Source organism: Silene latifolia, chromosome 7, assembly GCF_048544455.1.
Source record: "Silene latifolia isolate original U9 population chromosome 7, ASM4854445v1, whole genome shotgun sequence".
In the NCBI taxonomy this organism is placed as follows: Eukaryota; Viridiplantae; Streptophyta; class Magnoliopsida; order Caryophyllales; family Caryophyllaceae; genus Silene; species Silene latifolia.
The window spans coordinates 23177184-23249272 of NC_133532.1; the positions used below are offsets into that span (position 1 = coordinate 23177184).

At 39.9% G+C, this 72089-nt stretch overlaps 4 protein-coding genes and 1 long non-coding RNA gene across 5 annotated transcripts; 1 reads left to right on the forward strand and 4 right to left on the reverse strand.

Annotated features, from left to right (window-relative positions):
* Positions 1 to 20397: 20397 nt before the first annotated feature.
* LOC141591932 (uncharacterized) lies at positions 20398 to 24458 on the reverse strand. Its single transcript, XM_074412437.1, has 4 exons — positions 24167 to 24458; positions 23787 to 23875; positions 21573 to 21660; positions 20398 to 20677 (listed from the first exon to the last, which is right to left on the reverse strand). The coding sequence occupies exons 1-4, from the start codon at positions 24456 to 24458 to the stop codon at positions 20673 to 20675; spliced, it is 474 nt and encodes a 157-aa protein (XP_074268538.1). The 3' UTR covers positions 20398 to 20672.
* Positions 24459 to 24486: 28 nt separating this feature from the next.
* LOC141591931 (translocase of chloroplast 159, chloroplastic-like) lies at positions 24487 to 29048 on the reverse strand. Its single transcript, XM_074412436.1, has 2 exons — positions 27577 to 29048; positions 24487 to 27494 (listed from the first exon to the last, which is right to left on the reverse strand). The coding sequence occupies exons 1-2, from the start codon at positions 28846 to 28848 to the stop codon at positions 24576 to 24578; spliced, it is 4191 nt and encodes a 1396-aa protein (XP_074268537.1). The 5' UTR covers positions 28849 to 29048; the 3' UTR covers positions 24487 to 24575.
* Positions 29049 to 31900: 2852 nt separating this feature from the next.
* LOC141591934 (heat shock factor-binding protein-like) lies at positions 31901 to 35589 on the forward strand. Its single transcript, XM_074412440.1, has 5 exons — positions 31901 to 32016; positions 34165 to 34215; positions 34679 to 34702; positions 34793 to 34835; positions 35245 to 35589. The coding sequence occupies exons 1-5, from the start codon at positions 32014 to 32016 to the stop codon at positions 35394 to 35396; spliced, it is 273 nt and encodes a 90-aa protein (XP_074268541.1). The 5' UTR covers positions 31901 to 32013; the 3' UTR covers positions 35397 to 35589.
* Positions 35590 to 35735: 146 nt separating this feature from the next.
* Positions 35736 to 41694, reverse strand: LOC141591933 (protein LOW PSII ACCUMULATION 1, chloroplastic-like). Its single transcript, XM_074412439.1, has 9 exons — positions 41361 to 41694; positions 39637 to 39740; positions 39093 to 39228; positions 38595 to 38826; positions 38234 to 38391; positions 37438 to 37626; positions 37135 to 37235; positions 36270 to 36366; positions 35736 to 36050 (listed from the first exon to the last, which is right to left on the reverse strand). Exons 1-9 carry the CDS (start codon positions 41601 to 41603, stop codon positions 35976 to 35978), a joined length of 1335 nt encoding a protein of 444 aa, XP_074268540.1. The 5' UTR covers positions 41604 to 41694; the 3' UTR covers positions 35736 to 35975.
* A 7340-nt stretch (positions 41695 to 49034) lies between these two features.
* Positions 49035 to 51601, reverse strand: LOC141590963 (uncharacterized). Its single transcript, XR_012520561.1, has 3 exons — positions 51477 to 51601; positions 51269 to 51377; positions 49035 to 49387 (listed from the first exon to the last, which is right to left on the reverse strand). It is a non-coding gene; the product is annotated as an uncharacterized LOC141590963 (long non-coding RNA).
* Between the last annotated feature and the right edge of the window lie 20488 nt (positions 51602 to 72089).

Consider the following 72089-nt stretch of genomic DNA (forward strand, 5'->3'; position numbering starts at 1 on the left):
GTTCGTCCAAACGAGATCAGGTTTAATCGAGCAGGCTTCGCCGTGCCACAAGTAATGCGGCCTCTCTGAATCAGATTGGGTCTTTTCCTCCTCCTCATCATCAAAATCCTCGAGATATTTCTCGTCGATTTCAGGAGAAGACGACTTGCGACCCCCGAACCCTACCGGGGTGACAACCAGTGGCTCCTGTTCAGCGGGACGCGGCGGTTCGTCCCCCGGGGTTGAGGTACTAGGCGTAGCGTCAGCAGCAGACATGGTGGCAACGAATACTTAACAAATAAAAGTTGGGGAAGAATTTGTTTTTACCTTGAAAGAAAGTGTTACGCCGAGTAACGCTTCGAAAATTAGAGAGAGAAAACTCTTCGAAAACTAGAGAGAGGAAATTTTTCAAGAAAAAGAAGTTTTGCGCAGCAAAATGAGGGGCATATTGCTCTACTTATAGAGCAAAGCCCATTCAGTGGACCAATCAGAGCAAAGCCCATGAAGCGTCCACCAATCAACACCAGGCCACGTGTCAAGCATGCAGCCGCAGAATGTCAATCGACATACAGTGACCCATCCTCTTCGACACGCTCCTTGGTATCTACTTGCCAACGGCGCCACCGATCAACCAAGCTTGGCAAAGACGGCCGGGGGCAATCAAAAGCACACGGCACTCCCAACCTTGGTCTCGGCCAGCGCCATTTCCTTTTTCACATTCGATGTCCATTACACAACAATGTGGAGGGGGGATATGGTACGGCCTGAACAGGACCAAGCCGAGGAAGAAGTTCGACATGCGCAGAATACGCTCAACACGCATCGAAGCTCCATACCACGGCATAGACTACGCTGGGGGCAAATTGATGGGGCATATTCTGCACCCGCTGACCAAGTCAACATATTGACCAAGGTCAAAGCTAAAATACAACAAGTCAAAAGAAAAACGGCCTAACCGACAAAGCCTGTCGGCCTGTCACTTGGGTCTCGGCTCGGCAACTAGCCGGCCGAGAGGCATATCCGTCTACTCGCATCCAGTGCCCTCGGCATGGAGTCAACCAGGTCTGCCGGCCTGTCATGGGTCCCTCGGCCGAGGGTAAGACAGTCTTTCCACCTGCTACGCCACTTGGCCACTACGTGACAAAAGGTGAAAGTCTATAAATACCCCACATCTCTCATTGAGAAATAAACTGGAAAATCTGGTATAGAACTCCCTTATCTCTCTACAATATACTTTGCCAAGTTAAACATATAACTTATCTCTCTAAGTTTACTGACTTGAGCGTCGGAGTAAGTACACTCGGCCCCAAGCCGAGCCCTCAGTTTGTTCATCTTTACAGGAAAGAGTGAAAGGAAGAGACGAGCAACAACATCATTCTACAAGCTCAAGTGGTCACAATCCTGCTCCGGAATTACACCCGGAACACTAGGAACATATCTAGGCATGCCGTCGATCAATGGATGGGTTAATCGACAGACTTTTTCTCATCTCGAAGAGAAGGTAAACAAGAGACTAGTAGGTTGATCCTCGAAAAGGCTCTCGTTAGCAGGAAGAACCACGTTGGTTGAATCGACCTTGAGCACTATTGCAAATTATAGTATCCATTCGGCTAAAATTACGAGATCAATATGCGACTCTATAGATAGAAAATCCCGTCGTTTTTTGTGGGGAGGAGATGAGATTAAAAAGTCTATACATCTTATCTCGTAGGAAAATGTGCAAAAACCGAAGTCCATTGATGGTCTGGGGCTTATGTCCGCTAGACAAGCTAACGCGGCTTTTCTTACAAAACTTGGATGGCGTATATTAACAGAACCCGGGAGTCTTTGGTCTCGTGTTATTCGGGCTAAGTATTGTAGCAATCGATGTGATATAGACATTTTTCAACCAAAAAATAATATGTCTAATGTATGGGCCGGTATAACTTCGCAGTCAAAAACGATCGTCAGAGGGGCAGCCACTGCCGTAGGGAATGGTCGGAGAACACTGTTTTGGGACCATGCTTGGGTGGATGGAGATTGTCGTGACCATGTTATAGCTCCTATTCCGACGGACATTCTTGGGGCAATAGTTAGCGACATGTGGAGCGAGGTCTCGGGTTGGAAATGAGACTTGTTCTCGAACGTTTTGCCCAACAAATACTTCAAAAAATCGCATCCATCTCTTTATTTAACGACCCGGATTCATACGACACTCTATATTGGAAAGGTACGTCATCCGGCAAATTCACCCTTAAATCTGCTTTAGGGATCCTTCGTAACCCGGTTCCCGCTACTGACATGGAGTCCATAAACTGGCGAATTATCTGGCGCCTACCCGTCCAGCAGAGAGTACGTATGTTTCTTTGGCTCGCCTGTCACGTCTCATGGTTAATGTTTATAGGGTTATAAGGAATATGGGTGATGACCCTCTGTGTCCAAGGTGTAATAAAGCGGAGGAAACAACAGAGCATTTGCTTCGCTCTTGCCCTGTTTCGAGGCTAATTTGGGATGTTATAGGTATCGATTCTACTTGTTCCTCATTTTATAATCCGCCTTTTTCGAACTGGTTATCCATGAATGCAAGTAACGAGGTCACTACTTCCGCGCAAAATTGGCCGATATACTTTGCTATTACCTGTTGGTGGATTTGGAAGTGGAGAAATAATGTCCTGTTCGGAAGAGACAACGAAAATCCGATTAATCCACGAGTATTCCTTTATCAACAATTTGAGACGACAAAGAAAGCTTTCTATAGGTTTAATATACTCACTCCGCAATCTAGAACCACTCACGTGGAAGTTTTTGTTCGATGGAATCCTCATGTGACACCCCCATACTCCAAGTGCCTTACCAGGACCACTCAGGTATAAAGATGTCACCATCTCGGTTTCCCGAGGCAATGATAATCAAATGACAACAACGAAACAATATTTAAATAGTAATAAAGTTTAAAGCGATTACAATCCAAATCCAAACTGATAAAATGTGTAATACATGTTCTCAAAACCAAATGTCTAAAACTACTCAAGAACTACAGCGGAAGACTCTAATCAGCTCGTGGTGACACATCCCAGCTAGCCCATATGCCTCTAATCATACCTGCTCAACAACTGCTCACCATCCCCGAATGGATCACCACAGTTTTATAAAACAAAGACGGGGTCAGTACTAATCACACATTTATATAATCACAATAAGAGAGAACACAACACAGCTCAATCGTCACACAACCCGAACTCCATCACCAACTCCTCAAAACTGACCACACACTAAAGTGTGTAGCCCTGCCAGAGCACCCATCGCAACAGGTTACTCCTCGCCGCCAGTGGGGGACCGCAGCCGTTCCCCCCTAAGCCTCGCTTATCTCCATCGAGCGATAAACCCAAATCCATTAATGTGCACATCCCTTCTGTGGCGGGTTCCACAGAAGGCGAATCATGGGCGTGAAGCCACTCCCGCAAGTGACCCCACTCAGCCAGGGACGCACCCCGAAGAACACAGACAGATACAATCACAACAATCAACAACAACCAAATCCAACAACCGTCACAATATGAATATGATACTTTACAACAACCACAATCCACAATAAACCACATTATGTGACTAATACTGAGTAGGGAAAACCCTACCTGGAATGCAACACAAGCAGACGGTCTCAACAGCTGTATCAAAACCTCTCCTCAACGAATCCTCCTCCTAACACATAATCATATAATTACTAACAATCACAATTAACCATCAAAACCCCCAATCCCCAAACTAGGGTTTAAACAAAGTTCATTAAATGCTATAAAATTGGTATGTAGATCTTACCCTTAACGCAAGGATCACTAAGATGCAAAGAACGATGAAATCCGACCTCTCAAGCTCCGGGATTTGTCAAAAACACGGATGATGCGAACGACGTAGTTTTAATCTCCTTTTTAAGTTTATTAGGTTTGTAAAAGTGTTTAATAAAGATGACGATATGAATTATATACTAATCCGTGTTATTAACAAAACCCGTCAAAATAATACCGGCTAACCGAGCTACTCGATCGAGTAACTAACGTACTCGATCGAGTGCCACTTACTCGATCGAGTACCCTACAGACAGAATACTGTTTCTAAAATCAAAACACCCTTACTCGACAGAGTAAGGCCCACTCGATAGAGTACCCAGAGACTTATAAAACCGTAGTATTACAGTCTTCCCTCCTTAAAAAGAACTTCGTCCCCGAAGTTCAAACCACAAAAAAATAAAAACATACTACCACACTCCCGACACTACAACCAAAACAAAACTCAACACAAAAACTCCGACACATGCTACCGACCCAAACTCAACCCGACACAAACCACTACTAACTATACCAAAGCCAACATAAAAAGATGCAAAAACTCTTCGCGATCATCTCCTACCCCCCTAAAAGAAACAAGGTTACGTCCCCGTAACCATACATACCTGATAAAAAAGGAAAGGGTAACGCTCTCTCATGGCCTCCTCTGCCTCCCATGTAGCCTCCTCAACCTCATGATTAGACCAAAGGATCTTAAGCAAGACTGTCTCACCATGTCTAGTCTTCCTAACCTTCCGGTCCAGAATCTGCTTAGGCACCTCAAGGTAAGACAATGACTCATCTAGCTCTATGTTCTCTGCCTCTAACACATGTGACGGATCACTCACGTACTTCCGCAGCTGAGATACATGAAACACATTATGCACCCTATCCAAAGAAGACGGTAAAGCCAAACGATAAGCAACCTCTCCAACCCGGTCTAAGATCTCATATGGTTCTATGAACTTCTGACTCAGCTTGCCTTTCTTCCCAAATCTCATGACCCCACGCATAGGAGACACTTTCAGAAGAACCTTGTCCCCAACCTGAAACTCTATATCCCGGCGATGTAGATCTGCATAACTCTTTTGCCTGTCCTGAGTCGCTCTCATCCTTTCCCTGATCATCTTAATCTGCTCAACCATCTCATGAACCATCTCTGGTCCTAAAACCACTGCCTCAGCACTGTCGTCCCAACAAATTGGACTCCTACATCTCCTCCCATATAAAGCCTCAAATGGCGCCATGCCAATACTGGTGTGATAGCTGTTATTGTAGGAAAACTCAATCAAATCTAACCTCTGTTCCCAGCTACCACCAAAATCCATCACACAAGCTCGTAACATATCCTCAAGAGTCTTGATTGTTCTCTCAGTCTGACCGTCTATCGCAGGATGAAATGCTGTACTCATCTTCAATGTCGTTCCCAAAGACTCCTGCAACTCTTTCCAAAACCGTGAGATAAACCTCGCATCTCTGTCAGATACTATGTCTTTAGGCACCCCATGTAACCTTAGCACATTCTTCCGATAAGCCATAGCTAATTGTGCCTTAGTCCATGTATCTTTCATTGGCACAAAGTGAGCTGACTTGGTCAGTCGATCCACTATAACCCATATCATGTTGTTACCTTGCTGACTCTTTGGCAAACCCACGATAAAATCCATGGAAATGGATTCCCACTTCCACTCAGGTACCTCTAACGACTGAATCTTACCTTGTGGTCGTCGCTGCTCCCCTTTAACTCTCTGACATGTCAAACAACGGGCCACAAACTCAGCTGTTTCTTTCTTCATCCCAGGCTACCAGAACGTCTTCTTTAAATCCTTGTACAGCTTGTCACCACCTGGATGTACCGAATATGGTGTACAATGAGCCTCTGTCATGATTGTCTTTTTCAGCTCTTCATCATTGGGGACACACCACCTCCCATCAAACCTCAAACTACCATCTGTATGAATAGAGAATCTAGACACCGTTCCTTTCTCTACTCCAGCTCTCCACTCCACCATCTTAGGATCCAACACCTGTTTTCCTCGAATATCATCATAAAGATCAGGTTGCACTGTCAAATCTCCCATGGCATCCCCTTTCTGCATCATATGTATCTCAAACTTCCCAACTTCATCTCTCAATCTCATCAAAGATATGGTTGTGCACAAAGAATGTACACTCTTCCTGCTTAAGGCATCTGCAACAACATTGGCTTTCCCTTCATGGTAGATAATATCCATGTCATAATCGCCAATCAACTCCATCCACCTCCTCTGTCTCATGTTCAACTCCTTTTGAGTGAAGATGTACTTGAGACTCTTGTGATCTGAAAATACCTTAAAGATCGCTCCATAAAGGTAATGTCTCCAAATCTTGAGAGCAAACACAACTGCACCCAACTCCAGATCGTGTGTAGGATAATTCTTCTCATAAGGCTTCAATTGCCTAGAAGCATAGGCAATCACTTTACCGTTCTGCATTAACACACATTCCAACCCGTTCTTTGAGGCATCTGTATAAACCTCAAAGTTCTCACTCCCTTCAGGCAATGCTAAGATTGGAGCTGTGGTCAAACGCTCCTTTAAGGTTTGGAACGCCGTCTCACAACTCTCATCCCAACGAAACATGTTCTCTTTCCTCATCAAAGCTGTCATAGGTCTAGCAATCTTGGAGAAATCTTTCACGAACCGTCGATAATATCCAGCTAGACCCAAGAAACTCCTGATCTCAGCTACATTCTTTGGTGCTTCCCACTTGGTAACTGCCTCAATCTTTGCCGGATCCACAGCTACCTCATCCTTAGAAATCACATGCCCCAGAAAAGCAACTTTCTCCAACCAGAACTCACACTTGGACAACTTTGCATATAACTCATGCTCCCTCAAGGTCTGCAACACAATTCTCAGATGTTCCTCATGTTCCTCCTTAGTCTTGGAATAGACTAAGATATCATCAATGAAAACCACCACAAACTTGTCCAAGAACTGACTGAAGACTCTGTTCATCAAATCCATAAATACAGCCGGCGCATTAGATAACCCAAAAGGCATCACCACATACTCATAATGGCCATACCTCGACGTGAAAGCTGTCTTTGGTATGTCCTCCTCTCTAATCTTCACCTGATGGTACCCCGACCTCAAATCAATCTTGGAAAAGACTGATGCACCACTCAACTGATCAAACAGGTCATCTATCCTTGGCAAAGGATACTTGTTCTTCACCGTCACTCGGTTCATCTCCCTGTAATCTATGCACAACCTCAGGCTCCCGTCTTTCTTTTTCACAAAAAGAACTGGTGCTCCCCACGGTGATACACTAGGTCTAATGTATCCCCTCTCAATCAGATCATCTAACTGCTTCCTGAGCTCCTCCAACTCCTTAGGACCCATCCGGTACGGTGCCTTAGAGATTGGCCCCGTCCCCGGTTTCAACTCAAAACTGAAATCTATCTCTCTCTTCGGTGGCAACCCCGGAATCTCCTCTGAAAAGACATCTGAAAACTCCCCCACCACTGGTATCTGCTCAACTGTTGGACTATCCACTCTATGATCCCTCACATGGCACAAGATCAACGGGAACCCCTTCCTCAGATAGGACTTCAAGGTCACAGCTGCAATCAACTTAACTTTGGGTTTGACAAGAAACCCACGATAAGACACACTAACGCCCTTAGGACCTCTCAGAGACACTTTCTTTTGATGACAGTCTATCTTAGCTTTGTACTTTCCTAACCAATCCATCCCGACTATCATCTCAAAACCGTCTAAAAGAAACTCTAGCAAGTCTACAGGTAGATCAACTTGCCCAACTATCATGGATACATCCATATACAACCTCCCACATGATACAGACTCACTCGAGGGTATAAAAACTTTCTCACTTACAGACTCATATGTTAGAAAACATTATTCTCATTACTTAACATATTCATATATGAAAGAAATTATTTAGTCATAAAATAATTACAAATCTTATGCATGCAAACATAAATAGAAGTAGAGAAGAAATCATCAATCCTTACTTAGGGATTTCGGATTAAAGGGCACCAATAATTTCTCCTTCTTGTTAGTTCTTGAGCATTCCAAATAATGGATGAACAGAGATTCAAGTATAGAATCTCTCCCAAAAGTGAATACCCAAGGAAACCTCTCAATAACAAATATTATTATGATCTAGTAATAATAAAAGTCTAACTTAAAATTTGACACAAAATAATTTGTATTGCTCTTGAATATTTCGGTCAAGAGGAATGATTTATGAGGTTTTTACTTCTCTAAGTTTCTCTAAATTGTGGAGAGAATATTTTTTACTACACTAGGAAAAATAATAGGTAAAGATGGAATGAATCATAGAGGAAAAACTCTCTATGTTTTCTTATTGAAAACCGGTGGGGAGGGGTCACAAATACCCAATGCATGAGCTTGTGTTCTTATCGAGATCAACTAGGCATGCAAGGCTATATTAGGTGGTAATGATTATGTTTTCCACTTAAAATAAAAACACAATATAAACCTAATACACCCTCCTATATTTCGGCACACTTAATAAAATGGGTAGTCCATTTTATTTTGTCATTTGTCAATTGTTACATGTTACTTGACATGTGAAATTGTAATGTATTTTTAACATATTAAAAATCAACATACTCATAAAATGTCATATACAAAATCGACTCGTAATTCGTAATTACTTGTGCCAAAACGGTTTATCAAATTATAAATTACAACGTCTTGTATTTATAATAAATTATTCATTCAATTACAATTGTTTCGTAAACAATAATTTTATCTAAGTAATAAACAATTCGATTACTTAGACCGTGTCTCATTTAATCAGATTACAATAAGATACGTTAACTTTACTCACAAAATCATCCGTCAATTTTAAGCAATTTAATTAACTCGTATCGGCATACGATTAATTAAATAATCAATTAAGAGTATTTCCCTATAGGTATGACCTAAGGGGATCAACTGATCACCACCGTCGCACGACAGTAATGTCAAACTCTAGTCAGCCAATCATTACCGATATGTGTGGACCAGTTGACTGTAAAATATTACATCCCACATGTATTCTTAAAATGAGATTTAAACATGTGATCATCATGATCGACAGTTGTGATCGCATTATTGTCGGAGGACACATATTCCAACATCATATTCCCTCAAACCCAACTGTTTAACATGACTCGAAGATACAAATGACTGTGACGCCCCCGAATCAAACAAAACAAAGGTATGAACACCATTAACAAGAAAAGTACCAGTGATCACATGTGCGTCGTCCTCATTTACCGCTTTCTTCTCCATAAACATGACTTTCCATTTGGTCTTGTCCACCTCCCGGACAAGATCTTGGCCGAGGTAGTCGGCTTAGCACCCGACTCTTGGTTGTTGTTGGTGTTCGTAGCTGGCTTCTGATAAGAATTACCGCCATTGCGGTTACCTCCACCATTGTTGCTCTGGTATCCCCGGTTGTTCCATGACCCAGCCGGTTTGTTGCTCGCATAACTCTGTGTCGAACCTTGAGAATAGCTCCCCTGAGCAGGTCTCTGAAAACCTCTCGGCAACACACTGGTACACTCATGTCTCTTGTGGCCTACACCGCCATAACCGAAACAGGTCATTCCCCAACTACCACTACCACTCCCACGGCCACGTCCAAAAGAAGCCCCAGCACTAAATCCCGAACCAGATGAAAACGCTCTAGCCTGAGTGTGGTTGCCCTTCTTGTAATTGGATTGGCCACCACCCTCACTCCCAGCCTTCCTTTTCTCAACACCCCTCTCTCGGGTCATCTCCACTAGCCTCTCAGCTCTCCCAGCCCTCTCATAAGCTTCCTTAACATCTGTAAGGATTCCCACGGGTAACTTCTCCATTATCTTGGGGGTTAACCCCTTCTCAAACCTCAGAGCTAGGTTCTCATCACTCAGTCCCATATCCTCAGCATACCTAGACTTCTCGTTGAACAGTCGGTAGTACTCTGTTACCGACATGTCAGATGTCATCTTAAACCCATCGAACTCCTCTCTCAGCTTAGTCCTCACATGTTCAGGTACAAACTCTCTCCTCATGGCCCTCCGGAACTCTTCCCAAGGTATAGCAGGCAGCCCCTGCTTCGCATACATGTCCCTAGCATTCACCTTTAGCTTGTCCCACCACTCACCTGCCGCTTCTCTCAAGTAGAACGCAGCTTGTTCTACCCTCATCTCATCCGGACAATGCACCAAATCTAGGATGTTCTCCATCTCTCTGTGCCAATTATCTAGAAGTATTGGCTCTCCGGTTCCCTTATACTCTTTCGGGTTAAACCTCGCTATGTAGAGACTGATCTTTGAGTGATCAATCTCTTTATCTTTCCCCACTCTCTTTAAAGCTTCTGTAAGAGCATCTTGGTGCTCCAACATCTTAACTATGTCATCTGTGGTCATGCTCTCAGCTCTAGCGTACAGGGCGTTTCTCTTAGGCGGCATCTTGAAACTATATAGGAAAAGGTAGATATAAACACGCATACCATATCCCAAAACACGTATATAGCCTGCACAGACCCCACTCGATCGAGTACCAAAACCCACTCGATCGAGTTGAGGCTACTCGATCGAGTGCCCAACATACTCGATCGAGTGCCTCGATTCCAGAACCTAATCAGACCTCCTGATCACAAACATACTCTATCGAGCTGACTCGCCACTCGATCGAGTGACCCCTACTCGATCGAGTGCCCCTATGTACTCGATCGAGTACCCAAAAACACGGTTCTGACCAGAAAAACATCAAACTATCCACTCGATCGAGTTAGACCCACTCGATCGAGCACCTCACCTACTCGATCGAGTGCCCCCCACTCGATCGAGTCATGCAAACTCGTATACACTACTCGCATGTTAGCTCACTTTCCCAAACTTACTATGCAACCTTTATAACTCCAACATTATAATTATAACTACGCATACAAATCTACGCAATTCCTCATATAATCAACAAAACAATCTACTTCATGTTATCAAAATGCCACATTATAAACACCCAACATACTTCTTACTCAATTCACGTATAAAACACATCTCTTCAACTTTTAACCATACTTTCAATTCTCCACATCCAACATCCAACAATTCACAACACATACCGTTATGTACACATACAAACCAAAAGACAACACATACGACCCTGACACACATCCCCATGTGACCGGTTCAAAAATGTAGGGCGAGTTCGCGACTTTAGGACATCTCCCAAGCCTTTGCATTAGCTCCTACAACTTTTACCCCGGGTTCATTTTAATTGACTCCCTATGTTCATTGGATTCATTGGTTACAGGTTTCAGGATCGTCGCTCTGATACCACTTTGTGACACCCCCATACTTCAAGTGCCTTACCAGGACCACTCAGATATAAAGATGTCACCATCTCGGTTTCCCGAGGCAATGATAATCAAATGACAACAACTAAACAATATTTAAATAGTAATAAAGTTTAAAGCGATTACAATCCAAATCCAAACTGATAAAATGTGTAATACATGTTCTCAAAACCAAATGTCTAAAACTACTCAAGAACTACAGCGGAAGACTCTAATCAGCTCGTGGTGACACATCCCAGCTAGCCCATATGCCTCTAATCATACCTGCTCAACAACTGCTCACCATCCCCGAATGGATCACCACAGTTTTATAAAACAAAGACGGGGTCAGTACTAATCACACATTTATATAATCACAATAAGACAGAACACAACACAGCTCAATCGTCACACAACCCGAACTCCATCACCAACTCCTCCAAACTGACTACACACTAAAATGTGTAGCCCTGCCAGAGCACCCATCGCAACAGGTTACTCCTCGCCGCCAGTGGGGGACCGCAACCGTTCCCACCTAAGCCCCGCTCATCTCCGTCGAGCGATAAACCCAAATCCATTAATGTGCACATCCCTTCTATGGCGGGTTCCACAGAAGGCGAATCATGGGCATGAAGCCACTCCCGCAAGTGACCCCACTCAGCCAGGGACGCACCCCGAAGAACACAGACAGATACAATCACAACAATCAACAACAACCAAATCCAACAACCGTCACAATATGAATATGATACTTTACAACAACCACAATCCACAATAAACCACATTATGTGACTAATACTGAGTAGGGAAAACCCTACCTGGAATGCAACACAAGCAGACGGTCTCAACAGCTGTATCAAAACCTCTCCTCTACGAATCCTCCTCCTAACACATAATCATATAATTACTAACAATCACAATTAACCATCAAAACCCCCAATCCCCAAACTAGGGTTTAAACAAAGTTCATTAAATGCTATAAAATTGGTATGTAGATTTTACCCTTGACGCAAGGATCACTAAGATGCAAAGAACGATGAAATCCGACCTCTCAAGCTCCGGGATTTGTCAATAACACGGATGATGCGAACGACGTAGTTTCAATCTCCTTTTTAAGTTTATTAGGTTTGTAAAAGTGTTTAATAAAGATGACGATATGAATTATATACTAATCCGTGTTATTAACAAAACCCGTCAAAATAATATCGGCTAACCGAGCTACTCGATCGAGTAACTAACGTACTCGATCGAGTGCCACTTACTCGATCGAGTACCAAGGCTACTCGATCGAGTACCCTACAGACAGAATACTGTTTCTAAAATCAAAACACCCTTACTCGACAGAGTAAGGCCCACTCGATAGAGTACCCAGAGACTCATAAAACCGTAGTATTAGACCCCCACCCCATGGGTGGACCTTACTCAACACGGACGGGGCTTCTAAAGGAAATCCCGGGTTGGTCGGTGGTGGTGGAATCGTCAGGGATAAAATGGGTAATTTCATCAAAGCCTATTACTTTTCGTGTGGTATTTGTACTTCTATGAAAGCAGAATTATTAGCTCTTCTAACCGGCTTAGAACGAGCTAAAGCTACCGGGGTAACAAGGCTCCTTGTTAATATGGATAATAATCCTTGTGTTAAGCTTATCTTGGAAGAGAAACTAGTTAGCAATAGCCTCAAGTTCATCGTCAAATGCTGCAAAGATATGATACAAGAAACGAGGTGGACAGTCAAGCTGGAACATACTTATCGAGAGGCTAATAGAGCCGCTGATTTCTTAGCAAACTATGGGGTCGCCTCGAGCTCCTTCCCTACGCATTTAGATGCTCCCTTTAATGAGTTATGTCCGATTCTTCGGGAGGATGTTTTTGGTGTCGCTTTTCCTCGCGTAATACTTAGTAATTAATTTTCGGGGCTATGCCCCTCATTTGTACCAATAAAAAAAAATTATTTTATTGAATTTTTGGAACAAATTATTTACTAAAATACAAATGTACATAATAAGGTGAACTTTATACAAAAAAACCATTAGAAAACTCTCATGGCAAATCAAAATAAATGAGTTACGTAAAAGTCAATCAGTTTCATTCTTAGTTGTTTGGATAATATCCAGGTTTGAATATTATTTGATTATTATTAAACTTGGCGTAGTTTCACTTCAATTCAGATTGAGCATTCGGGTTTTGGCTATTATTTAGGTTACTCATGTCAGGTGTTTGAATGAAATTATAGATGGAGACCCTTAACTAGAAGTTTTAGAACTTCAGATCCTTAACCGAAAAAAAAAAAATTAGACTCTTGTCTTAGGTCTTAGTTCAATCTAGTACTCCCTCCATCTAGAGCTGTCAAAAGATGACCCAACCCGAAAACCAATCGAAACCCACCCGAAAATAATCCGCTTTTTTCAATCCGAACCCGAAGACTACCCGACCCGATAATAACCTGCACATTTAAAGGCAAAACCCACCAAACTCGTGACCCAACTCGAAATAGGTAAATTTATACTCCCTCCGTCCTATTTTTATTGTCCTCTTTTCTCCAAAACTTATCTCATTTTTATTGTCTCCTTTCTTAATGTAGTATGATAAAATTAGTAAACTACCACTAATACCCCTAAGTTTTTAACGGTCATTCACCTTATCAAAATTGGATTGTCCCTTTTGTTCTTAATTAATGGGGTAAAATAGTAATTTTATCCTATTTGTTAAATCCTTCCTAAAAGGAAAGTAGGACAATAATAGTGGGATAAAGGGAGTGAAATTTTGTATTAAATCATATAAAAATAATATAAAATGATCAAATATAATTTTAATTTTATAAATTTTGGAATAAAATATGTTTATATTTATTTTAAAGCATAGATGGTTAATCACTCAAATGATTACAATATAAACATAGTCGATGCTGGTCATGTACGTGTAACAATTGATCGATCCAATATTTTGTATAGTGTTAAGATATTGAATATATTAAGCAAAAAATGGCTTACTCTTACTAATATCATATAGTATTAAACAAAATACATACAAAAATTAAGCATAACTACGGGCTTGTAATTAAAATTAAAGAAAATAAACATTTGTAAAATTGCGTTAATCATAGTATCAGACCCGTTTACAACCCTAACCTGACCGAACCCGTATAAACCCGACCCAAACCCGTAATTTACAAACGGAAAATAGACTCGACTCGTATTTTACCCGAACCAGTAACCCGCCCATTCGACAGGTCTACGGCTCCATCCCATTTTTATTGCCCCCTTTTCTCCAAAATTTATCCCACTTTTATTGTCCCCTTACTTAATTTGGTATGATAAATTAATAAACTTCCATTAATACCCCTAAGTTTTTAACTACCATTCACCCTATTAAAATTATAATCTCACTTTTGTTCTTAATTAAGGGTTATTTTATTTGTTAAATCATTGGAAATTAGGACAATAAATGTGGAATTAAGGGAGTAAATTATTAGACTGCAACTCTTCTAGAAATCAACAAATTACAGGAAATAGCGGGCAACAAATCTAGGAAGAAGAACAACAATGGCGCAAAGAGAGGAAAAGGAAAGACGACGAATTCAGAGGGCAATAACACAGTATGTTGCAAGTATTGTCCACACAAGTCTCAAGGACTGCTTGAAGCCGCAAAACACTTGATGGTCCATACAAGGTATTCATTAAATCTGAATATTGTATTAATTTCAGATTATTCTATTTTTTTTTTTCAATTATATCTATATTCATTAGATCTGCATTCTACACTAGTGATTTTGTTTCCTAGTTGAAGGTATTCATTAAATCTGAATATTGTATTAATTTCAGATTATTCTGTTTTTTTTTCTTTCAATTAGATCTATATTCATTAGATCTGCATTCTACACTAGTGATTTTGTTTCCTAGTTGAATGTATTCATTACATCTGCATATTGTATTAATCAAGCATAATCTGAGGGTGCGATATTCAAAGGTAATATATCTAAACCTTCTAATAATATCGCTAATTCGACTCCAAAAAATAATATAATATAAAAAGACAAGACTAAGCATTATAAAAAGGCAAGACTAACCATAAATAGTCACATGAATATTCTCACTGGTAACAAAACTAGTATAATATAAAAAGACAGGACTAAGCATTATCTTTCACCATTCACCTTTTAAAATCATTAGAGCATGCTACATTGCTACCTCATCATTATTATTTAAAAAACATTGAAAAATTATAGCATTAAATACAAACTAAAGCACAATAAATATTAAATTTTGCTTTTTATATGTTAAGAAAATTAAACTAAAAAGTAAAATCAATATATCTAATTATCAATACGATAATATTACAAGGCATGTTGTGTGTTTAATTGACGAAATTTTACATTTTTTTAGCTTGCTATGACACCACCTCACAATTATGTAAAATTATTAAACTAACTCTTTCACATAAATATTAAATTTACTAATAAAATTTGCTAAAATTCCTTTTAAAAGTGTCCTTATATATTTTGTCATCATTTTCTTAACATATATTCCTTAACATATATAAGATAATATATTTTATCATCATTTATTTCTTCAGCGTTTATAATTCTCCACATAATCTTTCAAAACAATATTAACCATTCGAATTATAGTTTAAAAATAAATATATAGAAATTTATATTTTAAAAAAGTTATTTTAGGTTGAATTAATTACGTAGCTAAAAAAATGAAGACAATAATAATAATAATAAAAATCGTGACAAAACACTAATAAACATAACAATATTCGTGGCAAAGGACTATTAATCCTGGAAATATATTTTGACGAAATATTATGTCAATATAGGTATTCATTAATAAAAACGTTTTTCTTACGAGTCCCTTTTGTCATCAAGGCTCAGTACAACTACAAATTTGGGCTTGCATAGCACCACTGATATGAGTTAGTTAAATAACAGCTGTTTAACCGACTTAAACTGGAATTGCCAGCTCAGCAATCTGTCACAAGTTGTTACAACCAAAATGAGTTAGAAAAGTTGTTAGAAATTTGTTATAAATACATGTAACTACTTTTCATTCAACAGTTTTTGATCATTTGTGTAATTTATTCTCTCTCTCTAGAACTCTCTAAATCTTGTAATCATTCAATCATTCAATAGAAATACACATTCGATTTTCCTTCTTCTTTTTGGAAATCCTATTGTATCTCTCTAGTTTCTCGATTATTCCTGAAACTATCCTATCAGTTACTTTATCAGTGGTATCGTACAAGAAATGTTAGACAATGGAGTGGTTAGGCACAGCCAGAGTTCATATTCATCACCCATTGTGTTGGTCAAAAAAAGGATGGGACTTGGAGATTGTGTGTAGATTATAGGAAATTAAACAAAAACACTGTCAAAGATAAATTTCTTATTCCCATTATAGAAGAGCTCTTGGATGAATTAAATGGGTCAACCTTGTTTTCAAAGATTGACCTGAGATCTGGTTATTGGCAAATCAGGATGCATCCTCCTGATATTGAGAAAACTGCTTTCAGGACTCATGATGGGCATTATGAGTTTTTGGTGATGCCTTTTGGCCTCACAAATGCTCCTTCTACTTTTCAACACCTTATGAACACCATCTTTAAGCCTTATTTGCGGAAATTTATCCTTGTTTTCTTTGATGACATCCTCATCTACAGCAAAACTTTAGAAGAGCATCTGTTACATTTGAAGCTGACTTTGGATATATTGAGGAAGGGTACATTTTTTGCTAAAATGTCCAAATGTGTGTTTGGAACTCCAGAAGTGGAGTACTTGGGCCATGTAATTTCTGAGAAAGGAGTAGCCACTGACCCTTCAAAGATCAAAGCAATGGTGGCATGGCCAGAACCTACCAATGTTAAGGAATTGAGAGGGTTCCTTGGACTTACAGGTTACTACAGGAAGTTTATTAGGTGATATGACATTATGAGTAAACCACTCACCAACCTTCTTAAGAAAAATGCATTCTGTTGGAACCCAGAAGCATCAAAAGCCTTTCAAACTCTGAAACAGACTATGTCTACTGCACCAGTTCTGATTCTACCAGACTTTGGCAAGGAGTTTACAGTAGAGACGGATGCATCTGATGTGGGCATGGGGTCTGTGCTCTCCCAAGAAGGGCACCCAATTGCTTTCATAAGTAAAGCTTTTTCAGCCAGATCAAAGTCTTTATCTACCTATGAGAAAGAGTTGATGGCTGTCAACTATGCAGTGGAGAAATGGAGACCATACCTCATTGGAAGACACTTTGTGATTAAAACAGATCACTTTAGCCTTAAATATTTGATGGAACAAAAGATCACTACTTCATTCCAAAGTAAATGTCTTCCAAAGTTGATGGGTCTCGATTATGAGATCAAGTATAGGAAAGGAGTGGAAAATGGGGCAGCTGATGCATTGTCTAGAGTCACAAGTTCTGAGTTGATGGCTATAATGGTCTCACATTTGCAAACTGATCTCCTAACTCTAATTCAGAAAAGCTGGGAGACTGACAGTGACCTGCAAGCACTTATTCAGGAGGTGAGCAATGGAACTGGACCAGCTAAATATACTTGGTCAAATGAGGAGTTGAAAAGGAAAGGCGGGTTAGTAGTGGGAAATGATGAGGATTTGAGAAAGAAAATCATCACACTACTACATGACACTCCTTTGGGTGGACTTCAGGGGTACAAGTTACCACACAAAGGATCAAGGGCTTATTTTATTGGAAACATCTGCAGAGGGATGTCAGGAATTACATTAGACAGTGTGGTGTTTGTCAAAGGTGTAAGCCCATTTTACAACAGCCGGCTGGATTGTTGCAACCCTTACCAATACCTGAGGCAATATGGATGGATATATCAATGGATTTCATTGAAGGATGACCAAGGTCACAAGGTAAGGACACTATTTTAGTGGTGGTGGATAGATTGAGCAAATATGCCCATTTCTTGCTATTAACTCATCCCTTCACTGCTACTAATGTGGCACAACTATTTCTGGATCAAGTCTTTAGACTCCATGGTATGCCAAAAACCATTGTGAGCGACATGGATAAAATCTTTTTGAGCAATTTTTGGCAAGAATTGTTCAGACTACTGCAGGTGGATCTGTTAATGTCAACAGCTTATCACCCCCAAACGGATGGTCAAACAGAGGTAGTTAACAGATGTCTAGAAGCTTACCTAAGATGCATGACAAGTGAACATCCAAAAGAATGGGCTAAGTGGATTTCCCTGGCAGAATGGTGGTACAATACCTCATTTCATTCAGCAGCTCGGAAAACCCCATATGAGATCGTGTATGGGCAAGACCCTACCATACACATACCTTATGTTCTAGGGGATAGTAGGGTGGAAGCTGTAAACAGAAGCTTGGCTGCAAGGGAAGATTGCATTAAGATGCTGAAATTTCACTTGAAAAGAGCTCAGGACAGAATGAAGAAACAAGCTGATGGAAAAAGAAAGGATAAAGAACTGTCAGTGGGTGACTTGGTGTATGTTAAGTTACAGCCATATAGGCAGCACTCTGTAGCCTCAAGAACTTGTGCCAAGCTATCTCCAAAATTCTATGGACCATTCCCAATAACCCACAGAGTAGGCCAAGTAGCTTACAAGCTGGAGCTACCCTCTTAAGCTAAGATCCACCCTGTTTTTCACATATCCTTGTTAAGGAAGCATGAAGGTCCAACTCCTATAATTAGATATCTGCCTGAAGTAGATGAATTACACCATATTAGAGCTGAACCAGTAAAGGTCCTGGACAGGAAATTGGTTAAGAAAGGCATTTCTGGAGTGGTGTATGTGTTGATTCAATGGTCTAATTCTACTGCAGAGGATGCAACGTGGGAGGCTTATGATGACATCGAAAAGAGGTTCCCAGGGTTCAAATTAGATAACACTTGAGGACAAGCTGTTAGTTAAGGGGATGGATTGATATGAGTTAGTTAAATAACAGCTGTTTAACCGACTTAAACTGGAATTGTCAGCTCAGCAATCTGTCACAAGTTGTTACAACCAGAATGAGTTAGAAAAGTTGTTAGGAATTTGTTATAAATACATGTAACTACTTTTCATTCAACAGTTTTTGATCATTTGTGTAATTTCTTCTCTCTCTCTCTAGAACTCTATAAATCTTGTAATCATTCAATCATTCAATAGAAATACACATTCGATTTTCCTCCTTCTTTTTGGAAATCTTATTGTATCTCTCTAGTTTCTCGATTATTCCTGAAACTATCCTATTAGTTACTTTATCAACCACCAACGTGATAACATAGCTAATACCGTGAATTTCACGGGTAATAGAACTAGTTACTCGTCAAAAACTAAATATATAAGATAAAATATAAGTTGATATCCTGACCCGATACTGACCCGACCCGACTTGCCACCTGTTGATGGCCTGACCCGAACATGACCCGACATGACCCATAACTGACTGAACTGTCATTGACCCGACATAACCCGAACCCGTTTTGACTCGACCGTTAACATATTCGAGTGACCCAATTGCCACCTCTACCTATACTACTATCTTTCCCCAAAATCATCCCCAAAATAAATGGCGGGAAACCAATCTGGGAGGAACAAATCCAAAAAGGTTAAAGAAGGTTGCAGCAAATAATGGTAAGGGTAAAATTGCAGGAAATGACAAAATCAAGCCGCACAAATGCAGTTACTGTTCGGATGAATTTGATAGTTCGATCTGTTGTCCAAGCAGCTCAGTACGGACGTATGTTTCAATTTTTTTGATCAAAATGCAATTTATTGCTGGATTTGTATTCACTTTATAAAGTTGTAGATCTACATTATATGGTACAGTAATTGAAGAATTGATTTTATTTTTGGTATTATTATCAAATCTAGAGTCGGTTTATCACTAATGTTTGATTTTTTGATTAATAAAAATGTTGTTTATTAATGGATTGGTATCCTCACTGTATGAATTTATGCTGTAGATCTGCCTGCATCCCCCTTATACTAAAAGAATAAGAGATCTTAAAAATTTTCCCGCCTAAATGAATTTTGTTGTAATTGGGCTTTCATTATATCATATCTGTAATTGAGCTTTATCATATCATATCTGTAATTAGGCTTTCATTATATTATATTTACAACTGGATTAATACAAAACATAATAATAATAAATTTTACAATTAAATTTTAAATTGAGTTAAATATCAGTTGTATATATAATTGTTATTTTCTTTAATATTTCTATCTAAAAAAACCGCGCATTCGCGCGGGATCTATACTAGTTATGGAGTATATGGTTTATAATTTCCGAATGATAAAAGTCGCTTCTCCCTCACTATTGTCTACTGTTTGTTTCCAAATAAATGCGACATACGATTATTAAAAAAAACGCTTCCTCTGTGCTGATCATTACTTACCTTCATTAAAATACTACTCACAAAAAATATAAATGGTAATACAAAACTATTGAGATAAGAGAGTATTGAACACGCGGCAAGCAAACCAGGCCATATAGGCCAGCATACTTGCTTATGCGAAGAAGAGGACGCATCGAAATTCACGGGTAGCTGGGTCCTTATTTCACTCATTTTAACCTGCAGACCAAGGATTAGGATTAGCAGGTGTTAAATGAATGACACAGTGAACATTGATTATAAGATGAGATAGCGTAGTGCCCTGCCCAGACAACACTTTAAGGTAGTAAACACTAAACATAGACAACGTTTGTAAATAATCGTGACAATAAGCCTGGTTTACAAATGAAATGAATGCACAGAAATCATGTGCATACTTTAATGGGATGAACATGAACCTAATTGATGAAATCATTTCTGTTTCTGGTTTTTGGGAAGGAAGCTTGCCTTTTGAATATCTTGAAATCCAATTACTGCTAGAAGAATAAAAAAAACAGGACTGGTAAATTAGAGGCTCGAGGCTCCAGAACTAAGAGATTGTCCTAATGCTTGTAGACGGGTTTTGGTGAACTATGTGCTTACTTCCATGATCAGTAACTGCTACCTAAAGGAGTCAAACGAACTCCTTCAGTGAAATCCACACACTTCTCAAACCAAGTGCTCACCTCAAACCTCCCTCACCTGAACTTCAATCACCAACATGCGCAAACGATCTGAACCTTGCTGCTGACAGCAATTTACAACTCCTCCCTGATTGGGACTCCAACTTTGCCCATACATCCTAACTTTCAGTTAATCTCAAAAGGTATCTCAAAGTGGCCACTGAGATGGTTGAATATGGGTGGAATAGAACTGATAGGGGGTAGTAAATAGTAATGGCGATGGGACTGAATACTTTAGCATGGTGGATAGGTGGGTGTAAAATGGTGTCCAATTTGGTTTTGCAGGGGCGGAACTCGGAAGGAGGGATATTGGTATGATATTTTAAGTTAATAGGACCTAGTCTAACTCAGAATGACAGGAACAACTAAAATTAATGGGCGTAAATCTCGTTTAAAGCAAATGTACTACATACTGGCATACTGCAAAACAATATTCTTTGATGTTGCTTGTAGGGTAAGTGAGGTTGCTTGTGGGCTAAAGCTCATCGTCCCCTGCAAGAACTGAAAGCAATTTAACCGTTAAACTTCAAGACATATGTCATCTTGAAACAAGATTTTGTTCAAATGGCATATTGCATCATTTTTCGTACTGTACATGACATAGGTCACATAAACTGTTCTGCCTTGATAAAATCCGAGTATCTCTTCCATCATTTTGATTTTCCTCATATATATTTCTGTGCTAATTGACAGGTTATCACCCATTCAGGAAGAGAAGACAAACAATGCTCAGGAAGGTAAGATAAAGAATGCTGAAAAACCGAAACAAATAGAGGATAAGAAAGAAGAGGCAGACAAGAAAATGTCGAGTCCTTCATTGTCTGAACTTCCAGCAGACATTCTGAAACCAATAGCAAACCGTGTACATTTATTCGATTACATGAATCTACGCGCCACTTGCAAAACTATTTGCACAGAAGCCCCTTTAGCAAAATGGTGAGCTGGCAGTTCGTTACCTTTGTTCATGACCCTTGAGAATAACAAAGGGACAAGTGAACTATGGGATCCATTTGAACTTATTTCTTATACCATCAAGACACCACATTCACCTTCCTCTCTAGCATCGGTTGAGTTTTACAAGGATGGCTGGCTGCTATTGCGCAATGAAGGAGACTCCTTGCAGTATTTCAATCCTTTCACCAAAGAGAAAGGAACATACCCATCTTGGCCCATGACAGTTTCCAATGCAAGCTATGCATTTTCTACATGTCCTATCTCTTCCGACTGTGTAACCGTTGGAATTTTAGGGTTTGTTGGGGTACATATCAGTTGTTTTCAAGCGGCCACTGGAAAATGGGAATACCGTTTGTTTGAGGGTGCTGACTTTCAAGCCAGTTATACGTCTAGCCCCAAGTATCACAATGGAGCATTTTATTTTATCGGGGTGGAAGGTAATCTCGGGGTTTTTGAAATGGTACAAGGAGCGTGGAGTTGGATGGTTTACGATGGTCCGTTGACAGAAGAAGAAAGTTCATCACTAAACTCATGCTATCTACTTGAACTTGAGGGACAACTTATATCTGTTTTCTTTCAAGAGGTTGGAAGGCGGGTTCAAGTGTTCAAGTTCGAAACTTCAGAAGAGTATTGGGATCAGCTGGATGATTTAGGGGATCATGTGTTATTCCTTAGTTCGGCGTCATCAATTTCAGCAAAGGCTAAAGATAGCACTGTGAAGAACAGAATCTATCTACCAAGACGTAGGGGTAATGGAATTGTCTACTATTCACTTGAAACAGGCAAATATCACACTTTGGGAATAGAAGATCCAATGGATGATTTCTACGGCACACGCACCCAATCATTTTGTTGTTGGATATAACCATTTTCTCATCACGACTTGATTTCTGAACCTAGCTATCTGACCATTTTATCGGTATCATATTTTGTGGATGTGTATGTCTTGGGTTGCGTTTGTTTTAGATGTAACTCTGGCAAGAGTTGTATGTAAGGTCTTATAGTTAAAGACTTCAGCCCCAAGGAGTAATAATTTCAGATGTATTCATGATTAGATAAATAGAAAATTATTTTCCTTTTTCACTTTTTAAACTTATTTTCTACAATTTTCTTTTGTGTGAAATCTGGCGATAGAAAACTTTAATCGACTGCCCTTTTCTTTACCGCAAGAGATGCAGCTGTATCATACAGATTTGAGGGTAACAGATAAAATTATGACGACCTAAAACTTGCTCTACAATGTAACATGACGAGAAGTTGAGGTGGTGCTACAGAAAAATGAAGGGACATTTCTTGTATGCAGCTATAAAAAAACATGGAGGAACATAGAAAACGAAAACACAGAGTAGCAAATAAGAAGAATTAAGATGAGTTTTGGAATAAAAAGCACAAATTCTGATGGAAAATTCAAAATTGCAGGTACATTAGTTTTTGTTTGGCCAGACATTAATTAAGGTAGCAATGTTCAATTAGACGTCGCACAGTAAAAGGCAGTAAAGCTGAAAAACAGATCTCAAATGTAGTATGTTAAAAGAAAATAATTTTCAGTTTTTCCTAAACAATAATCTAGAATTCTACAATAGTCATTTGAGGCCTTAAAATGCAATTGGCAGGTCTAGAAGAGAGAAAACTTCTGCAGAGAAACAGGCAAAGCTATAATTTTAAACTCGTACCTCATGTGTTCCCTGTTTCTTGGAATCATAGCGCTGTAGTATAAGAGAGTTGGTGGCAACAAGTATCAATCGCAAAGCCAACAGACCACCTGATATTAATCATACAAAAAATGGACTAGTCAGTGACTCACTGATACAAGAGAATTGGCATTCGGTAGGAACTTGCAGCAATATTTCAGAATGAACTCTATCAAGAGTAGTTATACCTTTATACAGTAAATCTCATTAAAATCTCAGAGTGAAATAACAGGCTGAAGCATATATACACAGCTCAGGGGTGTTGAGATTTTGATGTCAGTGTCACAGTCATCGTTATCAAAACAAAGCACTAAAAATAAGTATCAAAAATGACAAATTTGATAACAACAAATAATCTTTACCCAATTCATTGTTCCAGCCGACACTAAATGCCCTTCCTTCTTGAAAACAAGAACAGATTCTCCAGTAAGCATAGATTTGTGACATTCTTCCATGCCACTTCAATGAGCAACTCAACAAGAATATTGCCCTGTGTATATAGATAAACATTATCGAGCATGGAATTATTTTTTTGGAAAAACATTGACATTGATCTTCAAGGAATTTCCACGGAGCATGCTCATTTAGAATATAATGAAAACCCGCAAGACAAGTACTCCCAAAGGAAAAAATAGGTGCTAAGAAGAAATACATTGAGCCTTACTGGAAAATACAACAAAACTGGCTCACAGAAGAAAATAGTCTATTATGATTGATTAATGATACAAGGATGAGAAAACAACAAATGCAATACAGATGTAAATAACAAATCTAATAGATAGAGTAGTTCTCACTATCATCCCCAGATCTCAGCTTCTGATAGATGGCAACAACAATTGGTATGAGACCAGCAAGGGCAATCGAGAGATGATCGGAGCTGCTAGTCCGCACTGTAACCTGTCCACTCATCTTGTTATTCAGAGCAGCTCGAACGACCATTTTTGAATTCCGCCCAACTGAAATCTGAGACTGAAGATTGCCCCCCACTGCTAGGTCACCTCTCCATTTCATTAAAGAAAGCGTAAATGAGGACTGTTCCTGCCCTATTGGATAATCTGCTTCTCTGAGACGTACTTCAAGATTAGCACCATATGCAGCGTCTTTCTGAGATCGGACAGTTCCTGTGCTGCCCACCAAAACCAACCTCTTGCCCACCATTATTTGATCTTCAACTTTTACCCCTGTTGCTATATTTTCTCCTAAAAATGTGACTGTAACTCCAGCAGCTGTCTTGTTCTTCTTCAAGTTTTTAAACTTGCTTTCCCCTCTCACAATGTATGCATACTGCTTGCCGATAGTTTGAACATCAAAACCCAATAAACTAGAACCATTTTCACCATGCTTAGCTGAAACTGCAGAATCCAGATGGATGTTGAAGTCCTTTTTGTCTTTATTCACCTGTACTGTAAAGGATGCTGGGTAACGTTCTGCTATACCCATTGTGTGCTCTACGTTGACACCTTCATAGCCACAGTCATGGTCCCACCCATGCGGGTCCAAAACTGGTCTAGCCAAGAATTGTGAAGTTGGCTCCAAGAATCGGTAACGATAAGCAGGATTGTCACTATCGAAAGATGGAGGTAAAGTCATGTCAGGCAATGGAACTGGAACAGCTGCAGGTGCTCCATTTTCACCATCATATTCTTCTGGATTCTCACTTACACCATCCTTCCCGCCCTTCTTCGCCTCCCTCATTCTTTTAAGCTCCTCTCTCCATTGCTTCCTTTGTAGAAGTTTTACTCGGTAATCATACTCTTCAAAGTACGCCTTCTTCTGATCACTGCTAAGTTTTGCCATCTGAGATTTCTTCAGAGGCTTAAATGGTGGAAGCTGATCATACTCCTCCTCTTCTTCTTGATCAGAATCTGACACATCGTCCAAGTCAATATCCGAGTCGACATTGTCACCCCCTTGATCAGCTGAAAGTTTTGGGTGGGCCCGAGGTTGCAATAATGAAGACAGCAAATAAGGGAGTGGCGGAGACCGGGAACGGTAACCCAAGAGCTTTCTAGGGTCAAAAGCATCTTGAATTTTTGAGCTAGCATTAGCTTCTGACAAGATTTTGACCGAGTAGCACAACAACAGTAATTGTGGCCTCCATGCTTGGCCATTGGGAAGTATCTTCTGGCCTTCCCGGTTCTTTCGACAGGCAGAGTGATTCTCAACAAGAGAAACAGGGTTCATCATATTTAGATTCATCAAACGCATTTCACCAACAGCTTGACCTATTGACTGCTGAACAATATGGCTACGTTGTGCCACAAACACCTCATAACTTAATGGGGTGCCAGATGGCCCGTCTGGAGGTGCAGAGGACGCATGAGTAAGAGTGACAATCGCATTCCGCCAGATTGAAGTACCAAGAGAATTAGAGATCGTTTTTAACAAGGGTAGATCATTAAGATCTCTTGTCTGTGAGTCCAGGCGATCCACGTAAAACATCACATCTGGAGGATACTTGTTTGTCAGTTTCTTGACAGATGCCAGCACTTTACGGTTGTAACCCTGCTCCATTGCCGCTGATCTGAGACCAGGTGCATCAATGAACCTGATCTTGACTCCGTCCACATTTCCGCAGACCTTGTTTACAGAAGTAGTTTCAGAATCAAATGCATTAATTTTGACCTTCTCTTCACCAAATATAGAGTTGATAATGGCGCTTTTCCCAACACCTAATTTTCCAAGAACCAAGATGTTCAAGGAGAAGTCCAAATCTTTTCCCTCAGCTTCAAGCTGCATAGCTGTGTGCTTCGCATTATCAAGACTAAAGGCTGGACTCACCGTTCTCCCAGCAAAAACTGTTAGTTTATATAGAACTTGTGCCGCCAAGGAATGCTCGGCGGTAACACCGAGTTTTTGAGCCAGCCTTAAGAATTTCACCTTTAGATGCTGTAAATTCTGCAGCTTCTTTTTGTCTTCTTCACTAAGGTTCTCTTCTGATGGAGGAGCAAAATTTGTGGGATTAAAGAAACCTGAATTGGTGGGACCAGTGGTAGGCCTGGCAGACCGAAGTGATGGTTCCAAGCCAGCAGGTCGCTCCAAAGAAAAAAGGCGAGATCCGTCTTGCGATCTTACAGTGATGGAGCCGGAATCCGTTCCTCCTCTAGTTGCAGCTTTCAACAAAGCAGTTAACGCAGCTGAATCAAAAAGCTCATTTCCGTCATCAGAATCAGCATCCTCAGAATCTGTGACTACCTGACCATCAATCATTCCGGAATTATCATGAGTTTTCAACTCTTCTGCAACCATTTTAGAAAAACTTCCACTTCCATAGTAAATGAGATCATCCTCCCCATCTGTACCCGAGCCTAGATCATCGCCTTTCTCTTGCGCCACATAAATTCCATCCTCAGAATCCGCACTTGATTGCTCAAGCTGGTTCTTATCAGAGGTGGTTGAATCAACCCCGTCAACCAAGACACTGGCATATGAATGGGGAATTGCTTTCTCTCCACCTACTGAAACTGGACCAATAGCAGGCTCATCATTCATAATATTATCTAGCTCAACCTTCTCATCCTCTCCACCAGAATACTGTAATTCATCTGAAGGCTCACGTTCTTTGGAAACGAAATCAGTTTCCGACTTACTTTTTTCTGGGTTAAGTAACTCGGGGATCTCTATAGACCGGGGCGCTTCAGCAACATTGGTTTGAGCCTCTTCCAGCTCATCATCTGGCCTCTCAACAACCTGCACAGACAAAAAAGGGTCAGAAAGTTCAACAGTCAGTGACAAGAAATTTAGCAAAATTATAATAGTCAGGAAGACTAACCTCAGATGAAATTGGGTCTGCCAACTGTGAGAAGTCGTTAGCCAATGACACATTTTCTACAACAGGGGCTACTACATCCTTTGTTTCTAGTTCTGTTCCCTCAGACTCAGATTCCCCAACGACAGCTACCCCTGTCGCATCAACAACGGAGTCGCCTTCATCCACAAATTTTGCTTCATCAGTTCTGATGGCCGTCGGATTCTCTGAAGCATATTTTTCAGCAACAGAATCCTCGACCTCAGGGGCGACATCTTCAACCACTGAGTTTCCGACTACTGCACCTGATCCTTTCACTTCCCCAACGACAGCAACACTTGACCTAGCAGCTTCAGCAGCATCAACATTATTGGAGTCCACAACAGCATCCCCCTCATCAGTGTACTTCACACCAACAGCTTCAGGAAGTACAGAATCCACTGGAGCAGATTCTACTGCAACAGCGCCTTCCCTCGCTACAACATCCAAATCCTTCCTTTCCTCTGAAGCACCAACACTAGTAGAATCCATAACCGAATCATCCTCATTAGTCGATGGAACCACAGTATCATCAACAGTCCTAAAATCAACCTCAACAGATTGCTCACCAGTAGAAGCCTCCTCTTCCACAGGTTCAACACCACCAACACCTGACCTCACAGCTTCAACCACATCCACATTTATGTTATCCACGACCGCGTCACCATCCCCCTCATCAACAACCTCGTCGCCAATAGGTCCCTCCAAAGACTCACCCCACTCTTCCTCTTCCTCTTCCTCCTCGTAGTCCTCCTCATCTAAAACCCTAACCCTCGGAACAACCCTTTGAAGACCATACAACTCCTCAATCTCACTACCCTCATCATCCTCTCCACTACCAACATCAGTATCCCCCTCACCCGACACCTTCGCCACCGGTACACCAACTTTACTACCCGAACCCAAACCCGACCCGGTTTCAAAAACATCATTTTGAGAATTACCCACCATTTCCCCTACCATTTCCTCAACTGGGTCATCAACAAAACCCTCAGATTCCTCAACTTCCACTAACCCACCATTATTTCCACTACTTAAACTAGTATTACTGCTAACATTACTATCATTATCAATCAAATTTGTGTTGTTTTCATTAAACTTATTAGATTTATTAAACGAATTATTCCTATAGTAACTGTAATCATAATTGGTTTCGTAATCATCATCAGTTTCGTCATCGTCGTCATCGTCATTAGAAGGTAAAGCACGTATACCTGAAGGTTGGCGGGAAAGAAGCGACGTCGTTTCTGGGTCCATAGCTTAATTTGTGAGTAAAATTAGGGTTTAAGGATTTTAATGGCGGGGGGTTTAAGGTATGCGGAGAGTTTTAAGTTATGGCGGAAAAAGTATACTCCAATAAATAGAGAACAGTGAAAAGGAAAAGGAAAAGGGATAAGGTAAGAGATTAATCAGCGTATACTTTTGGCCTTTCGTTGGAACTCAAATTGGTTGTAAGTTTTGGAACTACTCATTTCTCCCAATTTATGTCCGTGACACAACCTCCAACATCATCGCTTTCGCAATTTCGAGATGAGTCCGGCTTTGTTTGGTAAGACATTTTAGATACCTGTTTTGACTGAAATAGCTTTTTTGAGAAAAAAATCATGCAACTTATTTTTCTGGGAGTGTTTGACAAGTAGCTTATTTGCCCAATTAAGCTACCTAAAATAAAATGAAATTTTTGGTAATATTACCTTTTACCCTTTCAATTTAAATATATTAAATAATTACTATATCCTTTTACGTCATTTTACCAAAATAAGCTACCTTTTTAGTTAATTTGCCAAACAATTTCTTATATAATCGGTCACATTTACCTTATCCACTATCTTTTCAGGTTTCAGGTAGTTTTTCAGTTTCCAGGTATCTTTTCAGGTTTCAGCTACCTTTTCAGTTTGTTTTACCAAACAGAGTCAAGTCTTCCTTAGGACTGTAGTAGTATGTCACTCATTTCTTCCCTCTTTCCTTTTTCATAGTAGTCAGATTTTCTTTCATGTACCCTTTTTTGGAAAGGTTTGTGTGATCCAGTAGGGTGTTTTGTATGATACAAAATCATTTCCTTATTTCTTGTACAAAATAGAAGGGAGAAGAAATGAACGACTAGGAAGGAGTATTTATTATAAGCTTAAAACAGATTAAATATATACTATTTGTGTATATATAAATTCTCTTTAAGCAAATCGAATATATTAACTAAATAATTCAAACATCCTCCGCTTAACACAAAGAAATGCTTACAACACAAACTACTCTATATTTTCTATGAGCAATTAAAGTAGTAGTAAAATATTGTAGCATGCAAACAAAATACTTTAGGAACACAAATTCTCATTATAGACGGCAGTATCCGTCTATACTTATAAACGGATACCATTTTCCCTCATAAAATACCCATTTACCATAAAGTGGGAAGCACATGAGGGTGTCCCACCTTGTTCCCCCTACCCATTTTATTAGAGGTCTTTACCGTCTGTTCGCCCCACCCATCTATACCAAGACCTATTGCTTTAGGAATTAGGATGAAACGTTTTGTGTATGTGAAATAAACGGAATACAATCAATGGCCTTAAAGCTACTCTTTGAAATTTTAGGTCCTAACTTCTAACTAGATGGATGTATAATTTGGGTCCTTGGAGTATATTTACCTAGTTACCTCACCCTTTTTGTTCAATTAATAGACTATATTATTAGTTGTATGGTGTAGAATTCGGACTTTGTTTTAAAATTTCGAGTTTTGTTTTTAAAAAATTTGAGTTATATTGTAAAGTTTCTGAACTCAACCATTTAAACATAAAAAAAATAAGGATCAATTGATGAAAATATTCTTTAATGTTGCACTTTTTAAAACTTAATACCTTATGAAAAGTTTTTTTAAAACCTAATACCTTAATGTGCATTTCATTCATTTTGGTACCTTAAGTGGATTTAGGCCAAAAAAATGGAATATTCCGGCTATTTTTTAAGGACATGACGACGTATTTATGATGCACTATGTTCACATTTTCAACTTTTTCTCTTCCCTCTTATAACTACAAGTCACGATTGATTCAATCTTGACAGTATTTCACATTTTTTTTTGGCCTAAATCCACTTAAGATACAAAAATGCGAATGAAGTGCACATTAAGGTATTAAGTTTTAAAAAACTTTTTATAAGGTGTGAAGTTTTAAAAAGTGCAACATTAAAGAGTGTTTTCATCAATTGATCCAAAAAATAAACTTTAAAAAAACTCAGAAAAATTAGACATAAACTCGGATAAATGTATAGTGATTATAATACTTACAGCCGGAGGTATATAGTATTTGTGTTTCTTGTTACATTATCACCCTATACCCAAAATCACAAATCCTCATTTGTGACGGCTGATATTCGTCACAAATTTGTGACGGGTAAAATAAAACTCATATGGGAGGATAAAGACAAGTCATTTGTAATTCCCTGTACATTTAACTTTCGTATTTGCTAAATCCCGCACACTTTGTCACCTTATTCCAAATTTTCCCTTTGTTAAAAAAACCACCTTAAAAATTTCTCTCTCCTCTTCCTCTCAACCACAACCAAATTGCTAATAATTTAACGAATTATGGATATTAATTCGCACATATCACAAGTAATTTTGCCGTTCTATCAACAAATTTATTAATACACACCTTTTAATTGGTTGAATGAATATTTTTTTATTTTAAAAAGAAGAATTTTTACAATTAGGGTTTGAATTTTAGGAATTTGGGATGTTGGATTATTGAAGGGGTGGTTGTTGGTGGTCGTCTTATTGGCCAGGGTAGGGTGATCGGAGAATTGGTCGGCGTTCCCAGGAGGGTGCGGTGGGCAGGCCGGTGGCTGTTTCAGAGTACTTTGGTGGTTGTTTCAAGAGTGGTGGGTCGGTTTATTGTAGCCGGTGGTGCGTCGGTTTATGGCGGCTGTTGGTGGTGCGTTCTGGTTGTGAGCGGTTGGTGGTGGGGTGTCTGGTGGTGGGGTGGCTGAGCATCCATGATTTTTTTTTTGGATTTCTTGCTTTTGATTATTGTCTCTCTAATTGTGTGTGAAAAGTGAGAGAGGTAAAGACGGAATAAGACGATAAAGTGTGCGGGATTAAACAAAATTATGTGCGGGATTTAACAACTCCTTTACTTTTTGTCTTATCTCTATGTGAATAATACTTGACCTATCAATCCAAAATAAACGGAGATGATATTTATCGGAATAAACCGATTTGATAAAATCGTTTTAATTTAAAATAAAAAAAATGTAAATAAGGTGGGGTACACAAAATATTCAAAACTCAAAAACGCCTCTCCCACTTCTCAATAAAACGGCCCACTTCCAAGTTCCAATTTCCATACTGTCTTGCATTCTTCCCCAATTTGAAACTTTTTCATCATCGATTCAAATTTTAAACCCTAATTTCTCCGTTCCCCAGCTATGGTAAGCACGATTTCCCTTTCAAATTCATTTTCATTTTTTATATTTAATTTTTTTCAGTTGATTCCTTGCTACGATCTCGCGCATTTCGATTCAAACAATTTGATTTATTGTTTCCAGATTTCAAATTTTAATTAATATCATCGTCTCATTCCCTGCATTGGACATTATAATCAAATAAGTGCATTTAATTGTAATTGTATGTGATCTTGTTGTTTGATGATTATGATGAATGTCTAAGAATTTGCAGTGATCTATTGAATATTTGCGTAGTTGTAGCAAATGTGATATAGGTTTTCGTTGATTTCTAGTTGTAGCAAACGCTACCGGATCCCCTGTTCCCACGTATTTTGTACTCGTATTCTGACTATTGTGATCTTTGTTGAATACGGAGTATCTATCTGTGTTAGTGTATAAAATGCGTAGTAATGTGTATTCGTATCGCTGTGTATTATGTATTAAAGCGTTACATGAGAATTGATGATTTAATTGTAAGCGAATCACAATTTGCTTGTTTTTGAGGACATAGTCTAGATATTACCCTGAGGTATTAAGTTGTTTCTCAATTGTGGTGCATATGGTGTTTTGTGTCGGTATGAGAATTTTTTGATCAAAGATAGTCAATTAGTTACACAATGTATGATTGTTGTTTTGTGTTAAAATGTTCTGAAGCATCCTCTGGCCCTCTATTAATTTGTTATGGGATAATAGTACCTTGTGTGTGTGTGTATTGTGGCTCTTTAATGTACGCCAATGTGCCTAGATTATCCGTTGACAAGTGTTAAACGTGTCCAGCAATGCTTTGTATGAGCACATCCCTCTCAGTTCTTATTTGGATTTTGGACAGCAACTCAGTTGCTCTTTGGTGTATGAACATGTTGACATGTGTGACGAGAGAATCTAAAGTCTAAACTAAGCGTGAGGATTTATTTTTTATTTTTTTGAGATCTAATTGATCTGCAAAAATGATTTTTAAAAAAGGAGTTATTCATCCGATAAATCTTGTATGTAACGTTGAGGTGAGCCAATGGGGGTGAGCTGGTGAGGTTTAGGAAAATTAATATAAGGGCAGTTATGTTTGTATGTATGCACTGCCTCATGATAAACAACTTCAGTTGGTATCTTTAGCGGTTGGGGAAAATTGCCTGTTACTAATATACCAATTTCTGCTCATTGCTTCCCAATGACATTCCCCCCCTTTTTTTTGATGGCCAAGACAGTTGTTTTAGTTGCTTATAGTGCTATGCTGTGTTTTGTATCCCTGTTTTAACACTTTTATGTTGGAGAGAGATAGTGCTCTGCTTTGTCAAGGTTATACTTGTTGAATGCTTGTTAAGTTATATTCCTTCCAAATGTTTTCTTTAAAATAACGCTACATATATAGTCATTCTGCTTGTTGTGTATCTTTTGTAATTAGGGAAAGTTACAAAAGATTACCTTTGATTTCTGCTAATGAGTTCAAGGATATGTATATCAATACGTTTCAAGCACGATTGGCCTAGGCACGGCTTAGTTTAGTCAAGACATGTACTTTCTAGCATGGAATATTTAGACTTCTGACCTTTCTCAATGTGCTTTGAATATGATAAAGGGTTCAACCTTTTGTTAATTCATACTGGCTGAGCTTAATCACTGGTTGTTTTTGAACTTTATATAAACATTACTTTCTTCCATTTCACTGGAATCATACCATGAATTGAATAAAATACTCCTTACATAGTTACATATATTCAATTCATGGTATGATTCCAGTGAATGGGAGGGAGAATATGGTAAGAAATATCGCATCACACAAGATATTGTGGTTGACTTCCACCTTTGAAGAAAGGCATAAACCTTGCTTGTCAGATCTTGTATCTCGCACTACGAGATGGCTAGATATGGGCATCCTTGCTACCAAAAAAAGAAAATGAGTAATACGGAGTAAATCGTTACATGAAAACTTTGTTATGCCTGAATTATGCTTTAGTTAGGTATTGTAATTTTTTTTTACTTCAATGAGGAGTAAACGGAGTAAATGGACAGCTTGAAGTCCTCTTAGGCTACATTGTAGGGAGAGTTTATGGCATGTTGATGCTCTATTAGTAAGATATTTCCCTTTTAATCATTCTAAGTTGGACTTTGTGTAATCTTTGCGTTTTTTGTTTGTAGGATGGACATGATTCAGATGGTAAGCAAAATTCTGCAGACATGACAACTTTTGTAAGTTTCTTACAACTTCAATTTTATTTTTATTTTGATCAGCAATTTTACATTTTTACTAGCCGGCTTTGTCTTAGCTCATATTATGCATCAAGTTTTGGCAATACAGTTGTCCTCTCTTTTCTCCATAGTGTTATTTTATAACTGGCTGGGCCTATGATTTATTTTTCCGAAAATTTTCAAATACTGACTCTTCATATATTCAAATTGCTGTGTATGACGCCTTGACGTCAGTTTTGAACAAACATGTTTACTACACTCTTCTGACAGAGGACACTTTATTCTATCTCATAAAGACACTTTAAACATATAACCATCGAATAAAAAAGAGTGCATTTTTTTTGTTTTAAGGTACTTTTAGATAATTATTCATCCGTCATCTATAATGCTTCAGTCCGTGTGATTTTGAGACCTATAGAGTTTTACCCCCTTTGTTTACTAATTTGTTTAATCTGCTATTCAGGTGCAAAACCTTCTTGCACAGATGGTGAGTCCTGCTTATTCCCTATTATTTCCGAATTCTGATAGACGATAGTCCAATATGGTAGGGCTTATTGACTTGATTTTTCTCTTGCAGCAAACCAGATTTCAAGCTATGTCTGACACTATTGTTACTAAGAATATCCTTTTCGTTTATTTATACGAAGTACTTCATTATCTCAATTCATGAACCTTAATATTCTCGTCTTTTGGTTATAAACTTGGCATGACAAATACTTTTGATTTTCGTTGCTATATCACACAAAGTCCCTTAATATGGGCAGTTAACGAACTTTCAGCTATTGATTTCCTAAATTGGCCGCAATTTTTTTTACTGTGGAGTAACAGTGACTTCTGCACTTCTCATTTCAACTTTCATCATGGGTCAATTAATAACAGTCTCGGAGCTAAACATAGGTAAGGTTATGCTTCTGCACATCTGACCCTTTAACACTGCCATTTGCCGGAGCTCTTGAATTACTGGGATAGTGTAGTAAACCTTCCTAAACAATCATATATTTATGTGTTAATCCTTAACTTCCTTTGCACTTGATGAGATGGGTAATCGTATCAATGAGCTTGAGCAGAGCATTAATGAACTGAAGGCTGAGATGGGAGCTGAAGGATCTCCATCACCAATGACACCATCAAAATCTAAACCAGCCGAAAGCAAATCACATGAAGCTTCTGAAGAAATCTAAGTGAAGTTCGGTTCAAGTTCCATACGTGTACCCCTGTTTTTCTACCCCGTACTTAAGTTGAGAAATTCAAACTGAAAATATGCTTTACGAATTCTGATCAGTAGGGATAGTTGTATTTAGACAATGCACGGTTTGGGTGCTGTCAGCTGTGTTTCTATCGCCTTACATTATTAATGAAAAGTTTATTAGTGAATGGGGTTTTAAGTATATTATCGGTGTGCCCTAGGAAACAGTTTCACAATTCTCATGGGTAAAAGATACGTCATGTTCTGACGCGATTTTTCATGCACTTGTTCATTGACCTAGTGCAATACTAACATTGAATGAAAACATGATATGAGGAAGAGAGGACAAGGCACCTCAGCGTTTATTTTGAAACGCAACATGAGCCTTGAATAGATAACAAACTGTTAAAAAGAATCAATGTTGATAGCATCCAGTATCCTAGAGATTTTGCTTTACAAGCTGGTACAAAGGCTAGCATCAGTCATACACAGTTAATATTCCGTATAATTTAACAAACTATCCAAATGCCAAAAGGTTAACCCAAAAGAATGCGGTAAGATGAGAGTAACAGCCTCATTTTTCAAGTTGGCTCAGCAAGTCCTCCATCGCAGGAAGCTCTGATAAAATTTGTTGCCAGTCGGGCATTCCCTGAAAATGAACACAGACAAGGTAACGACTTTTAGTAGTCTGCGATGTAACAAATAAAGCTGAAAACATGCCTCAAATCCATTTTGTGTACAGCATAATTTAAATTCGGTCTATGCAGAATTGACATATTCCAGAGCAAAGGGCATTATAGTCCAAGTGACTTCTTCATAACTAGAGTTGTCAAAAACAGAATCATGTACAAGTCCATCATAAACTCACCCTGCCAGATCTGCGGATACGACCATCTAGGCGCAGTAATATGTACACGTCCTCACCAGGTGTAACTCCTTCAGATTTTTGTTGGTCCTTTATCCACCTGAAATAAAGATATACCGATGAACAAACATGCACGTGCATCTCAATGCAAACATGCTAACTATCGTGTATTTGAGAAACTATTTTGGTTAGGCTTGTATGAAAGAAAATCTCCGTCTAAGCAATGCTAGTCTCCTAAATCATGATGAAAGCCATCCAAAGTAATTTAATTCTTATGGAAACTAATCATTTGATTACACTCCAAAAGAATTTGACAGTCACGGAAGAATAAGAATTTTGCAAATTTTCGACAAATCAATGATCACTAGCTTTACTCCCAAATATCAATCCAGAACAATACGGAGATGAAACATTAACTTCAAGCCTTCAAGTGGACGAAGGTGACATATTCTTACAATGCTAAAGTGATGGCAGGAAGGCCAATAACGCAAAAGCCTACAAAAAATGCATTAAATCATAATTTCATCATTTTTTATGATCAATTTTCTTATTCTTCGATTCAATCTCCATGGAAGGGGGTGGTGTCATTTGTGTAGAGGCCCTGCTGACATTGACTATGTCGGTCTACTATAACCAGAGATGATCGAAAGTAGCGTGTGGGATAATGGATTATATCACCATCGTTTAAATCAAGGTTCATTAGCAATTATCGGAGATAGAATTCTCAAGATACAAATCGAAAGCAGCATGTGGATAATTGGATTATATCGCCTAACTAAGCTTGACGGGCATGTGAGAGTGTGACGCAACTGTCATGTTCCCTATTTAAGATCAATTTAGAAAACCAGAAAACAGGTAGTTAAGTCACCTTTCCCATTCTCCTGGAGACACCGCCTCGGCCTTGAACCGAACCTCAGCTTGCAGCTTTGATTTTGCAGTTACAGACTGAGCTCGTTTCTCAAATTCATCCTGCCATGAATATAAGAACATAAAATATACCGGTGTTTTGGATTGTCACGAACAGAGTGGGAACACATTTTTGTAATTATTAAATGTCATGATCAGGACATAGCTAACAACTTAACGTTTACAATATCGCTACAAAGGCAGAATCAAGTTAATATTTTTGAAGGGAGTAATAGTTCAAAGTAAGATTTGGAAGAAACCTCACCCCTATAGAAGGAAGAGCAGTAGCAGTCTTCTCAGAACTCCCAAAGCCTTTCTTCACTACTGGAGCTGCCTTGCCTTCACCCCAAATGACAGGAACTAAAAGAACACCTCTTCTTAGGAGCTCAGTCCTAAACTTTTCGGCTTTTCGCATTGCCAATGAAACACTCTCCTTTCTCCCAGCCAGAATTACCTAAATGTTCCACTAATAAAAGGAATATTAGAACACACGTAAGGATGTATAAGAAGAAAAATGATTAGCTCAAAATGAAGACAAAGCCCTTTACGAAAAAAAAATCATATTATAAGAAAATTTACCAGTTTTGAAACTTGTTATCAGATCTCTGTCTCAGACTCTCAGAGGATAGTTTACGTAGTTACTTCAGTCTGTTTCATATAGTTTACATTTCGTTTTAGCCATGTGTTGTGTGGTGGAAAGCGAGTGCTGGACTATTGAGTTCCTACTTTATATGCATGTGCATCCATAAATAATTTTTTTTAAAAAAAAAAAAAAAAAAATTGATCCAGAAGAAAATGTAAACTATTTGACAAGACCGGTGGAATAATAAAAAGGCATATAAACTCCAGTAGGCTTGGGCTGCGATACGAACACTATAGCGCAAGTATCTGATAGTGTTCTTAAAAATAATCCCTTTTGAAGCTTATGGCTGAAATATCTTAAAATGAATACTGGGTCACATTTATCAATCGCATGCACTTAGTTTACTTTGCAAAAACAATTTTGTTCAAGAAATTATTGAATGTGAGTCAGAATATATGATAATACATTCAGCACTAACCGGCCTTGCAGTATCTCGCAGCTGCACAAGTTCCACCACGCGGTTTGTAGAAAGCCGTAATGGTAACCTTGACAGAGTTTCATTTCGAGAAATTTGCGCTAGCTGCTCCTCCTCTTTCTTATTCTCCCACAAAAATAGTGCCACCAGAACTACAAAACCTGCACATTGCTGATTTCACAGCTACATCATACTCAAGAAACATGTTGATACTTCACATCAAAAACAGATTTATGGAAATCATTCACAGAGATTCGCTTTAGTGGTAAACTAAAACCACTACCAGACAGCATATAATTTCTCTCCTGAGTTACCAAGTGCGAAAAAAAATACAGTGTATATTAAAGAAAAAAAGATGTCTAACCTCCAATATTAATGCCTGCATTTGTAGCTGTGTTTACAAGATCAGGAGCATTATCTCCTCCTTGAATCGCAAGGATTAACCGCGGTATTGTGAAAAAAGTTGAAATTCCTGCAGCTGCGGCAAAAGCCACATAAAAGAATCTTCTAACTCCACGGAATGGAGCTTGGACTTCACTAATGAGCTTGAGGTCTCTCCTGAAACTATAGCCTATATCCTCACCACCAAGTCTTGCCTGCATTTTGGATAAAAAAGTAAGAATATGTGAGAGCGTCACAAATTGAGAAACCAAGAAAGTAATGAACCATATCCTGAAAGTCTGAAACTAGTATTCCCTCCATTCACTCCTACTACATTCCGTATGGTGTAAAGCAGGGGTAAATGTGTCAAGTTCATGGACAGTATACGAAAACGAAAAGTGAACGGAGCGAGTATATGTGAGGTCCATTGTCCATACAAACAATAAAAATTCAAAAAGAATCACAAAAGCTTGCCATTGACCTCTTCTTGCAACTCCTTGAATTCTGGTGTTGCTCTGAATGAAGCCAAGTCTGGATCATTGAGGATGGTACCAAATTTGAGATCATATTCTTTAAGAGCTGTGCGCAAACACTCAGCAGCTTGCTTTCCTTCACCCCTACCTCAAGAAGAGAGGATACTAAAAATGTCAGCTAGCTGATGCATCGATAAATACTTGTAAGATGAAAACAGAAAATAAGAGAGTTGATACAACACACATAAACGTGGCTAAAAATATTAAGAGAGTTTGAGTTTCAGGTTTTGATCATTGTTTCCTATTTCATATACTACAAAATGGACACCTCCAGTACAAAAACCAATTATATGAGGTTTATCTTGGAATTTCGAAGTACATTGTAAATTATCAAATATCACTCAGTAAACATAATTGATAGCCAAACCCCTTTCTAACTATTTTTTTACCAATGTACACTACACTTATCGTATAGTGCCTGATCATTGATCAAGTCAATGACAACCTTTGAGTAGATTGCGGAGATAGTCCAGAAGCAACATAGAGATCTACCTGTAAGCATGACAACATGCTTTATTGTAAAGTGCTGCTTGAGATTCCATAACATTAGGATTCAAGGTAAGGGCCACATCGAACTGTTCTAGAGCTTCTCTAACCTGCAAATAGTAGTAACAAATAGGTCAGAAACAGAATCCTAGAAAATCCGGTTCTAGAGCTTCTCTAACCTGCAAATAGTAGATACAAGACCTTTCTAAAACCAAATACACTAACAGCAATAAAGCCTTGGTCTCAAAATGATTTGCAGACAGTATTCATGAACCATCGTATGGAACAGTCAATGTGAAGTGGAAATTACCTAAACAAAAAAAAAATCTAAAGAAAAGCGAAAGAGATGGAAGTGAGAGAGAAAAAAGTGAAACAAAAGTGTGAAGACTTGAACAATAATGTTGCGGAAAGCTTAGAGGAGATGCAAACGGGAAAAAAATGCGTGATGAAAAACAAAGGAAACGGTATTAGGGTGTGCTTGGATAGGGGATATGGAGGGAAAGGGAAGGGAGGGAGATGGAGGGAGGTGATTTCTTTTGTTTGGTTAGCAAGATGAAGGTGGAGGGATTAGAGGGGAAGAAAATTGGATCCCACTATTTCTCAAAAATTAAAATCTCTCCGACAAAGGAGAGATTTGGAGGGAGAACTTTCCCCCTCCCCTCCTTTTTCTGTTCCTCCTTCCCCCTCCCGTCCCTTTTTCTCCTCTTTTGCTATCCAGATAAGGCCTTGGGGAAGATAACAAAGAATAGATGCAAATACAAAGAAATTTGAAAAATGGCCGCAAATTTATAGATTGTTCAAGATGCCTGATCTAACAACACAGTTCTCCCTCTGCCTCGGCCATTTGTTAATGATTTCATTATGAGAGATATCTCTATCTATTTTGACAATACTGTTAGTCTGTAAATTGATCTGTCCACTTTACAATTTGAATGACTTCTCATCCAATAACAATAGCCATAACTAGTCTCCTCCTTACTCATTGTCCAACATTCATGTCCCATATTGTGTCCCACTACCTCTCCTTTCGACGAATCATCCATAAATCTTATAAAAAGATTGCCTTAATCATAATAATTGGACAGTGGGACACAAGATGGAACATAGAGTGCGACAGAGGATCCGCTCTTGTCTCCACACTCACTCAATTCAATATCAGCAGTAGTAATTCACGGATTACCTTTCCATGTTTCGAAAACTTCACCATAAAAATTTGTAGAGCACTAATCTCTAACAGTCTACAATTGATAGTAATAAAAAACACATTTTTCTGACATACTTTAGCAGTATCTAAGGTTTCAAACAAGGCAAATTCTCATTTCAGATCGCCTTTTCCGGCTGAAATCAAGACGGAGGAGAAAATGTCGCCATTTTGTAAAAAAGTGACCATTTAATGACGAAATGTTACCGTGTTACAGCTAAAATTGTGCACATTTTATTAGAAAATTGTGTTGTGGTAACTTTTTATCAAAAAATGGTCACATTTTCTCCGTCTTAATTTCAGACGGAAAAGCCCCGTCTTAAGGGAGACGTGTTGAACAGGCAAAGGGTATCTAGTATCATCAATTACACACAACTTTTATCCAATTCTCAGCACAAAATCAAAAACTGAAACTACCCATTTCAAACTTATCATCAATACAGCAAAGAATCATCAAAAAGCAAGTAACCCAGATCACAAAACCTCATAATTTTGAAAATACAAAAGGAAAGAAAGAAGAGAAACAAACCCTTCCTTTGGAAAACAGAGAAAGACCCAAATTAACACATGATTCAGCAGTTTCAGAGGTAGTCTCCTGTGATGATGATGGTGAAGAAAAAGAACAAGTAATGTAAGAAAGTTGAAGCCTTTTTTGTGCAGCTGAAGAAAGTTGAATCCATGATTTTGTTGCAGGTGTAAAGGTTGAATCTTGGGGTAATTTTGATAAGGAGATGACAATTTGGTGTGGATATGCAAATGAAGTGAGTGCCATTGCAAGATTTGAGCAAGTTTGAGTGATTTTTTAAGGGTTTATGGTTGGGAGTTTGAGATCACTCTATCAACAATTGCAAGTCATTGTCAGTTTGTCAGTCAGTCTTGTGGATGGTAGTCCTGAAAATGCGACCTGGTCGGATCGGGTGTGGTTCGGGTTGTTTTTATCATTTTATGCGTTCGTTAAATGTTACGAATTAAATTGACCAATAACCAACCCGCTTCTCTCTCTAACTTTCCTCTCCCCCCTCTCTAAAAAAAAAAACCCTAACCTAGCTTCTCTTGTTCCACCGCCTCCACCCTCCATACATTGCCTCCCTTCTTCTTTCCCTACCCTATCGCCGGAGATGGGTTCTTCCTAAGCCTATCTCCGGCGATACATCGCATCTCGTCTCTTGATATCCCCAATAATCATTTTGGTTCCCTCCACCACTTTTCCTTCTCGCCGGAGTTTCTGTTCTGCCCGTCGATCTGTTACCGGAGATGGGACCGTCTTGGCTTGTCTCCGGTGCCGTGTTTATCACTCTAAATTTCTAGATCTTCACCACAGTTTTCTCACCTTTTTCTCTACCGTTTCGTTTTGACTCGGTTCTTCGTGGTTCTTGCGATCGGGTTTCTCTTTTCGGTCTCCCTTGTTTCTCCGTCTGTTTCTTTGTCTGTCTCATTGCATGCAACTTGGGTGGAGTCGTTTTTTGCTCTTCGTGATGGTTTTAAAGCCTATCACTTGTCCGGGTTTGGGTCCATTGTCGTTACCATCCCTCTGATACCTTGTCCTGTCACCGTTGATATTGTTTTCAACGCAGGGGTGATCCCCCCCATTCCCCCTATCCTGGTTTGTGACACCCCCATATTCCAAGTGCCTTACCAGGACCACTCGGGTATAAAGCTGTCACCATCTCGGTTTTCCGAGGCAATGATAATCAAAAGACAATAAAGAAACAACATTTAAATAGTATAAAGTTTAAGTGAGTGAATACAATCCAAAAACCAAACTGCCAAAATACGGATTACATGTTCTCAAAACAACTGTCTAACAACTATCAAAATTACAGCGGAAGACTCTATCATTTGATGGCGACACATCCCAGTTAGCCCTTGTATCTCAACTCATACCTGCTCAACAACTGTCCACCATCCCCGAATGAATCACCACAGTTTTCAAAACATTTAACGGGGTCAGTACTAATCACACAATTTATATAACTCAACAATACAACAAACAATAGAGCTCAATCGTCAGATATACTCTGAACTCCATCACCAACTCCACAATACTGACTACACACTAAAGTGTGTAGCCCTGCCAGAGCACCCATCGCAACAGGTTACTCCTCGCCGCCAGTGGGGGGCCGCAGACGTTCCCACCTAAGCCCCGCTCATCTCCATCAAGCGATAAACCCAAATCCATTAATGTGCACATCCCTTCTGTGGCGGGTTCCACAGAAGGCGAATCATGGGCGTGAAGCCACTCCCGCAAGTGACTCCACTCAGCCAGGGACGCATCCCAAAGAACACAGTCAGATACAATCAATCACAACTACTATCAACAACCAAATCCAACGACCGTCACAATACGAGTATGATAATATTCAACAATCACAAATCACAACCAACACATCATGTGACTAATACTGAGTAGGGAAACCCTACCTGGAATGCAATACAATCAGAAAATCTCAACAACTGTTATCAAAAAGCCTCCTCTACGAATCCTCCTCCTAACATATGATCACATAATTACTAACAATCACAAAACTAACAAAACCCCCAATCCCCCAAATTAGGGTTTAAACAAACTTAATAAAATACTATAAAATCGGTACGTAGATCTTACCCTCGACGCAAGGACCACAAGAATGTAAAGGATGATGAATTCCGACCTCTCAAGCTCCGGGATTTGTCAATAATGCGAAAGATGCGAAGTACGTAGGTTGAAATCTCTTTTGAAGTAATTAGGTTTGATAAAAGTGTATTATGAAAGTGACGGAAAGGTTATATACTAATTCGCATTATTAACAAAACCTGACAAACATTACCCGTAAACCGAGCTACTCGATCGAGTAGCTGACGTACTCGATCGAGTGCCACTTACTCGATCGAGTACCTAGGATGCTCGATGCTCGATCGAGTATCCTACAGGCAGAATACTTTTATAAAAACCAAAACACCCTTACTCGACAGAGTAAGACCCACTCGATAGAGTACCCAGAGACTCATAAAACCGTAGTATTACAGTCGTGGTCGTGTTTTGGGTCCGTTATGGTGATCCCCCATTTCCCCCACCTAACTGTCCCTTTTCTTTATCAATTGTGTCTATTAGTGTCGTCCCTTTGTTTTGGTCTGGTTGCATGTAAAGTGGTGGTCCTGGGAGGTGTCGTCTAGTGAAACGGTTATCTTTGTGGTGTCTTTGACCCGCCTGGTGGTTTTGTTGTTGGGTCTTCTCCTCCTGTTTTTTTGTTGCATACATGTGTGTTTTTGATGTTTTGAGTCAGTTGCAGATGGAGTCTTTGGAGCTTGAAGTTTTGGGTGCTCTGGTTCGTGTGATTGTTGACGGTCTTGGGACCTTTGTTGGTCCTCCTAGTGGTCATCGGGTCTTTCTTTTCGGTTTGGTGATTCTTGGGTGTTTGTATGGCTTGTGTGGATTTTGGGCGGGGTTGGTGGTTTAGTGGTGGTGACTCAAGTTTATGGTTGATTGGGCGTTTTTCTGTATGAGACATTGAGATGTGCTGGGTAGGGTGAAGTCGGGATCTGGCAATGTTGTTGGTTGGCTGGATGCGGTGGTCTCCACTTCCAGCTAATGTCATCTTTAATTAATTTTCTCTATTGTTTTTATGTTCTAATAATCTCCTTCTATTGGAGTTCTTATGGTAGTCTTGGGGCGTGTTCGAGGTTCTTTGCTGGGAGATTGACTGGGGTGCTGTTTATAGTCATATTTCTCAGTTTACTTGGTTCTTTTGGTTGTTGGTCTTTGGACTGTTTGGGTCGATCACCACGGTGTAGGAGATTCTTCTCCGCTGAAGACAAGCTTGTTTGGCTCGTTCTTCCCCTTTTCTTTCTACGCTCTTGTGGCGTAAGTGCACCTGGTCCGTCCCGTTGGCCTCTGTGAGTTTTTAGTAATGTTGTTGGCGTGGACTATTTTGCTCTTGTTCAAGTTTTTCTTCATCAGCCTGCCCTCGTTAATCTACTTTGATTTGTTGTATTTTTAGTTTTAATAAAAGTTTATGTAGTATTTAATTTAGGCTTCGTTGCACTAGTTTTGCTAGTCGGGCTTCTATTGCAACCTAGTCAAATAGCTTGCTTTGTAACTTTTGGGGTACTATAATCACCCTTTTTCCTTCTGACAAAAAAAAAATGTTACGAATTGAAAACATTTTTCAATTGGTAAATCAATATATGAAAATGGTGCTGATTTTCGCAGTACACATTTTATTCAGAATAATTTTTATCTTTTGGGAGGACCGTCCTCCTCACACCTAAGTCTTTATTGTTAAAGAGGTTTTCTTACTCATCGCAGGCTCGCAGCACACTATTGAGAATTATATCACCCGCAATTCCCTTCACATTTTCCCTCTCTATTTTCTCTCTAATCTATTGTGTATAATTTCACATAATTAGTCTCACTATAGACGGATATATCCGTTTAAAATGAAAGACGGGTCAAATATGCTTAAAGTGGTGATATTTTTTGGCCCCACTATACAACTTTTTGCTTGTCTTATGTTTAAAGTGGGTGAATATTTTTCCCGTCTATAATTATAGACTGATATCTCCTGTCTGTAATTAGAATTTGTGAATTTCACATGTCTATTCTCTCTAATTTTACTTACCTTTTACTGTTAAGAATTATATCACTTACATTTCCCTTCACATTTTCCCTCTTTAATCTATTCTCTCTAATTTCACATATCCATTCTTGTCTAATATTACATCACCCTAATTCCAGCTATTGTTGTCGTCGTTGGGAAGGGGGTTTGTCGACAGAGTGGTTCACTGGCGGTGGGTTGCAGTGAGGGGTGGGTTAGGGTGGTTGCGTGTGGTAGAGATACCGGGTGGGCTAGGGTTAGGGTGGGTTAGAGTGGTTTTATATTTTTACTTTACTTTGTTTTTTTGGGTTAAATTTTGGAGGCCATGTGCAGTCGCAAACTTACACGCGTCGCACAGACTCAAAAACGGTTACGATTCTAAAATTGCAATCCCTTAACACTTTAATGTATATATACATGCTTTCACATGAAAACTCTGGAGCTAGGACAACAATTGGACAATGTAGTTCATACGGCCTCATGACCAGACGATTTTTCAAGGCTAAGTCATCACCCCTCCTTTTAAAAAGTTTCGCCCTCGAAACTTAGAAGGAGAAATTATAGTTATAAGAAAATATAGGTATCTTTTCAATGAAACGGTGATACTCTTGTTGATCAGACAAGAACATCCATATTCATATTAAGATATAAAAATATTTCTACACCAATAAATGAGAAAACCCATTATTGGGACGTCACGAACAACGAGATTCAACATTCACTAATGTTAAAACCATTGAAAATCGGTGGTGCATGCTTTGAAGATTTGGAGACACTACCTCATTGGAGTCCATTGCAACATCTATACCGACCACAAGAGCCTGAAATATCTCTTTACCCAAAAAGATCTGAACATGAGACAAAGGAGATGGTCAGAATTGGTGAATGACTATGATGCCAATCTAATTTATCACGAAGGAAAAGCTAATGTGGTGGCTGATGCTCTTAGCAGAAAATCCTGTCATTCTTTGAATTCTTTTCAGGAATTACCTCCTGAACTTGCTTTAGAACTTCAAAAATTAGGAGTAAGCCTTGTAAAAAGGGGCTCTCATCATCTTGATGCCATGTCAGCTGAACCTGACTTCTACCGTGAGATCCGTACTTGCCTTCCTAATGATCCTACTTTCAAATCCATTCGAGCTAAAATTCAACTTGGGCAAGCTAAGGATTGTAAGATTGATGATGATGGGTATCTTCGTTATCATGGAAGAATCTATGTTCCGAGTGCAGCTGATTTGAGAAAAAGAGTTCTTGATGAAGCACACCTTTCTCCTTACTCCATTCATCCGGGAGGTACCAAAATGTATAAAGATTTGAGATTGCAATTCTGGTGGCCTAGGATGAAAATTGAAGTTATGGAGTATGTCAGTAAATGCCTCACCTGCCAAAAAGTAAAGATAGAACATCAAAAGCCCGAGGGTTTGCTTCAACCCTTGGATGTTCCTCTTTGGAAATGGGAGTCTATATCCATGGATTTTGTGATGGCTTTACCCAGAACTCCCACTGGGAAGAATGCTATTTGGGTGGTTGTGGACCGATTGACTAAATGTGCTCGGTTTATTCCCATCAAAGAAACCTGGAGTTTAGAAGTTCTAGCTCGTGTCTATGTGGATGAGATAGTGCGCTATCATGGGGTTCCTAAAGATATAGTTTCAGATCGGGATCCTCGATTTTGTTCTCGTTTCTGGACTGCATTACAGGAGGCCTTGGGTAGTAAACTATTGATGAGCACTGCTTTTCACGCCGCCACAGATGGTCAAACTGAGAGAACAATTCAAACCTTAGAGGATCTTCTTCGTGCCTGTGCCTTAGATTTCCAAACTTCTTGGGAGAAACACTACTACAAATTTAGGCAACTACAACGCCCCTTTAACAACGATTATTCACGAAAATCACAATAGACGTTGTAGAATGTATGGCGCGAATTTTACTAAAATCAATTACAACGGGTATGGTTATAAAAACCGTTGTTATTATTTTTAACAACGGGTCACACATGCGGAACCGTTGTTAATAATTTGGCGCAAAATTGGCGCAAAGTTAGTGAAAAGTAATCACAACGGTTATTTTTGAAACCCGTTGTTAAAACTTATTTAACAACGGGTGTTTTGTACAACCGTTGTTAAAACATATTTCACAACGGTTGTTGTTTAATAACCGTTGTCAATACCTTCCATACTATAAACCACACAAAGTAAGTCTGCTGCTGACCACAAAACACAACCCTTAATACACAAACACAAACACAACAGACAAACAAACACAAAACACATACACACTCTCTTTCTCTCTTTCTCTATTTCTCTCTTTCTCATCGTCGCTTTATCTTCTCGCCGTCATTGTGATTTCATCGTCTATTACGTTCGTATTTATCGAGGTAAATCTCGCCGTCATTGTCATCGTCATTATTTTCTTTTTCTATTTATTTCTTTTGCATATATGTGTTTTTATCGACCATTATGTTATTTGTTTAAGTATTGTTCGCATAATTAGTTACTAAAACAATGAAGAAGCAAGATGAAGAAGTAAGATAAACATAATTAATATATATATATATATATATATTTATAAATACATAAATTAAAAAAAAAAATTACATATGTAAAAATACAATTCTTATATTTTCATGGAGGATCTTATTGTGCTCTATCGTATCCATCCTCTCCTCCTTGGCTATTTGGAGGTTCCGTTCAGCAGTTGCTATATCGTCATATAGCCGCAATCGCTTTCTTTGCTCCGTCAAGCCATCTTCTTTGGCGTGCTTCATGCGGATCGAGCTTCCGCAAGGTAGCTCCTGAAACTTTCCTCAATATGGAGGAACCAGCGGATGAAGTTGTTGTTGTTCTCGATCATGGTAAGAGTCTTTAGGATGAAATCATTCATTTTCTTAGAGTTTTTTGAGTTTGATTTGAAAGATTAAGTAGAGTTTGTTTTAATAGTTAGAGTTTGGAGATGAATATATGAGATAATGGAAATGTTAGTTGAGATATGCAATGTATTTATACTAAGCAATGTGTGGGTTGAGTTAATTGCTTTTTAATTAATATATATGTTAGGAAGTTGTGCCATAATCATCATCATCTCTCTCAATAATGCTGCTTCAAATCCTATTACTAACCCTTCTCATTCCATATTATCCGTTCATATGTACAATGAATGTCAGTAATAATGCATGCATTGGAATTCTAACAGGCCGTAATTATGCATGCATCTAGTAATATTTAATTTTTTTTTTTTTATTTTTTAATAACAAACAACAACGGTTATTTTAAAACAACCCGTTGTCTTTAGTTATAACAACGGTTTTGTATATTACAACCCGTTGTTATAACTTTCCCCCCAAAATTGAGTCACACTTTCCACAACGGGTTTTTATACATAAAACCGTGGTTAATAGTTTTAACAACGGTTTCCTTAAGTAAACCAACCGTTGTTAAAACCTTCTACAACGGACGCTTTAACAACGTCCGCTTTTTTATATAACAACGGTTTTTGACCGTTGTTATAGCCTGTATCTGTAGTAGTGAAATGTTTACCTCTGGTTGAATTCTCTTATAACAACAACTATCAAGCCTCCATTAAAATGGCACCATATGAAGCTCTGATACCAACTGTGACACCCTTAAATCTAGCCTTAATTAATTACGTAAATTCTACAGAAAAACTGGTAGGATATGTTTGTAATTGGTTCAACTAGCCAAAAACCTGTAATTTCAAAAAAATTTCTAAACCAATCACAACATTTCCAACATTCTCAGAAGCGGGTGCCAAAACCTGCAATGCTAATGAACTACTTTACATGCCATAGCTAAATAAGAAAATAGAATGATACAAACCAAAAATAGAAAAGGGAGACATTATGTCCCTTCAAATTATATACAAAACCAAAAGTTAAAAGGTTTACTATAAGAATAGCCAAAACTAGGTCCAAGGTTCCTTATGCTCACTAGCTCGTCTGTGACCCCAACAAAGCATCAACAACCTGTCAATCGCATTTTATACAAACACGAAAGCCACAATTCAGGGGGGAGTAACTTCGAGTCCTCCCAGCCACGAATCGTCAAAATTAATGTAACATGTAAACAATATGATAAACAATGTAATTATCATGTAATCTAACCTATGACCCCTAAACTGACCAAACTAAACTATCATGTGAATCATATAACAAATAGTAATCCAAACTTTATCAATCAGCAAACTTACATCTCACCTATTACAGTTCATAAAGTCACCATACAAGAAAGGGCAATATATCAAAGACAGGCATAAGTTCTTAGCACCGTCAATAGTCACTCTGTAACTCGAGTCTATACCACGAGGTAGGGAAGGTAATCGAACCGGTATCTTGGCTCAGCGGTTAATATTAATAAAACATGGCCAAGACACAACACCACCCTAGCCTAAAATCTCTTGAGACCTAGACATGCGGATACACACCACCGCACCCAAGACCCACAATTTTTCTAAAACAAAGTGAGTACCCTAAGGAGTCCACCAAAGGGTTGGCTAGTACTTAAGCTGACCACTTACTAACAAAATAAGTAACGAGGTCATGCCCCAACTTGGATATAAATCCACTAGTCAGGAACACAAAGGCTATCAAGCAGTGAACATATACTCGTCAGAGACTATAAAGACCTATCTATGATGAAGGCCGAAATACTCACCTAGGACCTAGTCCCAGCTAGTCCCAGCTTGAATACTTTAGCCCACACCACACAAGACTCACCACCCAAGTCAAGTAAGACACCCACTTAACCATAAGAGGACAAAAAGTCCAACATACCAACCTAAATGCTAACATCCTATCATGTGAAAGGCTATATAAATGTCTATTCAGCAGATAATCCAACAGTATCCTCAATAAGTATTCAATACTAATTACCAATTCTAACAATATTAACCATATTAAAGGCTTCAGGGAATCTAGGGCCGTTTCTACAATATAAGAAGCTACTTAAATTCAACTAACTACACATGTGAAATAGAGATATAATAAATGGCCTCAAACAAGAAAAAGGCCGATTATCTAATTCATTCAACCGAATTTTTACCCGCAACCCTGACCCTGCGACAGTGCGGGTTAAATTGCGGTGACCAATCACTCAATTAACTGACATCGCATCAGTCAAAGGGACTAAGGCTCAGTTTTCGGCACAATCATCAAAACATTACAATTATCGCTATAAAACTCATTTTGAGCCTATTAATTACAATTTCAATTTATAAACTATCCTAACATTATTTATCACTGTGACAAAAGCTAAATTAGGTGCATATTCCACTTATTATCCTTTAATATATTAGTTGACACTCTCATTTACAAAAGATTCCACCATTTTTTTTAACTTTTGTTTCATTCTTCATTTTGTGATTAACACCATAATCCAATACAACAAAGTTAAACCCCTCAACACTACTCGGAATATTTTAATCAACTGAACTAACTAATTATGAACAGAAATCATAATTAGAACGGGACAATACTCATGACTTTATCGACTAAACTAGCTAAAAGAAGGCGAGAATAGAACGAACAATGCATGGAAAACCGCGAAACAAGCAACGGGCCGACCCGGGCCAGCCGTGGGCCAGCCGTGGGCTGCCGGGCTCTTCCGAACTCGCCGCCGCCCCATTACTCCTCTTTTTTCCATTTTTATTCATTATAAGACAAATCTCGAAACATAATTAATCGTTCCCAATACTAACTTGTTAACTAAAACTAACAAAAATACATGGATTAAACATGCATGCATCAAATTTAATCATGTGAAAATTATTACTCAAACAAAAATCACAAAACATACGAAAACAACAAAGCATGTGACGATCTTTCGTCGAGTAACTCGAAATATGTTACCTTAAGCTAGAAAATGAGCAATTAGCACCTCAAAACCCAAACCCTAACAACAACTAGCCGCTATCCTCGACAATATACGAGTCCCCGAACTCGTCCTCCAATTCTTCACCTAATTAAACAATAAAAACACCATAATAAGTACATAAATACCGAAAATACCGAAAATTCGTCTTAAAACAACTTCAAGAAAACTGAAATTAAATTATACCAAGTTGTAGATCTCGACGAGGGGATTCCGGAAATGTAAATTTCGTGAAAATCCGATAAGAAATGAAGAAATTAGGGCGATTTTAGCTTGATTTTGAGGAAAAATGGTGTTTTGGTGTTGTTGGAAGGTTGAAGATGAACATAAGAATAAGAAAATCAGAAAAAAAAATGAAGGGGAAGGGGGTTTGGTCCGCGGGAAAGGGAGAAAGGAAAGGAGGGAGTCAGGTTTGAGTCGGGATTTTTCGAGTCGGTTTTGACTCGTTTCGATAATAATTAAAACCGTAGGTCAAATGCAAATTCCGACAAGACCAAAGTTTTTAAACACGAGATTACAAGAAAATTGAATACTCATACGACCCATTTCCAAATTCGTTTACCCAATGTTCAAAAGAATTGTCATTTCCCCCCCGATACGCCCTTATTTCGAAATAAAAAGTTTTACACGGTTTAAACTATTTTTAAACATCTCGAAACTATCAAAACAAATAATTTACCTTAAAATATAATAAAATTATATTTCTTTGAATTATTTTTACTTTAAATACTTAAATATCAAATTTTATTTGATTAATAAATTATTTCCGAAATATATTAACGGTCCGAAATTACGGGGCGTTACAAAGTCGACACTAATACACGGTTCGACGATGGGATGCGATTGACGCAAGTCCGATTTAGTGGTTATATATATCTATCTATCTCATTTTATTTAGTTTTGTCTTCCGATATTGAGGTCATGTAATGTGTTTATAATTTAATGGGTTTTGAGATAATTGTTATAGTTGTGAATGATTATTATGTTTTGGGTATCCATATAACATTCGTGATTTAACTTTCATAATTACAATTATTATTTTAGTCTAGTCATCTCAATTTTTTTGTATGTTGATTGTTAGATTAATAGTGGTTTTAGTTAGGTTGCAACATCCTATTTTAATTTAGCTACTATAGTACAATTTTAGAGCAAGTCCAATGGTAAGTTAGTTTATACTAGCTTGCCTTTGACGCCTCACATTTTAAGCTACAAAATCTTTGAGCTAGTAATGTATTCCAATGGTTTAGCTTAATTTTCCACTAGTTTGATTGGACTCACATCTAAGCTACTAAGAGCAACTCCAATGGTTTGTAAAAGGGACTTGCTTGCAATATTTGTAAAATAACAAGCAAGTAGCTTACCATTGGATTATGAAAAAATGGGTGTAGCTTTTGAGCATTGTAGCGCTACCAAACATGTACTCCCTCCTATTCTAAATAACTCTCCCTATTTCCTTTTTCGTCTATTCACAATACTCTCCCTATTTGCTTATTTGGCAAACTTTTATACTTATTTTAATCACCCCACCCCACAACAATACCCCACAATACTCATACTTTATCTTATTTTAACCACTTTACTCCACAACAATCCTTATTTTAGTCATCTTACCCCACAACAATACTTATTTTAATCACACAATATCATCCCTCTCTTCAATCTCCTACCCCACACCAATATTTTATCATATAATACTCCCCTCCCTTAATTCTCGTGCCCTCCATAAAAGGGGAGGGTTATGTAGAATAGGAGGGAGTAGTTTGGATTAAAAAAAATAAAAAGTAATTTTTTTTATTGGTGGAAAATTTTAATGTGGGACCTATAAAGCTAGTAAGTGTTGTAGCCAACCATTGGAGCGGTATGTAGTCGAAAAGCAAATTAGTTTAAAAAACCGTCTTGACAAACTAAGCTACTCTATCTTGTGGTTGTCCATTGGAGATGCTCTAACTTTCTCTTTGTTGTTTCCATGTGGTAAGTCCATTTAAGCAACTAGCTTAATGAAACTAGATGCTTAATGAAACTCCAATGGTATAGTAGAGGGACTTGCTTGCAATTTATGTAAATTGTCAAGCTACATACTTACCATTGGAGCAACAAAAAAAATAACCCGCGTATGAGCAACACCTGTTCCAACAAGCTACATGCTTGAAATTGAATAGCTTGCTTTCTATTGGATAATTGGGTTAATATGGGACCATTCAAGAATTTCAAGCTATAAGTTGGTTGTAGCTTACCATTAGAGAAATATGTAGTTTAGAAGCAATATGGCTAGAAATTTTGACATGGCAAGTTAAGCTACAAGGGATTGTAGCTTACCACTATAGACTAGTTTTTGAACTCGTACCTTCGCACGGTGGCAATATAAAGTTTTATTGAAAGTAAAATTTGCGTAATTTTTGGATTTAGTAAATAACTAAATTTTAGAAATATCGTGTCTTCCAGGGGCGGCCCGTTGGGTGTTCAATTCGGTTGTCGTAACCGGGGCCCAACAAGGAGAGGGCCTCATTATATTTAGAAACATCTATAAGTATAATTGTTGATGTATCACTTGTCAAAGTGGTAGAGTTTCTATCCAACTTCTTAAAGGTCTCGTGTTCAACTTTCATGATTGACATTTTTTTTTTTCAATTGAGTTTGCTTCGTGGGCCTCACCTTCCTCTGCATTTTTTTTTTCAATTGAGTTTTCTTTGTGGGCCTCACCTTCCTCTTTCTTTATTAATTTGTTTTCAGTATATTATTAGCCTACTTTATTATTAAGTTGTTTATTTAGATTATTGATTAAAATATGTACGTAGTTTGTGAAATGTGAAGTTTTGTACTTTTATTTTGTCAAACTTTAAAATATAGAAAAAGACATACTCACATGTGTTGGAGTATGTGTCCTCAACAATTGTGCGATCACATGTTTAAATCCCATATTAAGAATACGTAAGGGATGATTCATTATATAGTCAACTGATCGTCATTAATCGGTAATGATTGGCTAACTAGAGTTTGACATTACTGTCGTTTGACGGTGGTAGTCAGTTGATCCCTTAAGGTCACACCTAAAGGACAATTCCCTTAATAGACAAATTGATTAATTGTATGATGATACAAGTTAATCAATTCCTTAAAATTGAACAATTCAATTGTGAGAGAGATTATTTATATCTTATTGTAATGTGATTAAATAAGATTTATTTTAGTAATTGAAATACTTTATTACTGAAATTGTTTATTGTTTGTGAAACAATAGAGATGAGTATGAATGTGTAGATACCTCATTTCTGCACCTCTCGCAAACCACCCGGTGATGATTGGGCCGCATGTTTGGTACGCGGAACGATTTGTGACAATTCATAAGTTTATCGTCAAGTGATTGCTCAAATATTAATGTCTACCTCTTAGTTGTCATCTACGTGCCGATACGGTCGTTTTGACAGTAAATAGAGTACATTTGGAGTCCGAGTCTAGAACCGTCTCCATTTTCTGATAAGCGTTCAATCCCGAGTCGGAATGTTTTGGAATGTTCCGGATATTTCTATTCCATATTTTATAAATATTTCACAATCTTAATCTTTTGGCAAACAATTTCCCATAATATTCATATAAAGTATTAAGGAAAACCAAATTATTTCCGTCCTACCATAACTTAAACACGGAAATCTTTCTTCCGCAGGAGGAAACCACTTGGGAACAGACGCAGCAGTCTTTGCGCCTCTTCCAAGAGACGCGATGCTTCTTGCTGCGCCTCTTCCCAGTCCTATTCTGCGTAGTTTTCGTATCTTTTTCATATCTTTCCGAGATTCACTTCCAAAGAGTCTCCGAAACCCTATTTCCTCCACGTGATTAGTATAAATAGGAGCCTTCGCTCCTCATATTTCTCACGCGAGTGTCCGCCCTTCTCTTCTCCCTTTGCATTCTAGACTTTTGTTCTTACATTTTGGCGCCTACGTGCTTGATCTTTCAACCACGTAAACTCGGATCCTTCTGAGTACCAGCCTCGTTTGCATGATCGACCAACTTGACCAACTACACATCAATCAACTTAATTAATCTAATCGTTTTTCCTCTTACGAGGGCACTTTCTTTGCATTCGCGTCGAGCATCACTAATCGATATCTTAGTCCTTCTCGTTTCGTCAACATGTAAGTCTGAGGGTGTAAATCTCTCTTTTATTTATTGTATTTTAATTATTGTATCACAATTGTAAGGTTTATGTCGAAAATAACTCTTAAAACCGATTTCTAAAACCGTGCTTTAAAACCTCTTTTTACGGATTTCCGGAAGACTAACAGTCGAGAAAGACGCGACAAGAATCGCTGCGCCTCTTGAGAGCGCGATACCTGCTTTGCGCCTCTTCGTGAGGCCGCATGATTCTGCTTCCTTTCTTCTTCCTTCGTCCTCTGTAAATTCGTTCGTTGTTTGCTTTTTTATTTGTTTGTTCTTTAATTCTTCGTCATAATAGTCTGATATTTCACATGTATATTAATTATCGTTCGTTCACATGTTTAATTCATCGTTTAAATCCGACTTAAATCCCTTATAATATCATATTTGCGGGTTTTCGTCATTAAACTCAATCCGGGTTGTAGAAGTTCGATTTGTTCATATTGAGTTTCTGGAATTCGTCTTTGATATATTTTAATTTGTCTTTTGTCACATTCATCGCATGTTCATCGTTAATTCGTTATTAATTTGTCATATTTAACCTATTTTGTTCACCCATGTCACTAATCAATCATTAATCATGTAAATAATTCGTCTTATCTCCGTCTCATCCATGTTTTATCGTTTTCATGACCCATTAATCACATGTAAATAACCTACTAATCACTTCCGTCCGAGTAAATAATTTAATCAATCATTAAATTTACCAATGAGTATTAACAATACGCAATTCCGGCTTCACAGGCAGAATTCAGGTCAGGAACAGACGCAGCGTCTGCTGCGCCTATTCCAAAGGACGCAGCTCTGCTGCGCCTGTTCCGGGTTGAATTATGTCCCTGAACTCCGTGGTTGCCTTGACTTAGTTTAATTAGCTTACGTATAATTAACTATTAACCGTATTATCGCCTTCTGATCTGTTCGTAATTTTATTCTTTATTCTTTTTCTCAAATTATCCGTTTTAAAGGTATTTTCGACATAAATCGCTAAACCCATTGTAATTATTGTAATTTTCTTTATTGTATTTATCATTATTTCTTATGGCATTTGTATGTTTTCACATGTAATTGAGCATTAAATCCTACTTCGACTTTAATTGTTTGCTAATTACGTGTTTCACCGACTTAGCCTAATTTTCGCATGTTAGGATTAAAACTTGGATGTTGCATTGCATGCATACAATCGACGATATATCGAGTACGAATAACTTCCCTAATCATTAGTAGAGGCCGCTATCGAGGCGGGCGGGATTAGGTGTTCGATCAAAAAAGCTTCTTAATACGTACCCTCACCCCTTACTCTAGATCTCCGTGAACACCCGTGTTCATTGGCATCCACGAGAGTCATTCTAGACATAAAATGCTAAGGGTAACGATTGCTTAGTGTTCATGTCACTACTTTGTGTCTTGACATGACGCGAGGTATTCGAACGGTTCCAATTTCCCATAAAAATTGGTGGCGACTCCAACAAAAATGCAAACGCTTGTTTCTCTTCTCTCCCAAGCGCCCCCCCCCCTGTCTGTCCGCGATTTTGGCGACTCTGCTGGGGAAAGTACACTTACGTGTAGCCAAAAGGGTGAAACTTGAACAAGGTTAGGGAATAGTTTGTACAAGACAATTGTCGGTTTTCATAACTCGGTCTTCCTAGACCGTTTCATTCGGCCTTCCTAGGCCCAACCCAACCCATTCGACCAATCGTCCCGTCTAAACGGTCCTAATTCTTATTTGGGCCTAAGGATGGATAGTTATTGACGTCATCCATACCATGATGCTTACTCTTGTTTGTGTCAAGGGCCTTCACTACTTGAGGAAATGGACTAGGAATCGGCCTTACTCTTGTTTGGTACGAGCCTCTCCACAGACTTCGGGTTTGATGGTTCGGTATGGCAACTCACCCTTTAAACCAAAACCCTCTTAAATGCACTCAGCATCCCATTATAATGCTTGTATAAATGCTTGTACATTACATGATCACCATTTTCTAAACAAAACCATGACGATTTTTCAAAAATCAAAACCCCTTTTCTTAATCAAAATTTCGAAATAGGCCATTTGATTAGCGCAAAATCCAGTCGAAACTCTGTCCGTTTGTCAAGTCAAAATTCGGGCCACAAGCCCATTTCAAAACCTCACTTCGAGTCCACTCCTACAACTACACTATAGTTGACTAGGATACACATTTTCAAAATCTTTGCCTTTCTTCAAAACTCACTCAACACAAGTGGCACACACCCACTTCACGAGTCAAAACATTCCTTCTTTTAGCAAGTGTGTTAGAGTGGTCGATCATGTTTTGATTCGTCATCGATCTCTTATCCAGTTTTTCAAGATGCCTGGATCCAGCGAAACAAACCTCAACCAACTTCAAGATGGTAATGATCGAATCCTAGCCGCGCTAGCCCGTATCCAAGATACCCAAGACCAAGTCCATGATCGCCTTGAGATCATCGAGGGCCGGATCTATGCCGTAGAGGGAAGGTTGCCTCCCCATGAAAGTGAAGTAAAGGTGACTCCGAGAATGAATCCAGGGATGAAAATCCTCTCATGGGGATGACTGTAGATGAGAAAAGACTCCAATATTTAGAGGACCAATTGATGTACCTTAAGGGGGATGACATTTATAGAGATAATAACCGCAAGTACGAGGCCGTCGATGCCAAATTACCAACCAACTTCAATATGACGGACATCCCTAAATTCAAGGGTCATGAGAACCCTTTGAACCACATCCTTGATTTCAAGGATTACATGTCTATCAAAGGCATCAAACCCGAGATGTTCTTAAGGATCTTTCCTTCATCTCTCGACACTATCCCAAAGCAATGGTTCTACTCTCTAGATCATAAGAAGGTCGCTACTTGGGAAGATGCTGCAATCGAATTTTATAAACAATATGCGGATAATGTCGAGATCCAAGTTAACATGCGCACTCTAGAGGTTCTTACCCAAAATGACAAAAAAGGATTCACCGACTTCCTAAGTAGGTGGAGGAAGACTAGTACCCAACTAGTTGAACGCCCGGATGAGGCTACCCTTGTGGAGAAGTTCGTGGATAATCTCAAACCCATTTATGCCAACCATTTGAGATACCAAAACATCAAAAGCTTCAAGGACTTAACCATACTAGGGACAAGGATAGAAGATGACATCCGTAAAGGACTCTTGTCCAAAACAGTAGGTCGAGGATATCAAGGCTCAACAAACCGTTCATACGGCTCTACTAGCAAGACAGATGAATTTAACCTTCTCGAGCCATCCAAGAAAACTACCCCACCAAGGAAATTCACAAATCTTGAGGACACTTACGCCAACGCTCTAAAAAGGCTAATAAAGCAAGGCAAACTCCAACCCATTGGACCTACTCCCGAACTCGAAAGGAAATCCAAGTTCTGGGATGAGAACTCGTACTGTGAATACCATAGGGGCAAGGGACATGACACAGAAAAGTGCTACAAGTTGAAAAATGTGCTTCAAGACATGATTGAAGATGGTCAATTGCCAATACCGCCGGGAGGTAAACCCAACAACACTCAGAATCCTCTTGGAGTTCTAGTGATCACAAGTGATGAATCTACCTTAGATTGTTCACACCTCATTTCTCCAGTCGAAAATGAAATCTATGCAATTGAAAATGAAGGTTTATACTCTACCATCTCCCCTACTATTTCCGACTTCATCACATGGGCAAGGAGTGTGGATAAGCAAGTCTGGGAATTAGAAAATGTGGTGACAACTGCTCGTGATCCCAACACGACACCTAAAGAGCATGTGACACTAGTCTTCTCTCAAAATGCTACTATGCCAGAAATAGTCGCTGTGGTAGATAAATTAGTCGACCAAATCATACGACTAGAAAATGAAATCATGAGAATGAGAAGACTAGCTACAATCAATGGAGTTTGGGCCGACAAGGACGAGTATCTCATTGAAAACTCCCTAGTCAAAGAAATAGTCCAAAATGGCAAAGACCAAGATGTGGACCACCTAACTCGTTCGGGTCGTCCATATCAAAGCACTACTCAAAATGGTCCAACCAACGTTGTCACACCAAATGATAACGAAGATGACTCCACTGATCATTTGCTCAAATAATTACGGAAGACAAAGGCTGATCTTTTAGTCTGGCAATTAGTAGCAAGCTCGTTCCCACATCGCCAAGCTTTACTGCAAGCCTTAGCCAAGCTAAATGTAGCACATAACTCGACACCCGAAGATGTAGTCAACTTGGTCTTCCAAGAATCACCAAAGCTAAGTAATCCTATTACTTTCTCAGACGAGGATCTACCGCCTTTCGGCGCCAATCACAACTTGGCTCTCTACATCACTGTCATTTGTCTAAAGAAAAATGTGCCAATGACCTTGGAAGATGATGGCTCTGCGGTCAACGTCATACCCCTCAAAACGGCATACAAACTAGGCATGAAAGAGTCGGATTGGACCCCTACCAATCAAGGTGTTCGCGTATATGATGGTACACTACGAAAGGTTGCAGGACTCATTAACCTAACCATAGCCACATGACCAATTGAGAGAAAGGTTAACTTCCAAATAGTGCACATCGAAGCTTCCTTCAACATACTTTTAGGAAGACCTTGGATTCACGCTTCCAAAGCAGTGACATCCACCCTTCATCAAAAGATCAAGATTCCACTAAATGGCAAAATAGTGACGATCACTTCGTCACCCATAAAAGCAATAATCGAAAAGAAGTCAAATAATCAAGTTCTCGCAGATCCAGTATATGAGCTTGGGGGCTTCCAAAGCATAAGCGTCATAGAAAGTGAACTGGCACCCTTGTACTACGACCCCTACTCGAACTTGGTGGTCAACCACATACTCAAAACCCAGGGATACTTCCCTGGAATGCCTTTGAACCCTATCCGAAGAAATACCTTCGCACCATATAAGGAAGGCAACTAAAAAAGAATACCACTTGGCCTAGGGTACAAACCCACTAAAGAGGAGGTTCTCAAGATGCTTGCTCAAGTTCAGAACCGTAAGTACACAGGAGTCCAAATGCGACCATATTTCCCTACCCTAAATGGGTACTTTGTTAAGGAGGGAAGCCTGGAACTCTTTAACGGATTTCCCGAACCTTGGCATTATCTCGAGAGGAAGCTAGCCGGAATCGAGATCTTTCACGATTGCTACTTCATTCCTCCAGAAACGGTTCCTACCGTCAAAACCCGTCAAGCACCTTGCTTAGACGAACAAGCTGTTAGCTTGTTGTTCGGAGAAGATCGATTTGTTAGAGCCGCGCAGGATGAGATCATTACCATGATACTTCAAGACAACCACTTCAACCCTACCGCGTTAATCACGAAACAAGCACAAATCAGCCAGAAAGGATGGAGAAAATCGATCAAGTGGACCAACAATCAAGGAAGACTTTTCAAGCTCACCACTGGAGAAGGAGAGATGTTTAAAGGAGAACCGAGGAAGACGATGAGTTCGAGTCGAGTCGGAGTCGAGTCGGAGTCTAGAGAAGTCACTAGGAAATCTCCTCTGTCGTCATCCCCGTCCCCTTCGTTTCTCCTAGCTTAGCCTCGAGTAGTCACGGTAGTTCGGGAAATGCCCCAACCATTGTCCTTTGCCGCCATGACCATGGATCGGTTGGCTTCTTTGTTTCAACTTTACTCAAACTTTAATATGAATAAATCGGGTTACGCTTACTCTTTGTGTTATCTTGAGTGCAATTCATTTTACGATGATCGAGGTTGACCAAGACCCGGACTCGATTGAAATACCTCCCTACGTAGCCAAATAAATACTACAGGAGGGGGAAGGGGGACCAGTAATAGAGGACACTGAACCCATCAACGTAGGAACCGAACTAGAACCCCAAGAACTTAGGATAGGGACTACCTTGAGCTCTACCGAAAGGGCCGACTTTATAGACCTTCTAAACGAGTTCAAAGATGTTTTCGCTTGGTCCTACAAAGACATGCCAGGAATCGACAGGGATATCGCCGAGCATAGGATTCCGATAAAGCCGGGTTTCAAACTGTGAAATGAAGCTTCGCCGAATGAGAACGGAATGGGCTCTCAAGATTAAGGAAGAAGTTGATAAATAATTCAAGGCCGGGTTCATCAAAGTTTCCGAGTATTCATTTGGGTAGCCAACATAGTACTGTACCCAAAAAGGATGGGAGAATCCGTGTTTGTGTTGATTTTAGGGATCTAAACAAAGCAAGTCCTAAAGATGATTTCCCTCTACCACACATCGACATACTGGTGGACAATACTGCAGACTACGCATTACTGTCCTTCATGGATGGATACGCGGGTTATAATCAAATCAAAATGGCCATGGAAGATATGCATAAGACCACCTTTGTCATCAATGGGGAACCTACTGTTATACAGTGATGCCGTTTGGATTGATCAACGCCGGAGCTACATATCAACGCACCGCAACTACACTCTTACATGACATGATGCACAAAGAAGTTGAGGTATACGTAGATGACATGATCGTCAAGTCCAAGGATAGAGAGGGGCATATTGCGAACCTTCGCAAATTTTTCGTAAGACTACGAAAGTACAACATGAGGCTCAATCCTCAGAAGTGCACATTCGGGGTAACGTCTGGCAAACTCCTGGGATACGTCGTTAGTCAAAGAGGTATAGAAATAGACCCTTCCAAGATCAAGGCTCTGATCGAAATGCCGCAACCACAAACAGAAAAAGAAGTCAGAGGATTCCTGGGAAAAGTGCAATATATAAGTCAATTCATATCGAAACTTACAATGATTTGTGAGCCTATCTTCAAGAAGCTCAAGAAGACAGACCACACCATGTGGGATGATGATTGTCAAAAGGCATTTGACAAAATAAAGGAGATATTGGCCAAACCGCCAGTGCTCATGCCACCTCAACGAGATCAACCTCTTGGTTTATATCTCACAAGAATGGCAAACCGCCATGGGTGCCATGCTAGCTCAAATCGTAGGAAGTGAAGAAAGGGCTATCTACTACCTTAGTAAGAAGTTCTTGGAGTACGAGTGTAAATATTCACAACTCGAAAAGACATGCCTCGCTCTTGTGTGGGCAACGAAAAAGCTACGCCATTACATGCTTAGCTACTCCGTCAAAATTTACTCCAAAATGGATCCAGTCAAATATCTCTTCGAAAAACCCGTCCTCAACGGACGCCTAGCAAGATGGACTTTGATGCTCTCAGAATTCGATCTCAAATACGTGCCTCTGAAAGTAATAAAAGGTCGCGCGTTCGTTGCGAATTCTTTGCGAGAGAATCCCATCGACGATGCACAAACAATAGATACTTGGTCATTTCCAGACGAGGACATACTCCAAACTAATGTAGACTCCTGGGACCTTTACTTTGATGGAGCGTCAAACTTAAGAGGATTTGGAATAGGAGTGTTGCTCATTTCTCCTGAAGGCGAGCATACACCAATCTCTGTCAAACTCGACTTCGAGGTGACAAATAACGCCATGAGAATCTGAAGCTTGTCTCATTGGACTACAAGCGGCAGTGAGCTTAGGCATTAAAAATCTTCGCGTGCATGGGGATTCATCCCTAATCATCAACCAAATTACAGGATCTTGGAAAATCCGAAGCGAAAGCCTCGCACCTTATCAGGCTAGAATAGACCAAGTTGCTCAATTCTTTGATCACGTAACCTATCTACACCTACCTCGAGAGGAAAATCAATTTGCAGATGCTCTTGCAAAACTCGCATCTTTGATTAATATGCCAGATAACATGATGGAAATGCCTTTATGCATCTCACGACGATCGGAGCCGGCTTATGTGCATCAAACCACCGATGAAGAGGAGATCGCGCAGGAACCCTGGTTCTAAGCAATCCTGAATTTCAAACTCAATGGTACCTATCCACCGGATATGGACAAGAGGGGACAACGCGCCATACGCCTACTCGCTTCCCAATACGTTCTAATGCAAGGAGAGTTATACAAAAGGACACCTCTTGGTGTAATCTTACGTTGCCTTGATCATTCACAGGCGCGAAAGGTGATGGAAGAAGTCCACGACGGAGAATGCGGCCCTCACATGAGTGGGCCCATGATGGCAAAGAAAATCACACGTTTGGGATATTATTGGACCACAATAGAATCCGATTGCATCAAATATGTAAGACATTGCCACAATTGCCAAATCTTCGGGAATGTACAACATGTCCCTCCTTCATTGCTCTATACGATGACATCTCCTTAGCCATTTTCTGCCTGGGGAATTGACATAATCGGGAAGATAACTCCAGCCGGAACAGGAGGTCACTGTTTCATCTTAATGGCCATTGACTATTTTACCAAGTGGGTAGAAGCGGCTTCCTACACCAGTCTCACGGCCAAAAATATGGCAAAGTTCATACAATACAACATCATCTGTCGATACGGTTGCCCGCATGAGATCATTCGTGATAATGGATCCCATTTCCAAGCTGAGACTGAACAATTGCTAGCCAAGTACAAAATTAGGCATCACCATTCTTCGCCCTATAGACCACAGACTAATGGTGTAGTAGAGGCGGCAAATAAGAACGTTGTCACAATTCTCAAGAAAATGATTGACAACTATCGAGACTGGCCAAGCAAGATACCCTTTGCTCTGTGGGGATATCTCACATCTGTTAGGACACCCACTGAGGCTACTCCTTTCTATTTGACCTACGGCATGGAGGCTGTACAACCAGTTGAGCTAGAGATACCATCCTTGCGTATCTTACTCGAGAGTCAAATCCCAGAAGCTGATTGGAAAAGGGATAGATATGAAGAACTCATCCTCCTGGATGAACGCAGGCTACGCATCTTGCATAATGTCCAAACATACCAAGCCCGTATCAAACGAGCTTTCAACAAAAGGGTTAAGCCCAGAAATATCAAGGAAGGAGACTTAGTGCTCAAATCGGTTAGAGCTCTTTTACCTTTCGATCCACGGGGAAAATTCAAACCTAATTGGGCCGGACCTTTTCTAGTCAAATCCATACTTCTGAGGGGTGCAGTTAGAATCACAGACCTAGATGGGAATGAGTTCTCCAACCCGACAAACCTTGACCAATTGAAACGGTACTATGCCTAGAATAGGAACAAAAACGCGCCTCGCGTAACCCCACGTGTCGCTCTTGTGGCACTAAGTAAACCGGCCCCTGGCCAAGCTGAAATAAGCTAAATGTCACTGTGCTCTTGCATCTTGACAAATTTGTCATCCTCATGTCATCAAATAAACTAAATTTGCACCTTCAGAGTAAGCAAAAGCTCATGCTAATTTTCTAAGTTCATTACAAGCTCTTGCTTAGAACAATTATTCTTTTACATTTGCTCGAACTACGCGCAAGGGTTTGGTTTCATTTTCTAAGTGAATACGTAGGCAATCCTTCACAGGATACAACCCGTCATTTTCAAAAATGTAAATAGAAGGACATCTGCATTGCATTTGGAATTCGACAAGAATAATAAATAGAAAATCCCAACGGTTTCATAACCATTTAACCTTTTATTTCATTCATTTTCTATAATAATAGTACGCTACATAATAAAAATAGAAGAGACTAGGATTCTAAAAACCCCACCTTTTTATTATAATAATAATAATAATAATAAATAAATAATAATAAAAGGACTTGGGCTATTCTTCCATCTTCCCCTTGCCCTTGTCATACTTGTCACACTTCTTGTCACGGCCTCGAGCCGGACGCTCTTGCGCCACTTCAGACCTAATCACCAATGGTCTTTCTCGAGGCCTCGACTTCCCATTCTTGCCAACCACCATTTCCGCGACAGGAGAGATCTTCGGTTTCTTCAAAGGATGAATAACTCGAAGCCCGGCTTCTTCTTCTCCTTCTGTCAGATGCTTCTCTTTCTCTTTCTCTACCTCGCGCACCTTGTAGTCCACAGGCTCGTGCTTCCTCAATCTCTCGCGTTCTTCAGGAGTCGTAGCCCTCCTCCATCGCAGATAAGAATCCGACACCCATAAGGCATTAGCGGAGAAATTCAAGAACCACATGTTTCTTTGGGCCCATTTAATGGCCCATTCCCTCCGCTATCGGTGGTAAGTGCCCCACGGTGGTGCGCATAACGGTATCCGACTTCGGGATCATCGCTTTATTCCGATTTGTCTCATCAATCTTTAGGAAGATGCACACCATGAATTCTAGACCAGGAATGCGCACGGACCTAGTAGGATCCAAAGAAGACACTCCGTGTGGATTTGAGGTGCCACCACGCATACGACCCACCTAATCAAAGGACCATCCTCACTCTTCAGTTTATTCTTCCAGTAATCACAGACCTGAGTGAAGTCCACCATGTACAACCTCGTCCTCATCGTAATCGAGCGGGCATGGTAAGAAGGAACATGAACTGGGGGCTCGATCAATCGAAGAAGTTCCATAAGCCAAACCTAACAAAAGCAGGTATTAGACATAACACAAAAACGAAAAAAAAAACTAAAAAAACTAAAAAAAAAAAAAAAAAAAAACGGAAAAAAAAAACGAAAAAAGAGAGAACAAAAAGAAAATGTTGTTTTACCTGCAAGATGGCGGGACTCCCCAAATACGGTAGGTCGCGGTTGGATTTCCTATTATCCAAGCCCAACAAGATCTCTCCTAAGCATAAACAAGCTGGGCTCCTGCGCAGCTCCATTTGCTCAACAAGGACCAGAAGACGGGGATCACCTCTCAAGTCTTCATCAACATGCCCTTGGAAGACATACGCATGCAAAAGGCAAAACCCAAATGCCCTCCGCCTAGCAACATGAGAAACGGTGGGGTCGGCCCTATTTATGAATCGGTCTATGAAGTCCAGCATTCTCACTCCTTTCGAGGTAATTAGTCGGTCTACCTCAAGTCTAGTCAACCCAAGCAAATCTCTAAATTTGCTCTTGTACCCTTGCGAAGTAGAAGGAATGGCAGGCAAATGTTCGGGTTCCCACCCACCAACCGCAGCAATTTCTTCAGGAAATGGGCAAATGTCGCCTCCAGGGAACGCAAAAACGTGACAATTCGGGTCCCAATAGTCAAGACAAGCATCCAAGAACGGTTTAACAACCTTGATTAGCCTCAAACTCAACAATGATCCAAGGTTATAGGCACCCATATCATATTTTTCCGTGTTCGAAAATTCGTTGGTCCATTCCTTCAAGCGAATCTCCAAAGTATTCATGATGAAAAGTTTCTTTTGAGAATTTTATGTAATAAGACGAAGAAGAGACGGAAGAATTATGTGAATAAAAGCTCCATCCGCGCTTCTATTTATACTAATTTCTGTTTCCAAAAATCCATCAGAACAGGACAGCTTGGGAACAGGCGCAGCACCTGCTGCGCCTCTTCAAAGGGACGCAGCTCATGCTGCGCCTCTTCCTCAGCTTCACTTCGTGATTTTCCGCGTTGGATCTTTCCTAATTCCATGACGAATAATTTCCTATTCCTACGGGTTATTATTTTGGTAAATACGTGAAAATTACCATGTTTCAGGTTTCCTAATTCCGCAGGCACGAATTTCGAAGCGACATCGACATTTTCGCCATTTTACCACACGTGCACATTTTTATTTTAGGAAATAATTTTCATTTTCATTTTAGGAAATACATTTTTTTTTTGTTTTAATTCATTTTAATTCATTTACATTTCTCAATTCATTCATTTACTTTAGAAAATGATTTTCGATTTACCGAATTTCAAATTAATTTCAATTTCTTAATTCCATTTCTACATTTCTAACTTATAGATTTCTATTTTTTTTCTTTTTTTAGGGGTAACCCTCCCTACCGTCCGGTCATCTCCAGCAATTTTTTTTGCATTTTTGCAATTCTTTCGAGTCTTTCATTTCGCGCTAATTAAGGCCATAAGTATATACAAATGAATGTCTTGCGTGATTTCTATGTAAATTTCGGCAGCATGACGGCGTAAACCGTCATCTACCAAACCTATTCAAAGCTAACCTGCAGATACAAGCAACACAACCCAGCAGCAAAGGCTCTCAGGCCATCTTATATACACCAAAACAAGGAAATGTACAACAAACTGGGGGCTCTCGCCCCAAACAAAAGTCCAAAAATGTCCAAAATCAAGGTCCAAAATGTACAAGTGTGCAAGTCTACAAAAACAAAGCAAAGCTACTACTGGTCGCCCTCCAGCTCCGCGACTCTTGCCGTAAGAACGGCAATCTCGGCGTCCCGAATCTCGAGCTCCCTCAACAAGCGAGTTGTCTCCTCCCGAGACTGGGTCAACTCTCGCTCCAGCTCGCGGCCCCCTATAAGCAACAACAAAATTGGCTCATGTCAATCGTGTCAAATCAGTCCAAACAATTACAAAGGAATTAAAAATCAAAAATGAAATAAGCATAAAGGTTCATACCTGACGACCTCGACCGCCGACAAGTGCCTCGACGGCAGTAGCTCGCAGCCGGTTGGCCACCCTCCATAGCGCCACGAACCGAGACGGCGCAACCTGCATTTTCAAAAGGAAGTTCTCAATAAATTTAATAAAGTTCAATCAAACGTGTTCTTACACAAAAATTATACAAGTCAGAGGCTCACCCTCCGAATCGGATCTACCGGTCGTTCAGGCCAAAGATCCGTCACGCCCACGTCAAAGTCACGCGGCTCGTAGATCGTCGTCCTCCGGTCGCGTCGGTGTACTCAAGGGTCTCGGGGTACTGGGGCTCGATGCCCGCCGCCTCAACCTCTGTGAAGCCAAATATTTCTCATTAATCGATGATCCTTCATCATAAGTTCTCAAATAAATCAAGTAAAGAAAAAGAGTAAAGATGCTCACCACTACGGCCGACGCCAACCTCCGCAGAGGAACGCCGAGTAGTCCTCGCCGAGGAAGAAGGAGGGCGTCACCACCGATGCCCCCAAGTCGGCCTCCTCTCTCGCCTCGAAGGCTCCCCGAACATCGTCTAGGAGGATCGATGGGAACCGTCAACACGTCCCGAGAGCACCGACGAGCCAAGCGCTCGCCCAAGTACCACACAGGACCCATCGATGTCCTCGGCAGCGGCCGGCTCGAGCTCCGGGTCGAAGGACCTCGACCCACAAAAGGAGGCGCTCGCATACTCCGCCCAAGGTGCAGGCACCCACGTGATAAGACAAACAAGGATCATTCCTATGATCGATTAAAAACAATGAAGAAGCGAATGAATGTAAGTGAGATGCTTACGTTGTCCCGGTGAAGAGCGTTCACGTCCCGCCCAGAACGCCGTGAGAGGAACGCTTGCTCCTCGTCCTATACATCACCCAATCCTCACAACGGATAGGCCCTCTCAGTGACTCCGTCCTCTTGGGCGCGAGGCCCGAGAAGTAGGAGTACACCCACGCCCGTGAAACAAGATAGTCAATAACGATCATTCGTGATTTGATAAAGAAAGGAATTCATTTCAAGCCTCAATGAAGGTTCATACCTCCGGTAGTAGTCCGGTCCGAGCTGACACGGGAGAAGTCCCCTTCTCCATCAACTCCGGACGAACCATGGCCCTCATGAAGCGAATGAAGACCGCAAAGCCCAGTGATGACCGGCCCCAATGCCCTAGGGAGCTCGGGTCGAGAAAGGAAGGGAAGAAGCTTCGTCGATGACCTCTCTCCCTTGTCTCCGAGTTAAATCGAAGACGAAACCACCGAGCCACAAATGAGCCCTCTGCACCATTTGTACAAGGAGGAGGAGCCGTCTCCCTCCCATCAATCGTCACTGTACTGCCGGGATCTTTCCCACAAAGTAGTCTCGAACGTAGGAGTGGGCACCAAGCCCGGATCTTGTGACGGCCTTCGGCGACAAGTTCGGCCGTCGGCCTCCTTGTCTCGGCCGAGTCCGCCCTCATGGCGTCTCCGACCACTCCACCTCCTCGGTCCCACACCTGCGGACAGAAATCATGCCGTAGTCCTCCGAGTGACTCCCACCTCACCAAAAGGCATGTGAAACGTGGAAGTCGTATCCCAGAATCGGTCCAAGAAAGCGCGGACCAGGCTAAGGTTAGCCCGCAGCTTCCTCTTCGCGATATCCCTCCAGGCCTGCACCAAAGGACCGAACGCTCCACGCTCGATCATGGCCCGCTCCTCCGCCGATAGCCACTCATAGCACTCCATCGCTGTCGTGTAGCCCGAGAACGACCTGATGTTCCCGGCCTCCTATTGTGATTTGAAACAAAAGCTATCTTTAGTTTTGAATGAAAATTGGAAAAGATATGAGCAAATGAAACGAAAGAAGATGAGTGATGAGTAGTGAATTCTATTTACAAGCTTTTCACCGTCTGTAGGACGGGTGACCCTCTGCGACCCCAACAACGGTGCCTACTCTCCCAAGTCTCGGCCACGCAGAGCTCCTCTCGGTGACGACCTCCTCGCCCAACGTTGGCCCGTCTCGGGGCCTCCTCCTCCTCGTGACCTCCTCCTCTTGGACCTCGTCTCCAGCAGCCATCATCGCAGCGGTGAAGGCCTGCTCTAGATCCTCCTCGACAGCAGCAGTGTCTATCTCCATGGGAGCTCTCCCAGAAGTAGAAGCCACATCACCTGTGACATTAAAGCAAATATAGGCCGCGTCGCATGACGACAAGCCTTGGTTAAGGGATTTTCGAGCCTTTGGAAGCCCTGAAACCGCTCTTTTCTCGCCATCTTTGGCCATACTCTCACCAACCCGATCACTCATGTGGTAATATGGGTCAAGTCAAGCCTAATTTGAAGCCTAGTTCCGGGTTCGAGTCGAAATTTCGGCAGCATTTCGTTATAATGACGATTATGCCTTAGAAAGTGTCCTGAAAAAGCTGTCACAAACCAAAATTCCGAAATGGTAGAAAGTTTACCCATCATCCCAGGGTTCCAAATATCAAGTTTCATCGCAAATGGGCAATCCTAAGACTATTTTCGAAGCAATTTACGGTTCAGCTGTGAAACCGTCTCAAATTTCACTCAAAGGCTCAAAAACTCAACGAAAATTCGAGATAAATACATGGTTATGGTCCTTATACTACGAATTATCCATTTCTAATGGCAATTTGACAAAGCAAATGCATTTGGGGAAAAAGCCCCAAATTTTCGATCAAATTGGGTCATGAACCCTAATTTTTTCGATCCAAAATTCGACAAAAACAGAAGATTAATGCAAGAATGAGACACATACCTCGATTAGTCATGATTAATGCAAGATTTTGGATCAAACCTTGGCGGAAATGGTGAAGATTTGAGAGAGAAATGTGTAAATTATGTTTCGAACAAATGATTTCAACTCCTCTGATTATCGCGTTTTTACGCAGAATAGACACTTTGGGGAACAGACGCAGCAGGCGCTGCGCCTCTTCTAAGAGACGCAGCTCTTGCTGCGCCTCTTCCTTGTGTTCCCTCCATACGAATTTTCAAAAATTCGTTATGAGTTCGTTATTTGTGGGCCCATCTTTGGTGCGCCTCTTCGTCGATACTATTTTATCCTTTTGGTCCTTTTGACGATTATCTTTCGTTCCGGCCCGCATTTACCAAGCCAGCTACAAACTGTTACATGTCATTTATTGCTTCCGAGACTTTGCTTGTCGCAACGAGCAAGTATTCCTTCACAGGTGTTTCGACACACCTTCACGAGAGTAAGCGGATATACTTTCCCTCTCACGATATGGAGATTAACGTCTACCCAAGCATATTTCTCCTCAGCAGTTCCCGCCTGTGTCCTGCTCTTTACCCTTTTTCTCAAAGACTACCCAAGCAGTCTTCTTTCAAATAGATTCCGTCGTGTCCTGCTACTCACTTTATTTTAACCTTCACACCTGATCTTCGCTCCTTAGCTCCCATGCACCTCCGGAAGCATTTCGAGAAGAAGTCTCAGGTATGGTCTCTTCTTATGGCTGGCGAGCCTACTTACGTAGTCTAATGGACTTTAAACGACCCTCCCCGATAGTCGACAGACTCTAAAATGTTCCCGACGACAGGTCCTTGGTTCAGACCCCTTGAACCGCCTCGCATCGCCATAGTCGTCAGGTTGTAATCTTCGATTGACCTGATGGCTATACTTTGACTTTCGCCTTGTCCAAGCCTCAGTCAAAGTGGGGGCTCTGTAGATACCTCATTTCTGCACCTCTCGCAAACCACCCGGTGATGATTGGGCCGCATGTTTGGTACGCGGAACGATTTGTGACAATTCATAAGTTTATCGTCAAGTGATTGCTCAAATATTAATGTCTACCTCTTAGTTGTCATCTATGTGCCGATACGGTCGTTTTGACAGTAAATAGAGTACATTTGGAGTCCGAGCCTAGAACCGTCTCCATTTTCTGATAAGCGTTCAATCCCGAGTCGGAATGTTCTGGAATGTTCCGGATATTTCTATTCCATATTTTATAAATATTTCACAATCTTAATCTTTTGGCAAACAATTTCCCGTAATATTCATATAAAGTATTAAGTAAAACCAAATTATTTCCGTCCTACCATAACTTAAACACGGAAATCTTTCTTCCGCAGGAGGAAACCACTTGGGAACAGACGCAGCAGGTGCTGCGCCTCTTCCAAGAGACGCAGTGCTTGCTGCGCCTCTTACCAGGTCTTATTCTGCGTAGTTTTCGTATCTTTTTCATATCTTTCCGAGATTCACTTACAAAGAGTCTCCGAAACCCTATTTCCTCCACGTGATTAGTATAAATCATATTTCTCACGCGAGTGTCCGCCCTTCTCTTCTCCCTTTGCA

Bases quoted from the DNA above. Each gene is read 5' to 3' on its own strand.
- LOC141591932 (XM_074412437.1), bottom strand. From the start codon at position 24,458: ATGTATTTCTTCTTAGCACCTATTTTTTCCTTTGGGAGTACTTGTCTT. The intron at 23,876-24,166 runs GTAAAGATTATT...GATTAATATCAG, and splicing joins CGGCTGGAACAATGAATTGG to GTGGTCTGTTGGCTTTGCGA. The intron at 21,661-23,786 runs GTACGAGTTTAA...AATTGCTTTCAG, and splicing joins AGAAACAGGGAACACATGAG to TTCTTGCAGGGGACGATGAG.
- LOC141591933 (XM_074412439.1), bottom strand. From the start codon at position 41,603: ATGGCACTCACTTCATTTGCATATCCACACCAAATTGTCATCTCCTTA. The intron at 37,627-38,233 runs GTTAGTGCTGAA...TGGAACATTTAG, and splicing joins TGCGAGATACTGCAAGGCCG to GTAATTCTGGCTGGGAGAAA. The intron at 36,051-36,269 runs GTGAGTTTATGA...GTTCATTTTCAG, and splicing joins GTATCCGCAGATCTGGCAGG to GGAATGCCCGACTGGCAACA.
- LOC141591934 (XM_074412440.1), top strand. The intron at 34,703-34,792 runs GTGAGTCCTGCT...TTTCTCTTGCAG, and splicing joins AAAACCTTCTTGCACAGATG to CAAACCAGATTTCAAGCTAT. The intron at 34,836-35,244 runs ATATCCTTTTCG...CTTCCTTTGCAC, and splicing joins TGACACTATTGTTACTAAGA to TTGATGAGATGGGTAATCGT.
- LOC141591931 (XM_074412436.1), bottom strand. From the start codon at position 28,848: ATGGACCCAGAAACGACGTCGCTTCTTTCCCGCCAACCTTCAGGTATA. The intron at 27,495-27,576 runs GTTAGTCTTCCT...TTGTCTGTGCAG, and splicing joins CAGACCCAATTTCATCTGAG to GTTGTTGAGAGGCCAGATGA.